Here is a 72,089-nt window from a genome sequence, read left to right as displayed (position 1 = left end):
AGCCGACAGCCTAAGGATGACTTTTTTTTTAAGTTTTAACTTCTACTCTACCAACTGAGTTATTGAAAGCGACATGCAAGTAATCCCACATGTCCAAACACCAGTATGTTGGCAAGAAACACAGCCAGTTTTGGATGTTTCAATTGTTAAGTTCATTTGACACAAAGAAGAAAGATCGCATTGTATAAGTTGTTCAGCTACAAACAGATATATCTTTTGATGACATTTGGAATCATACTGGACTTTGTGTACATGATTGGAGAAAGGCCATAAATGGTTAGAATAACATTCAGTGCTTTTGGAGAAAAGTTTCGAGAGTTTTGTCATGTAGTGAGAGAAATGAGTGGCTGAAATATCAGGCATTAAAAGTGCAATTTGCACTCATGGAAAGAAAATTGCTTTCATGTAGACCGCATTGAGATATCGATCTGCCTGTGGAACATAACACCTCTTAAGAGGCTAGATTTGTGCTCTCAAGCTGCGATGGTGGTTTTCTCATGGCTTCTAAAAGAAGAGGCTGTGGTCAGGGTGGAGTGAGTCTTTGATAAGCAAGATTGTTGTTGTTTTGGCCTTCGAATAGACAATGGCATTACCCAGTGTCAGGTCTTTCTCAGTAAACTGCAGAGAATGATATAGAGGGCAAGAAATGGTCAAGCACAGTTTTATTGGGTGTGTGTCTCTAAAAAACACTACAGCTCTCTGATACATTTTTGGTTCAAGATTTAATCATCATGCAAATGATTGTGATTAATGCTTTGTCTGTTTAATTCAAATATTATACTATAAACCTAATATTTTAATAGGGTTGGCAACTTTCTAGATCCGATTACTACATGTGTGTGAAGTACAGGTGCTGTAGCTATACGGTATACAATTGTCCACAGTAGCCTAATTATAATATATACAACCAAAAATCCATCTAAAATAAACACCAGAAACCTGGACTAAGGGTAATGTACATAAGTACATTAAATCTAGGTAGGACTGCTCAATAGGTAGGATAACAGCAGAACAATTGTCCCGCCGTATAAGCAAAATGAGAGCCTGCCAAGGCCGCCAAGAGGGTGCCAAAGACCATGTATTTATTTCTATTTGTTTTTTACCTATGTCAGTGGCAGCTCAGATTTCTGCGTAGGGCCCCAAACAGGCTTGGGCCAGCCCTGGTATCACAGTGTCGTGCACTGGAAAACCATCAAGCCTGTTGACTATGCTACCAGTGTTGTTCATGTAACTGTGCAAATAAACTGCAAACACAATTACTTTTAGAAGTATCATCCAGTTTCTTTTCACAATTGCCAAAATGTAATGAATCACAGCCAGTGTTCTAAAACAGAGCTGGAATGTATTCCTGGCTGATGTGGTTACAAAAAATAAATAAATAAATAAAAATTTAAATTGGTGGATGAATTTTCAATGAAAGTGCTTCACTCAGCAGCCATTAATGATTCTTATATTCAGTATGAATAAATTGAAATTCCTATCCTTGTATCAGGTGCAGCAATTGTGTGTAACAATTGTGAAGCAAAAAAGCAATAGCAACATTTTAATATAACAATATAGGTAATAGAACATGATCTAATGATATTAATTAGGCTATGCAAATAACACAACTACTTCGGTAGCAGATCATTCATGCCTGTTGAATAGGCAGTTTTCTGCTTTGCAGATACTTGAAATCTTTTACTAATCTTTCCCCAAATCCAGTAGGAGCTGCCTTTTACATTAACATGCCAGGATACACACTCACTGGATGTTTAATCTTTCTAGTGGTTAAGCTATATTCTTATAGTCAAGAAAGATATTTTTTAATTATTAATCAGTTAAAAGGATTTCTTACTGTAGGCCTATTATAAACAACATGGAGGAAATAAAAATAAAAATACTTGACTTAGACAGTGGACACAGGTTGCTAATAAATCAAGTAAATGAAACTGGATGGACTGCTTAATTATGTAACAACACAACATTTATGGCGACGAAGATGTTTCACACATATACATTCTTACGTGCTGCTGACCTCGATATCCATATTTCACATTGATACTGTAACACTATAGATGAACCTAAACCTCACATTCTCGTCACGTTGATAAGCTTTTTGAAAGTTTGATCATGATCAAAGATCATGATCTTTGTTTTCTAAGTGTGTTTCCAAATTGCCTTTGACTGCTGTATGCCTAATTGCGGCATTTAGCACCTCATTTCGTCTCTAATTTTTGACATGTACTCTTGACATAAGTCTTGCATAAGTGGAAAGTCGATCAGCCCCCGTTTAAAAATGGTAAGCTTTTACTGTCACGTTAATAACATCACGCACACGCACACATAATGCTTCGACTGTCCTACACTTTAAATATCTTTTGCACATTATGGAGGGTGAGCATAGTTACCAGTTCCCTTCATGCAAAAGGGTTGTCTTAGGTTACTGTAAAGTCTAATGCACATTTGGAATGATTAAAAGTAGTTTATAATCAATACGAAATTTTACTGGGAGCCAAATTAAAGTAGCTAAGATATGATTGATGTGATCAAATTTTCTAGCTCTATTAAGAACTATGGCTGCTGCATTTTGAACTCGCTAGGCACTTTAGGCACTTAATAGCACAGCTAGATAATAAGGGATTACAGTAGTCCAATATTGAAGTAATAAATGCATGGACTACGCTGACTGGATGTTTAATCTTTCTAATGGGTAAGCTATATTCTTATAGTCAAGAAAGATATTTTTTAATTATTAATCAGTTAAGGAAGTCAAGCTATTGCATTTTGCTGAGATGAAGGAATATTGCATAACCCTGTACTGGCCAAATAATTAGATTTGATGTGCTATTTTGTGGATTAATCCCATAACTGAATTATTCACATGGTTTTATAGCCATGGTTAATACTCGCTGTCAAAATGGTGAGGTTCATAACAACCTCTTTCCTTCATAAGGAAGCTTCCTGTTTTTGAAACTGTTTCAGCATACTAGCTCTTACTGCTCTCTATCTGTTTAACAAATTTTTCGTTGTATTTAATTACTTTCTACTTGGAAACTGGTAAATTCCATGGAAAGCTACTTTATCATCACAAACTATATCTAAGGAACTACCACAAACATAAGTAATGTTAACATTTTGCTTTTCATCATGACTTATGTTCTGGTTCAGAGCACTGAATGCAGCATGTTTATTCTTCGTCATTAGTAGCAGTTTTATCTGTGAGAAGTGTAGATGAATTGTTAGTCTGACAGAGAAGACTCTAGCACTAGAAGTACGCATCCAGACAGCAAGGCGAATGGGTGACGTTACGGCAAAGTAGACGAGCTTCAACCAGCTCATCGGATCACTACACATCCCAACATTAAGTAGCAAAACCCCAGAGACCTTCTGCCTGTACTGGCCAGACTTCAGATCAGAAGGTGAGAGAATACAGTCATGTGTTGTGTGGCTCAGATTGTTCACACAGTTAGTAACAGTCCAAACACTTTAATTATACTGTACAGCATGAGACCTGGAAATGTGTGTCTGTGTGTGTGTGTGTTCTCCCCAGGCTGAGCTCCAGCTTTGTACTGTCCATCTTCAGAGAGATCTATTAGACTGGCTCTGATCACTGTGTGTCCAGCTTGCTGAGTTCAGCAGAGAACTACATCAACCTGAACAGCAGAGAGCTGGACTCTGTCCACTGTGCTGTCCTGCGCTTCACCCTCCAGCACTGCACAGCAGTCTCTCTCAGCCTGCTTTTCACCTCCATACCAAAGGCGGAGCTGGAGAGCATTGAGCCACTGCTCTAACACGTCTCCCGTCTCAGGCTTGAACTTTTCTCACAATCAGAATTTTAACACAGAACTGGTCTGTTTAGGGAGTGTTATATAAATGTTTATGTACGTTTATGTGTTTTTCACGAGTTTCCTCAAAAGTCATTTTGTGCCAGCATCACTTAGGTTTTACTGAGACTCCTGTCAGGTAATCAGCAATATCCATGAATATTTACTTCAGAATAAAATGACTTTCTGGAGGAAATTGTTAAATTTAGGTGAAATATTTATATTAACCTGAAATTAACTGCTCTGCCACTGTCTGTGTGTGTTTTGTTTTCTCCGTGTTGACAGGCTGCTGTTGCTGAGGCTGCTCCACTGCTACAGTGTCTCTGAACTACAGCAGGGGGCAGCAGCAACAGATCTGCTCTTCGCTCTGCAGCACAGACTGGATTTCTCCTGCTGCTCTGCTCTGGACTTCACAGCAGACACACAGAAACACACACTGACTCTGAGCACTGAGGACTGCAGAGTCGACTCCATGGTCATCCAGAGAGCTCTCTCTCTCACACACACACACACACACACACACACACACACACACACACACACACACACACACACACACACACACACACACACACACACACACACACACAGCTCACTCTACACGGCTGTGAGGGCAACTCTTCCCCATTTTACACACAGTCACCCTTCAGTAAGCCACTGACTCAACACCACACAAACTAGGGAAACATTCTGGAAAAGGGAAAATAATTTTATCATTTGAAACAAAATGTGTGTAAATAGCATTAATGTTAGTAGTTATGTGAGTGTGTTAGTGTTTTGTGACTCTACATGTTGGAGAATGTTGAGTGTGTTCAGCAGCAATAAAGCCATGCTGCTCCAGTTCCTGTCTCTTGTCTGTGTGGGGACTGATGTGGAGTGTGTGAGACGCGCTGTGGCTCTCTCCCGGGCTCTGGGTAAGATGGTGATCCTCAGTCAGACCCGGCTGGACCAGGCCTGTAGGTCACTGGCACTGTTTCTGGAACATTCTGAAGGGCTTTCAGAACTGGACCTTAGCCACTGTCAGCTCACTGAGCACTGCCTGCAGCTGCTGTTCCCACACCTGCACAAAGCCCACATCCTGGAGTGAGTGGACAAGCGGGAGGAGGGATGTGTAGAGAGTCTTGATTGTTGAGTGCACAGTGAACACTAACATAGAACATAACACATTTTACTCTTTTTCTCACAATTTAACACAAAATCCGGCAGGGTGACTGAACATAGAAGCTGTGTGTGTTCATTGTAAAGCATTGTATGTTCCTTGAAAGGCTCTATATAAATGTAACTTTGCTCATTCAGTCATATCCTGTGTTCCTTCAAGGACTTAATTTTTCAAAAGCAAACAGCAAAAAGCCTGATTTTCTTGGTGATTTTATTTGGAAATGACGACCTCTCTCACTGGCTGCCTGGTTCACTGATCACTGCCTGTACTTGGCAGGATGGACCTCTGTGGTCTACAGAATATCCAGACTGCTTGTAGAAACACATGTTCTCATTAAAAAGAGAAATAAGGCATAACAGACTCTTTATGATTTACAGTTTCATGCTTGATAAATAACAAGTCATTTGTACAAGAAATGAAAGAATTGATATTTTGTTTAAAATGTCAAAATGCATAATTATCTGGCCATTAATGACTCAGGTCCACTGACACAAATATACTATTTATTGCTTTGCTTATTCATTCATTTGCTAATTCAGTCATTCGTTTATTCATTCATTCGTTCATTAATTTAATTCATTGATATATAAATCTAGAGGTGTTTGTACTGCTACACGGTGATTTAGTAGAGGGAGGTGTGTTTGGGAATCCTGAACAATGTGGTAATTATAATCCATCTAATTTCAGCCTCAGTCACAATGACATCATTGATGTGTCAGCAAAGAGGATCTATGATACTGTCTCCACCAACAACAATATTCACACTGTGAGGTAACTGTGTGTGTGTGTGTTTAGGCATTTAAAATAAGGCTGTATTTATTTGAGTTTAAAATTTCAAATTTAAAAGCCTATTTTGATTTTATAGGCTCTTCAACAACAGAATTACAGGCATACAAATCGTCCTCTCAGACAAGTGCTTTGAAGTCTGGTGATGTTGATGTGTTGTTGGCACTGTAATGATGAGATTTGATTTTACTAGATTATTGGGACTATCCAAATTATATTTTTGTTTTACGTGAAAAAAATGGAATGATTAAAAAACAAATTTTAGTTATCTTATGAATTTTAAGATTACATATAAAAATCAAATACTCAAAATTTATTTATAAAGTACTTTTTAAAATTGTATTTTATTTTATTTTATTTGCAACAGGTGCTATTACAAAGCAGCTTTTCAAATGTCCAAGTCCAAGCCCCCAGTAAGCAAGCCAAGGGTGACAGTGGCAAGGAAAAGCTCCCTAGAGCATGAGGAAGAAACGTCGAGAGGAACCAAGACTCAAAGGGGGTCCCATCCTCCTCTGGCTGTTTAAAGAGAGACATAAATTAAAAAATGAAATAAGCATTTAATGTTTAGTCCAACTTTCTGGAGGTTCTAGTCTTGTCCCGATAGTGTGCATGTGTCTGAGACCCAAGTCGCAAGAGAACGTCCATTAAGGGCAACAGAGAGTAGTTGGTTGGGGTGGAGGTGGTGTGGGCTACAACAGGGGACATCAGGGGATGATGGGAATAGCCAAGGCATGTGAGACAGGATGAGGCTCAGTAACATCACGACATCAGGGGTAGGTGTACCTCAGCAGAGTCCACTATCAGTCCAGTGTATTAGAGCAATGATGTTTGGTTCCTACTCAAAGAACATGTGATATTTCCAACATTCACTTTAGGTATCAATGAAGTTGTGACATCAAGCAAAGAAGGACAGTGAGACATGAGTAGACAAGCACAAGTTGGACTTATTAGGGACAATGAAACAAAACCTGAAGACAAGACAACAGAAATGAAAGCCTGAGTGAGCTAAACTGAACTGAATCAAACTCCTACCGCTATATGGACCTAGCTCTGTAATATAGTTGAAACTGTAAGTTGCTATAGATAAGCGTGTCTGCCAGATGTCTGCTCACATTAAGCAGTGCAGTTGTGCAGTGTGAACATGACATCTGTCTTTTACAGCAAAATCTAATTATTTTATTATTCTTTAAATGTCTTTAAATGTCTTCATGGTCTAGCAACTCATAATGGCATTAGCACTTGAAAGCAAAAAAAAAAAAAAAAAAAAAAAAACCAACAGCAAAACAAAAACATCTCAAAACACACTTATTGCATTGAGTTCTGTTTAGATGACTTTTGATTTTATATTAACACATCTACTGTTATCTATTTACCTTTTCCTTTTATCATTATATATGTCATTTTATTTTTTATCCTTTGGGCAATTAGTCTCTTCTCAATGCGTTTTATTTTTTGTGTGCAGAGAGAAGGGGTAAGAAGATGCATATACAGAGGTCTGGACTAGCCGTGCTGTCAAAGGTTAGGGGAAATGAAATAAATAAATGTTCCAAAATGTTTTTTTAAATAGTTTAGTATCCAACATTTTAAATTCTAACATTTATGGTTACCCCCAGCAGTGATCAGTGGTAGCTCAGTGGTTAAGATACTTGACATGTAGTCAGAAGCTTACCAGTTCCAGCCCTACTGCTGCCAAGTTGCCACTGTTGGTTCACTGAGCAAGGCCCTTAACCCTCAATTGCTCAAGATATACTCACTCGTAAGTCACTTTGGATATAAGTATCAGGTAAATGTATGATTGTGTTTTTTATAATCTTGTACACATAAATGTCATATTCAACCAGAATATGTAAAACACACTGTCAAATCGTGTTTATAAAAATACGTTTTAGTTTTAATTTTCTATAACTTTCTATAACTTCATGTCACTTATGTTGATATGGTTGTTGGCTCAGACAACAATGGCCACAAGAGGGAGACAAAGAGCTTCCCTAGTAATCAATGAAAACAGGAATACCCTGTAACTGTATGCTATACTATTCTTTTATTTTATATTTTTCCTTGATGTCCACTTACAATGTTTGCATGGCTTTATGTTCCAAAAAAAATCATAATCTATTTTACACAAATATTTTCCAACCTGTTTATCTTGTAGAATTAAATAGGACATGTATTACATGACGAATAAAGAATTCTGCGCTGCATACACTTAGACATTGGTAATATAACTTGCAGTTATATAACTTCTAGTGAAAATCCTTGAAGCAGTCAACACCATCATCTGAGTGAGCTCCATTTAACCCTCTGAAGTTAAACAAAGAATTGCAGCTAAATGTGTGAACATTATCACGTGTCAGTTCATAACAAGTTAAGCTTCATAATAAGTCACGAAGTCAAGAAAATTCATACCTAAGCATTACTTTGTTTGATATGTTTATGGATGTATTTGGGTATAACCAGGTCATTTGCCTGTTTTTATGTATTGATCTGTATTGCTCCAAAAAACTACTCACGTCTTCCAATGTTCTTGATCCCCACTTCTAAGAAATAGTAAATGGACTAATCCTAGTTGTGGATAAGTATAAGACTAAACAGCTGTGAACTAATTCCACACGAGGGGAGTCATCACTGGAAAGGTGTCCTGGTGCGAGGCGTGCAGTGGTCCCTGTCCTGCGAACACAGAGAGACACAGAGGCGAGATACCAGTTAAAAAGGTTTGAGAAAGTACATCCTCCACTGACAAGATTCTGTTGTTTAAATGTAAATGGAATAGGTCTGCTCCTTCTCTCAGCCAATATAGAAACAGCTAACCGCACTACAACAAGTACAAAAGGTGTAATGAACTTGCTATGAGAATGATCTCAGTAAGTAACTCAAAAAGGAAAGGAGCTTCTCCTTCCTGTTTTCTTTGTTCTCTTCTTGTTAGTGTTTGTATTTGCTCTTTCAAAACACTCCTGCACTCATTCCTCACACTAAAACATGAACCTGGTGTTGTTTACACAGTGACTTGGTGTGAGGCATCTGATCCATGATTTCCCCCTGGGGTCACAGGTCTCGTTTGTCGCCCTTTTTTTTCTCCTTAAGACAAAAACAAATTAAAATAAGAGCAGAAAAACTGAGCAGAAATAAACAACTATTAAAATTCTAGATGCACTGTGGAATGTTCAGAGAAAAACAAGACACTCCAGTCTCTATTGTATTTAATATGTGGTATTTAACTGTCAATATGGGGACATTACGACAAGGGAGTGGGCTCAGCTGACCTGTCTATGATTTTATTATTATTATTATTTTTAATCCTAGTCTTTGATTAAGTTAAGGAATTTTTCTTTCAAAGAAAAGAAAAGGAATGGAACATCTGAAACACAAACAGAAAAATAGGTATGCATTTATCTAATAAACTGATGACTACGATTAGGTGAGACAAGTTTTAGGATATAATAATAAGTGTATAATTTCCATCACACTTTTCACCTGAGTCTCCTGTGTTTCTGAATAAAAGAAAGTAATATAACACAAGCAGTTATACAATTTCCGAAAGGCATATTATTTAGAAATAAAGAAGAACTTGGTTATTATTTGGTTATTAGGACACATGAGGAAAGCATTTTAGTTGCATTCATTTAGCCAAAAACATCCATGACTGAAACAAGCTTCCTGTCACCACTGACCACCCTCCTAGCGTTCATGTCTCCACGGTTTCCCTGTCTAGTGTCTTTATTTTTGATTTACTCCCTTGTTGTGGTTCCATTCCTTCGTTTCGTTTTCTGCACCCCTCATAATTTGCACTTGTGTCTGGCTTAATGCTCATTTGACCATGTTTTTAAGCCCTGTTTTAGTTTAGTCTTGTTACTATTTATTGTAAGTCCAGCTGCTGTTTGTTAATCGAGGCTTCCGTGCATGTGAATATAAGCCTGAATGTTTATCCTCGCCCCAATGTTATAGCCTGCATCCCTGGTTTGTCTTCGTGCACTTTTCTTTACTTTAGTTTATCGTGAATTCTCGGACTTTCCATGTTAATAATTTGACCCTGGACTTTGGATTTGCCCCTAATAAATCTCACTCTTTTCCACACAATGCGTCCGCCTCCTTACCGCTCATCGTTACACTTCCCCAACCTGCTATATTTACATTAAAACTCCGTCAACAGCAGTCTTTAGCGTTGAGGGTTTTTTTAATCTGCGTAAAATTACATAATTTCTGCTGTTTCAGAAGTGAAGGATTTGCGTGCTCTAAATTTTCATCATGCCAATGCACAGAGGTTTTGGTATGGAGATTTTATCCCGATCTATAGGAGCAGGTGTAATGGACTATAAAGTTGACGAGAAAGAAACCATCCGTTTCCCCGCCGTTTATGTCCATAGATGCTGCTATTACCAAAACTAGTACTGCGCTGATTCTTAGAGGACGGTTTATTTGACCGGATGTCGCAGCAGTACGGCCGACTACTCCTGATCATAACGTATTCATGACAACTCAGCCCTTTTTACGACTGAGGTGCTCACACGACAACGCGTGATCTTGCACCTTTTATGTGTTTTAAGAAAAACGCTCAGTGTTTTAAAGTGCAGCAGCGAATTTTCCTCTAACGCGTTACTAAGCTCTGTGAGCAGAGTAATTTCTCCCATTGTGTTGAAATGAACAGGTGTCTGTTAAACTCATTCATGAGCGTATTTTAACGCGCGTTCAATATCGTCCGAGCTGTAATCTTTTGAATTCTGTAACCATGCGGCGTCATACGTATAACATTCTAGTCGCGTGGTGTGATAGCAACTGCTAGTCAGAATAAACAAGACAAACAGTAGTAGAAACATTTAAAAAAAGATACGATTACAAAAGTGAGATGCATTTTTGGCAGAACAGCGTTCATCCTTTTGAAGTTAGTTGCAGCAATTCTCCCACTTTAGAGCCGACCTACATTGTAAGACATCCTCCTGTTGAGCTGGATATCAGTGTGTTAAGCAGGTTTCTGTTTTGTAGGAGGACGGTAAGCAGCTGGAAGATTCCACCGTGTCAGCGCATCGTAGAGTGAGTTATCAACACAGCTGGCGACTGTTACAACTAACACACCACTTTAAATTTTGATATGAGCCCTTTTTAGATAGAGATTGCCTTTTAGGGATTAGAATGAGGCTCTGCAACATCTCAGATTGAAAAAGAAAGAAAGAACGCAGAGAAGAACAGAATAACTATAACTATATATATATATATATATATATATATATATATATATATATATATATATATATATATATATATATATATTATCTTTGTCGGCTGAAGATCTCTAGGGACCGAATACACATTGCTGGGTCATATGTCTCTGTATGTTCCAAATGGGAATCCATAAGGTGGAGGAGGAGTTGAGCAAAGAGACCCTGGGTGAATGTCGGAGAAAGACATGGGAGGACAACCGACGGAAGGCTGCACGTGTGGGGCGGTGTCTTGGAGGTCTAGACCTCGAGCTAGCAGTGCGAGAACTGCAGAGGGAGAATGTGGAGATCAAAGCTGAACTGAGAAGGCTGAGAGCACAGCTTGAGAAAGTAGGAAAAGAGAAACACTTAGTTACACTGCAGTGCACATCCAATGAAGCAATGTTCTGCTATACACAGCAGATGGTTTTAGATTGAAATAAGCAACTATAATTAAAGTCCAGGTAAATAGTGAGCATAAATGTGTTAGGGCATATCAACAAATGGATTGCCTATGGCACTACAATATCACTTACATTATATTTTTGATAGTATATCAAAGTGTGTGCACATGCATGTATTTAATAGTGATGCTAAATTAAATGCTTTTTCACAGTTGGAAAGCCCAAGGCCCAGTTTCCCCCTGGAGTCTCCCAAACCACGAGACAACAGGTTTCCCTCACTCTCCCTCAGACAGCCTACCAGATTTGCACCTGGTGAGCCCCACTGGTTCCAAGAAGCCCCATCATCCAGACCCTACAGGCCTTGCCGTCCACTACTGCCTCACTCAGATGTGAGGCCAGCACCAAATGCACAGGAGAAACAGTTCAAGGAGAAAAAGACACATGGGAAGAAGAAACTGAAACGTCATCAAAAAGACATAGAGCAGACATCGAAAGAAGCGAATGGAGCCTCGGAAGCAAGAACATGTGAGAAGAAGAGATTTCGAATTAGGATTGTATGGAAAGGATTTAAAGGAATTAAGTCTTTCTTTCAAAAATAGCTGTATGGTATAGAATTTCATGTCCTTTCCATATTAACATAACTTTACTCCTTTACTGCATGCAATAAGCCTGCCAAAATAATTTTCCAGGCATTTTTCATAGATATTTAATTGATTTATAATATGAATGTCTAACTTCTCATTTCAAAATGTGCTTATTAGTTCATGTCTGTTTTATAATGTAAATAAAGATATTTTCTTAAATAGGTGCAAAGTCTGGCATCATCTTAATAGGTACAGTTGCATCATTTAAGTCCATTTAAGTTCCAAGTAAGATCATGTCATGATTTATTGACAAAATATTAAAAATGTATAGTTTTGGAAGGATTAACAGCTCAACATTTATTCAGTAAGAGGTTCAGGAGTAGAAAAAATGTTAAGAAGCCCCCTAGTCCCCCAGTCCCAGAGTCACATGCGAGGTTTAACCATCAAATATTAAAACCCTGAGAAATGTTCAGTCTGAGATCTGAGTGAATAGTTTAAGGAAGATATTTGTCCAACCGTCCATGTTCTGTCACAAAAATGGGGTTGCGGTCTGGACCTCCTTGACACCAAGAATCGTACAACCGTTTCCCTTTGTAGATGATGAATCTGCCCAACAACATTCCCAGTGATGTGGACGGTTATCTGTTCCCTCCCAATTCCACCTGTAGTCTGCTACATAATCTTACAGGATTTGTCATGGAACAGTGACAAATCCTGTCTCATCTACATTGTAGATATTCTGGGGTTTTGTTGTGAAATCTGTGAGATAAGCATATCAAAGCAGTGGGTGAATATTCCAGTATCAGCTGAGGTCCTCACTGTAGCCACAGGAAACTGTTCTGATTTGTGAATGGTCTGCTCAGGATGATCTCACATAAAACAATAAAATCATTTTCTCCCATTGGGGAAAGGGCTCTCAATTCCACTAGCCAGATTATAATCCAGAACAAGATGTAAAACATCTGTTTCAGTAAAGCTCCAACCCCAGTCACACATGACCTGCCAGGATTGTAAGAACACATGGACACATTAGCCTAAGCCATTTTATGATCACATCGTAACTTCATATTTGTCATTCATTTATTCCATCAAACAGCATTTATTTTGCATATCATAATTTCTTACTTGTAGCCAGTACAGTGAAAACTGATGCAAGTTTGTACTTGAAAGAACTCCTCATTAAAACACTCTAAGGTCATCTTAAATGGAGTGTAGTGGGCTTAAATGGTTTCAAAGCGACTAATGGTGAAAAAAGACAATGTGTTCATTTTTAAATAAAAGATATATTTACATGCATGGAGCCTAAATATTACGTGGACTAAGAATCATATTATTATTTTGCCCACATACAGAAATATTAATTTATTCTAATTCAAGGATTGCTTGTTGCCTATGGTTGGCGTGCTTTTTGTAGTGCTGTATCATTTAAACCCACCTTTTAAAGAATCAAATTTTTGAAAATATTCAGATGTCCAGAAACTAGATGTCTGCTTATTTGTTAATATGTAAATGTAATTAGAAAACTGTGTACATACGTGGTAATGTTTAAATATAGGTGTATCTGCCAGTGAAGTTTATGCTTTGACCTTTAGATTAGCTGTAATGCTGAGACAGGCAGGGCAAGACACAAGCGTGTTGTCGAACTTTGTTTATTAGGAGGAGCAGAAACATTATCCAAGAGCAGGTTACCAGAATACATGATAAACAAAAAACAAAGTGAGGCTAACCAGGAAGAAGAAAACATAGAGGTAAAAGTAAGATAACACAGATATTAAGAACACGGGAACGGAGAACAATATGGAAAACGAACAGGCAGAGAAAGAATACATATGGTAGAACTCCAGTGTAGTGATGGGATGTTAGATACTGAGGCATCAAAGCTCACTATTGCAAAGCACATTGATTCAACACTGTATTGAAGATTGTATCAAAGTTACTATTAGCATATGACTAATGAGGTCTAAGCATCAAACGTCGTCTAAACACTGGATGAAGTGGCACTGTTTCACAGGTCTGGCACTGTCCTATAACTTGCAGGCTATAAGAGACTGTAAAATCTCCAGACATCTTTTTCCCACAAAATTTGAAATATGGAAAATATGGAAGCAAATCTTTCCATATGAGGATAAATAACATAAATTGATCAAGTACCATTTCTTAATACACAAAAATTAAAGCATTAAAATCTCATTTGACATAATATAAATGCAGTTACCAAAAAGTGGCTGAAAATAAGCAGGAAACTGGGCGTGTTATAAAAACTTATATACATTTACATACACTTATATATTCATTTATGTGTGTTTTGGAAAGTTTCCAAGATGTCATTTTGTGCCAGCATTGTTTAGGTTTTATTGAGACTCCTGTGTCAGGTAATCAACATATTACAGTCCATGGTAATTGGTAAATTCGGGTGAAATATTTATATTAATCTGAAATTAACTGCCCTGCCACTGTGTGTGTGTTTGTGTGTGTGTGTGTGTGTGTGTGTGTGTGTGTGTGTGTGTGTGTGTGTGTGTGTGTTTTGTTTTCTCAGTGTTGACAGGCTGCTGCTGAGGCTGCTCCACTGCTACAGTGTCTCTGACCTCCAGCAGGGGGCAGCAGCAGCAGATCTGCTCTCTGCTCTGCAGCACACTGGACTTCTCCTGCAGCTCTGCTCTGGACCTGACAGCAAACACACAGACACACACTCTGACTCTGAGCACCGAGGACTGCACAGTCGTCTCCATGGTCATCCAGAGAGCTCACACATACATACCTACATACACACACACACACACACACACACACACACACACACACACACACACACACACACACACACACACACACACACACACACACACACAGCTCACTCTGCATGACTGTGAGATAGAGGAGGCTGGAGTGGAGTTACTCTTCCCCATTTTACACACAGTCACCCTGCAGTAAGCCACTGACAAACAATTTAACACAATATCCAGCATGTGACTGAATGTAGAAGCTGTGTGTGTTCATTGGAAAGCATTGTATGTTCTTTGAAAGGCTCTATATAAATGTAACTTTGCTCATTCAGTCATATCTTGTGTTCTGTCAAGGACATTTTTTTGAAAAAAAACAGCAAAAAGCCTGACTTTCTTGGTGATTTTATTTCTCTTACTGGCTGCCTGGTTCACTGATCACTGCCTGTCCTTGGCAGGATGGATATTGTGTGTCTCTGAAAATGTATTAATATTATTAGTATGTGCCTAACGCTCCTCTCTATTCCAAAGCTGACCCGATTTCCATAATTCTCGTATTGCATAAGACATTTATTTCCATTATATGTTTTAGCAATCAGGTGGTCATTTTTCTTTTCAACAGTTATTGGCGGGATCCAATAGATCCAAAGTCAAACGAGTACGCACATCATGTGTTGAACCCATCCATAGTATTTTTCTGCTTATCTAATATGCCAATATTTGCTCGTAACCATCCCACCAAGTCCTAAGAACACCCAAACCTAAATGCTTAGTAACTACAGTAAAGCTTGTGTCACTGTCTTAATTTATATTCTGCATTAGTTCATCAAATGGTTATTTAATGAGAGTGAGTCTGTATTTTGTATTTGAAAAAAAATAAAACTGTCAGCATTAAGCAGGTTTGTTGTCTGGTTTGAAGGCTGTGGTTGTGCTATTTTTTTGGCCTTTCTGGTCAACTAGTTTCTGTACCCAGTCATTCCATCAAGGGAGGTGTGTTGCTATTGAAATGTCTAATTTCCTTCATCTAGGGAATTCATGACATACATTAGAATTACATTTATTATAGCTGCAGTTGGCAATTAAGGGGTCCAATCATTTTATCACATCTGCACAACTTGGTTGCTGATGACATCCCATATTAAGTTCACCAGCCTTTGTGGTTGGTTTTGAGGTTTTGTTTCCAGGAATGTTGTATTTTGAAACCAATCTCTCAATTTTCTCTGCTGAATTGCTTTATATAAATATTATTTTTTCTGATTCGACATGACTAAGAAATATAGTTCCCCCAGAAGGTCAGTTCACCCCAAATGTACTTGCATTCACAGTATGTTCATATACACCATTGAAGTTTGGTGATAATCTAACACTCTATGGCTAAGTTTTAGCCTATTAATAAAAATCCTGCTCTTGGGGATTGATAATTAAAGACACATATTTTTGATAATTATTTACAAGAAGATCTGCATTTTTTACATTGAAAGGGTATCTCTAGATCAAAAGGTCACTGATTTGTTTGAAAGGTGCATTTGCCCAACTAATTTAGGTATCAAAAATCAGGCTAAAAAAAGGTTTACGAAACGTATTGAACTTTTTTATGGAATAGTCACAAAGTATTGCACTGTATAAACTGCATTTCTCATGCACAATTGGTACACAATGGGATTAACTCATTTTTCTTTTTTTAAATACCTTTTCATATGTCAGAGGGGCTGTTGGCAAAAATGTCCTATAATTGCCATGCTAGCTCAAAGTCCATAAATCAATACTCATGTCAAGTTTCATAAGAATTACTCAAAGAAGTCTTAATTTTTTTTCAGCTGTTTTGAATGAATCAGTACACCTTGGAAGGATTGATAGGTATGTAAGTGCCATATACCATACAAATATCAACATGTTTCAGTCTCATCAACATTTTGATACCAAATTTGGGAAGATTGGAGAAAGGTCCTACGACTAGTGCGTTACAGTTCATCAGCAACATAAAAAGTAGTAGGATATTTAAATTTAAAGTTATTTCTACAAGAATCAACGTTATAGAAGTCCACTGAAGCCAGTTCTATGATTAGCCCATTACCTGAAAAACATTAGCCAATGTTTGAGTCATCCTTAGGAATCCTTCAGCTTGCTTACAGAAGCAGTATGCAAAATTTCATCTTGATCAGAAGAGCAGTCATTGAGAAACAGTTATTTGCATATTATAATGCCCCATATTGACAAAACTGCTGCATTTGGTAAACTACCTCAAAGTCAATACTGGTATAAGTATTTTCAATTTCATGAAATCTGAACATGTCGTTCAGGAGTGACAGCTAGTTAAAGTTAAAGTTAAAGCCTGACCTTTGTACTACTAATTTGTACTACTAATATTAGACTGGAATAGGACAGCTGTATTTTTTATGTCAGGTTTTTGTTTAAATAATTATTGAGATTCAGACTCTTGCAAATATTTTGACACCAATTTCACTCAGATTGTGTGAAAATCCTAGGACTGGTTTGAAATTAGCAAAAAAAAAAAAAAACAAACAAACAAAAAAGTGAAATCTAATGGGCAGAGCCTATCTCAATTCAGGAGAAGCCAAGGAAGAATAAAATAAAAAATAAATAATATTATTTCTATATTCACCTCTGTCTTTTCTTTTGAACATCTGCAAATGTTAAATATAGTTTTGTCTGCAGTTCATAAAGGAAAAAGCAAAAATACATTAGAGTCAGAACTTTTGTTTCTTTGTCACACAGTTTTATTATTTTTTTGAATTCTTGTATTGTCTTTTAGCACACATTGGCAAATGTGTCCATCCTCCTGTCGATTGTCCTTGGACTTGTCCTCGGCCTCACACAGCCAGGTGAAAAAGGCTGTCACGGAATTGAGGGCCACACCTTTGCCTCTTGTTGTGCTTGGACAGCAGCTGCTGGTGCACCTTCCTCTGCTCCTCCTGCTCCTCAAGTTTGGCCTCCTTATGAATCTGCTCAATGGTCTTGGGCCCGTGGTCAGCTCGCCGCGACACCCAGTTATTCTAGAAAAGCAAAATCAGCAGATGCATACTTTTGCATCACCATGCGCTGGAATGGCAAACACAAACACACAAACACAGGCAGAGTCTCTAACCAGTCGCAGGTCGATGACGTCCTGGAGCAGGAACCGAATGCGTGAGGAACCCCTCCTCTCCTTCACTGTCTTTTCTATATATTTAAAGTAATGATCCATTTTTGGCTGAGAGAGAGAGAGAGAGAGAGAGAGAGTGTAAGAGAAACGTCGACAAATTTCAGATATTCTTCACCTTTCGATTCGATCAGGTGTGCTCTCAGCTGAACTCATGTCGCAAGACGTTTATGACTCTTATGTAAACCCTGCTGCCTTGCACGTTGGTCAGTGCTGTAAAGCAGTTCACTGCCACTGTGGGTGTAGCTGTGCTCTCATCAGCTGCACTTGGCTTTGGGGAATCCAGGGTGCAGCAGCAGGAGGTGGCAAACGTGGAGGAGGCTGTGAGAGCAAAACTTTCTAACAGCTGACCAGTCCTGAATAAAAGCCTTTCATTTTGTCAGCTGCAGTAGGAGCAGAGCTAACAACCACACTAACAACTTCACTAAACAACATGAACTTGGACACTTTTAAAATCATTGCCAAGGCCTAATAATACACTGATATCAGCACAGCATGCTAGTCGCACTATAGATGATGATCCTAATTAGTTGGCTACCCTGTAGTCAGAGTGCAGGCTTTTATAAACTTTTATAAACAACATTTCAACATGCTTGTTTTTTGGTTAAAAACGTGCATGGAGAAAAAAAAATACAATAAAAAAGACCAGGAAACTTGAACACAAATAACTGTCACACTAGTTGGTGACTGAACTGTCAACATCACAACTGCCATTCCTACTAGGGACAAAATTGACAGTCATTATACAATATCCAAAACTTCTTCATCCAGTTTCGATGTGTAAAGTACTTGTTGTGAAAAACGCAACACAGACCAAATCTGGACAAAATCCGCACAGCCGCTGCACTGCACACTAGCACTCATGTACACATGCGCCGTAAACCTTTACATGACATATTAAAGATAAACCGATGCAAGTGCTGAGCATCTGCTGAGAATATTAAATCAACCCAGACCAGGCCCGCGGCCTGCTTACCCTGGCCTTCTCCAAGTCCAGGTCTTTGCCGATGGCTGTGAGGAGGTGGCACAGACGCTCCAGGCTCTCCTCGCTGTGGTTCATGAACAGCTTGACCACACAGTCGTGCATGATGGCCTCTGACAGCATGTGCAGCTTGAACAGCTCCCCGATGAACTTGATGTTACCGATGGACCTCCTGTGGGCCTTGTCCTTCGCCTCCTCCAGATCCTCCTCCAGCCTCTCCCGCTCGCTGGCCTTGCGAGGAGTAACCAGAACAAAGACAAAAGCAAGAAACAGCGCGTTTGGACCCGATAACGACCAGGCCGCCTCCCAGCACTGCTGCCGATTTCAGTCCCCTTTCTCCTGATCTGTGGGTTGGTGAGTCGGGTAAACTAGACAGGAGTGCTGCTTACTGAAGTGGCCGCTTCCAGCTGGTGCCGCAGCTTCCCCAAAACATCATCGTTGACCTTGTCCTTCTCAAACTCCTTCTGACAGCGGTTCAGCAGCAGCTTTTGGAAACCCACAGTGCTGGTGGGCTTGTCTGCCATGGGCACTTTTAACTACACAGGAAAGACATGTAGGAGAAACACTTGGGTATAAGACAGTGTTGAGAGTTCTGTTACTAAATAGAAGCTGATTAAAGCTCCATGTCAGTTTAGAGTGGTTCAAACAGAGTTCACTTCTGTGTGGCATTTGCCTTTGTATGGAACTTCAGCAGCAATGTATGGGAACATGTTACTCACCATAGCCAGGCAGCTGCACATATTGCCATAGACCATAGAGAAGCTGGGCTCATCGATGGCTTTTTCAAAAACCAGATCAACCACGCCTTTGAAGCGCTCCTCCGTGTCGATGGTGAGGTCCATCACCTGCTTCATCAGCTGGTTAAACATCTGCGGTGTCAGTTTGTTCAGGATACTGCGCACCTTCTGGAAAAGCTCCTGGAGAGGAAAACAGACTACCGACTAAGCTTTCCATTACAAAGATCCCAATCTTTTGTTAAATTCAGCAGTTCTTCCACATAATGACTAACTCCTCACTTTCACCAAATATTTACTCTGCCATTTGGAACTTCCTCATGAACAAAAATCACTCAACTTTGCTATATAGACCGATAAAGGCATCATACATCAATCACACTTTCCGAGAAGTGTAGCACTGGCAGCAAACAGTTTATCAAATCTTATCAACTAAAACCCCTCATGTGCTCCAAATTCAAATTAAAAGAAAACCCATAAGAACCAGCTACAAGAATTTTAGATTTAATCAATATATAACTCCTACAAACAAAAAAAATATATACATAATAACCAAATCTGATCCAATAATAACCCTACCGACCAGACAATGCAATGAAGATCTGTCAATCTCTCCAAATGCTGAATTGCACACAAATTTGCAAGAATATTTTTAACACAACCACTGGGTGTTAACCTATAATATATACAAGATCATCCACAGAATACACTACAATATCTACAATACTCTATCACCAAAATCAACACCACAATCAACACAAGGAACAACAAGCACACAAGATCTGGTCCTCAGTATCATCACACCCCCTGTTTACACTAGAAACCAATGTCCCCCTGCATAGCTACATTCGTGCACACTCCCCGCACACCCACCCAATTAAACAACGACTCTATAATTTAAATATCCAATTCTTGAAGAGCATATCGCAAAAAAAATTAAGTAGCTTTCAAGCCCACCATAACAGGCTGTGACTCTGAAATCTGAAAACAGGGCACAGCGGAGTGAGGTGCTGACCTGAGTTTTCTGGGTCTCGGGGTTCTGGGTGTTCTCCCTTTTCCTGCCAGGTTTCCAGGCATTCTCAGCCTTCTTCAGCTGCACCTCGTCATTCACGGACACGTTGGTAATGATCTTGCGGGGAGGCAGCCGTCTCGGGCCTACACTGAGCAGCTGAAGCAACGAATGGGTGCTCTTTATTATGGGCGGTAACAATGTCACAAAGACCTCGGTCACATAAGATGACCAGGCGCTCATTCATTTGTGACAGAAGAGAAGGGATGAGCGGAGAGACCCACCGGTGCACCCCTGCCTCCAGGAATTGCCCTGCTGAAGTTTGCAGAGGCTGGGTTGAAGCCTGGGTCTCTGGCGATAATGCGAGGGCCCACCTGCTGCAGGGGCAGCTTGTTTTGTTTGATCTAGAAAACAACAGAGTCAAGTCGAAGTCCATCAGCCCCTCTCCATGGAATGGTTTTAAAGGTCCCCTAAGGCCAATGTTTTAGCAGGCTTACCTTGTCCAGTACCACATCAGAGATGGGAGGAAGCCCCTCTGGCTTCTGCATGCAGGCAGGCATGAACTGGAAGGCCAACAGGAAGTCTCTATCATACTGCCTCTTCCCATCCTTCAGCTCTGGCTCTGCATGCAGAGAGGGGTACAGTGAGCACCTGGAGAGAGGAATCACCTCTCTGTCAGGACACTGGGCCTGCCCCACAGGAGTGTCCTCTTTTGGCTTCTTCCAGGTGTTGGATAAACTAATAGCTGTAAATCATAACAAATCAGTCTGGTGTCTTTTTAGTGTCCTAACATAGCATGTCATGCATGTGGTTATTTACCTTGACTCAAGCTTTGCCTAAGCTTGGACTGTAAAATGGGCTCCACTTTATCCTCCAGCAAGACCTCTGGCTCCTCGCCAGTCTCTTTCAGCTCTGCCCCAGTGGAGGCTCCACAGGCCTGGACTGCCTCTATAACAGCCTGGCCTGGGAGAGTGAGGCCTGAAGGAGCAGCAGTGCTGGAAGGCAATGAGGGCGTCAGCGTGCCTGAGGCAACCGCCTCTCCGGCTGCTGGACTTGCAGCCTTCGCCGGACAGTGGGCCTCCAGGGCCAGGCCGACATTGACATTCCCCTGCTCTGCTACCTGGCTGTTCAGCTGCTGGGATTTGAGGTAGAAAATGCGAGGATAATGAGGGTGTGGACATAAAAACTAGCAAAAGACAGAAAAGATGGAGAGAGAGAGATAGAGAGAGAGAGAGAAAGAGAGAGAGAGAGAGAGAGAGAGAGAGAGAGAGAGATACTGCACACACATGCAGAAGAAGGGGAATGGCAATGAGGGTGGGGGGGTGAGCACAGCACAGCACAGCACAGCACAGCACAGCACAGCACAGCATAATTAGAGAAGTGAGTAGAGAAAGAGGCAAAGAGAGAGAGAGATGAAATGAGAAAGCACAAGAGGGCAAAAGATCCAGCCGCAAAGGCACAAAATGTGTGTGTGTGTGTGTGGAGGTGGGGGGGGGGGGGGTGAAGACACAAAGACAGCAAGAGATAGCAGACAAGCATGGGGTGCTTAAATAAATGGGCAGGAGAAATAGAGAAAGAGAGGAAAGAGGAACACTGTTACCATTTAGGGAAAGAGGACACAAAGTAAGTGCAACGGCGCAGTAGTGAGTGTTCCCTTTACAGACAAACATCTGAGAAGCCTTCTTAAATCAGAACAGCCACAATCACACAAGCTACTGCAACCAGTCAAATATAACGGAGGAGGGTCAACGGTGTGACCGAATCACTGAAGAAGGAAGAGAGAATGGCCGGAAATCAAACTACACCATCAGATTTTGTTGCTGATTGTATGACGCTTTTAATAGGACAAGACAATGAAAGCCAGCCAAACAACCAAACAATCAGCTCAGAGCTTATTATGAGGGAGGACTAGATGAGAGAGTACTTTGACCTGTGGAGTGGATCACGCGAAGCAGCGGCCTGCAGCCGATCAGGGGCTCGGGCTGTGGGACTGAATGGCTTACCTGTGGAGCAGTAGGGGTAGTGCAGGGACGTCCCACTGGTGGGCTTGTGTTCTGGCTAATGGCTACTCCTGACATGATCTCCTCTGTGATATCCTTGCCATCCTGGTTAGGGTCTCGGATACGGATCTTAGCGAACAGCAAGTTATTTGCATCTATTAAGTCAATCCACAATTAAATTAATTTCACCTCTGAGGCAGGGGGAATACTCACTGTTTTCTTTACCCTCTTAGTGGGTGGAGGCTGCTGAGCTGTATGCACTATTATGGATGGAGATTTGGTGTATATGGTCTGGCCAGGATAGTATGAAGGCCCTGCCACTAGTGGTGACCAAAAAAAAGCACTGGTTTCAGTTAGAGAGCAAACGAAAAACCAGTTTCAGCCAGCGGGAATACCCAGAAGAAAGGTCTCTTTATCGGTGAGAGCACGCATGTGGGTTTCCCAGGTGGGGGTAGAGAAAGGGAAGTCCAAACTCACCATATGCTAGTGGGCAGTCTGCAGGAAAGAACCCAGGGTAGAATGTACTGGGTCCTGTGGGCTGGACGGAGTACTGCTGGGGATGTCCCACGTAAGGAAGGCCACTGTGGTGATACTGAGAATGAAACAGAACAGCAGAGGTAAAGGGCCTAGCACCAGACATGGCCATTCATATAGGACACTCCTAAGAGATATTCAAAGCGGTAAACAAACAAAAAATACAAAAACATTTAGTTTTTACACTGAAAAAAAACTAAACTAGAACTTCTCATTTCTGCTTCCAAGATTAAACATATTTTTATCTACACATTTTAGGAGCAGTTTATTTATTGCTGGCCAACCTGTTTATAGACAGATTTTCAACCCATTTGCTACACTGTGTACATATTTGCACAGGCGCTTTTCTCTGCTCTGGGTACCTGAGGCACGTAGTACTGGAGTACGTAGTACTGGCCGGTCTGGGATGAGGTGAAGGGCATGGGTGTCAGGAACATCATGATGGGCTGGCTGGACACGGGTCGAAAGGAAGCGCTGTTACTTGGAATGGCAGGCTGGGCTGTCTGCATCTGAGGGATCTGGAAAAGCTGGGAGAGGAGAGGAGTGGAGAGTGAGGGTCACAGAGCAGCGTGGCGTATGCCGCAGCAGCCGACTCAGACGCTCGGAGTGAAGACTTTAGTCAAGAGTTGAGTCGTGGACTCTACAGCAGTTGTACTGGGAATGTTGAGGAGATATATACATAAAAAAAAAAGTTTAAAATTTTCAAGGGATTTTGAATGTCCTATTATGCTAGGCATGCAAGATACAAAAAGAAAATCTTTCAAGAGTCTGTTTCACATGCATGGCACTAATACAAGGGTGACTGAACTAGCATGAAAAATTAAACAATTACAATGACGGATGCAGCTAATTAGCCATGATTGCAGGAGAGGGGATATATATGTAAAAGACAACTAATCTTGAATGTAAATTTGTACTCATAACCTGAGTCTATCAAAGCCAATGCTGACAAAATATGACATGAGCTAGAATTCAGAATGTGACAAAATCCCCATCCCAGTTGGCTTTGATGCTCAGAATGGGAACATAGTGAGGGAATTCCTTCTACATGAGAAACAGTAAAATGAGCCTAAGAGGTGATTCTCACATACTGTCTCCCACCGAGCTGTTGCCATCTTAACATTTTCTGGACATAAAATCCTCCCTCCAGCAGTTATGCAGGCAGGCAGAAATGAACCTTTGTATGGGCTCCTGGGTAATGGAGCAGCCATACCATGTCCAAAACAGATTATTAAAAAGCACTGGAGTCCAAAGGAAATAAAGAGAAACAGACTAAAAAAGACTAAACATAAAAGACTAAACATAGGTGCTGGCATCCTCCGAACTGGGGAGCAGAGTGGAGCGCAGGTGCACCACTGAGCTACTGGAATGTCTTTCAATGCATTTTTTGAAGACTGCAAAATTACCTGAATGGATCTCAATCCTCCCTTGAATATTGAAGCAGGAACGAGAGAGAAGCTAGTGGAAGAACGCACTAATGGGTGTGGAGGGTCAGAGAGACTTCAACACGCTCACATACACTGGCACACACAATTTAAACAAATCTTTAAACAAATTTAAACCAAAACAAGTTTTGTTTTTTTTTAAATGACGGAACACTGTTGTTACAGTGGAATTGTGAGGTCAGAGGCAGAGCAAATGTGTTCCACTAACCTTCCTGGCCCTTTAAGTGCACTACTGCAGATAGACTGAAAACAAATTTCACCTAAATAAAATCACACTGTAACACTGAAAACATAAACACAGACAAGCACTGAATGAGTGGTAAAGGGCATTAAAGCCTAAGTATTACATGGAGATCACCGCTCACATTTTCAATTCTTTCCTTTGACAAAACAACTCACATCAACAGCCAAGGCACTGCACTGGCTTTCTAAAAGGAGATGGCAGATGGCACTATCAATTAGCTTCACTCAAAAATGGGAGAAAACAAGGAATGCGGCATGTTATGCGCTCGTGCACATAGTTCGGTCACACGTCTCTGCTATGGTCTTCCAACGTACACTGCCCTTGATATGAGGCAATATGGCCACCTACTGTAAGCTCAACCTTGGGTCACGATATCATGCAGAGCCTTCATAATACCCTATGCTTCTGTGCATGTGCTAGTCAGATTCAAGCTCAAATATCGTCTCTCTCAGCTAGCACAGCCCGGCCTCGTCTGTCTACAAAACTTCCAAGAGGTCTCCGGTACACTAGACAAATGTTGCTGTTTTGTATTCACAGAGAACATTTATCCAAGTATGTGTACAGGTCAAAAAGTTGGGATGCGGCTAGGAGACAGGAATCCATCTGCCTCTGAGATTGATGTGTGAGTTGGGGCGCCAAAAAGTATCTTAAGCACTTCAGCACCATTCTAAGACAACCATTGACAATAATTACTCACCTTAATGAATGCTTTGTCCGCACCTTGGCTGCATCTGAGCTGGTGGTTGAAAAGCAGGGCCCGCAGCTGCTGGTTCTGGGGCTGGATGTCATACTGCTCAGCGGTCTGACAGGCACGCACAACTCGTAGGTCTGTTCAAGGTGGTGCTTGTACACCTCAATTTCCATCGTAATTGTCCTGTACAACCATTAAAAATTTGACAGAAGTTAAAAAACAGCAGAACGGTTTGTTACAACTGGAAAAAAATAAATAAGAAAAGATTGATTGTTGTTGTACATGAATGTCAGTGAGCCATGAGGATAAGCCCTCTTGTCCAACGTTCTGATTAGCAGTTATCACCTCCTAACACTGCAATCAAAATGCATGGGCAAAAGATGCATTACTGAAAAAAACACTCTGCAGATCTGGAATTCATGTCACCACAGTCAAGGTTGAAGGCTTTGTTCAGTGAAAAGAAAACAAATGCATCAAAGTTGGTGTTATACTCAGTAAGAACTCAGTAGAGTAAGAAACTGCAAAATACTCAGAGAACTCTGTGCATGAGTCAGTGGCTCAATAGTCCAACTAAAATCAGCCAGGACCACAGTTTAGTTGGGCTAAACATGAGTCAACTAAATCCTTAGTCAGAGAATGATATTTTGTCTTTGCTGCTTACATGATCAGCTTCTTTCAAATAGCCATGTCAACTCAGTCAACTTAGTTATTTAGGAATAATATCAAACTACATGTGGGCCATCAGATCCTGTTTGCCCTTGAAGACCCACTCACAATCTCTGCCCAAGTCAGAGACTATTTACAGCTATGATCTTAATTCCAGCACTGGACATGCATTACCTTGCATAGTTTCACAACTCTGGCACTGCAATCAACCCTGCATATGTCTTAACTAAGAAGGCAACAGTTCAAATGGAAAACCTACTTCCTTTCTGGGAGTGAAGGAAGCCAGCTGCTTGATCTTCAGTGTCTGGTTGAGTCTTGGATGCATCAAGCACAGGGACACCAGCTGATACCCCATGGTTGAGGTGCTCCATATATTGTGCAAGGATCGGTTCGTTATAATCACCATTCTGCATTTTTTTTTAACAGCAGCAACAGCATAAAATGGTTCAGTTAAGGGTGCATCATTGGAAGACTTTCACTAAAATATGTCCTCACCATGTCTCAAATACAGCAATACCTCTTAGAAGCCATTGTACTGCACACAGAATGGACAGTCCCAGCAGTTTCTGTTCCCATATGGAACCTCAGTGTTTTGATTACAGAACCAGCAATTCACAATGACATGAACTGGTTTCTTCCCATTGAATAGGGAGTGTGTGTGTGTAATTATATATATATATATATATATATATATATATATATATATATATATATATATATATATATATATATATATATATATAATAAAATTGTGAGCAAGGATCTTTCATTTTGCAGCCTAAAAATGAAAGTGACAAATAAATGTATGTGACAAATAAACCAAACTTCAAACTTTATATGAATAGCTTCCTGTTAAATATACACAGTTAATCAGTCATTAAAAAAACACATTCTATTAATTAAGAATGTTTATGAAAGTTAATTTAATCTAACTAACAATAAATGAACAGTCGAATATTGTAGTTCAAACAGTCCGATAGCTGTAGTAATGGCTTACCTCATTTTGCTTATTTAGAGAGAACGATAAATTTGAAAACCCACAGGTTTGTGAATTTGGGTCTCTAAATCATACAAAAGTAGGTTTCCTATTTCTGAACAGTTAGCTAGCTAACAAACTACCAGCACCTAAACGATCAAAGTTGAAAGATGAACAATGAAATGGTTCCACAAGGAATGGTTTATAGCCCCGAGTTAGACACTCGCTGACCTCAACTATTAGCTAGCTAACTAGCTTATCGCTGTGATAAAGCGATACAATTTTTAACAATGAGGACATGAATAAAGTATCCTTTACAATTTTCACAATATTGTTAACGTAACTGTAATATCTGAAAACGGACCACACAGGAAGGTGTAAAAATGAACAACTGCAAACACCCCGTTCCTTATCTTACCTCGTTAGGTAGCTAAAATAGCTAACCTAGGTTAGACCCTTTAACCATTTAAAGGTCTGAACTGTCAAACTGCGTTTCCGTTAGGCAGATAAATAGTTTGACGCCGTTTGGTGAAACTTATGCAGCCATATAAATGATTTGATCGCCGATACCTTTAGACATCATGGAATAAAAGAGGCTTATTTTAGCTGATGTGTGTGTGTGGAGTTGTTTAGGGGCAGCTATGAGCTGGAAGCTAAGCGTTGCTTCAGTGGCTTCTAGCATGGACTAGCTACGATCATAATTCTGCTACAAAATGTATAAATGAGGAAATATACAATTATTTACATTATTACAGCATTTACAGTATTAAAAGCGTGATTTAATGGGATGAATAGTTAACTAGCTAACGTTAGCTATCCTAGCTTGATGGCTATCTTTGCTCACTAACGGTTACTGCATCTTAGGGCCAACTTTATGCTGCACTTCGCCCCCTAGCGGGCCCGCGGGAGAATCCACACTGGCATACTCAAATAAATCACTTTATAACATCCAATATTCTTAAAGTACAGTACATTTTTCGAGATAACATTTCTTAGGAATAAAACAATTACCTGCTTACCGATTTTCAGATGTCTACATGCAGCCTAATTTGGTCTTTTACACTTCCTGCCATCATATTATTACATAAATAATTTCATTTTGTTACCTCAGTGTCAGGAATTCTGTCACTGAGCCACAGTTCTGTGAAAACTAAAGCACAACAGTCTCTACACTCGCGTTGGGTGCTATGCTAGAGTTGACCTGTTGACCAGGGAACAGACATTGGAGAGCAGGATGGACAGTAGAGCTGGTCTGCTAGGGTTAGCTTTTTTTTTTCCAGTGGTAGCTCAGTGGTTAAGGTATCAGAAGGCTGCTGCTTCAAGCCCCCCCACTGCCAACTTACCAATGCTGGGCCCCTGAGTAAGGCTCTTAACCCTCAATTGCTCAAGTTGTACTCAGTCATAATTGTAAGTTGCTTTGGATAAAAATGTGTCTGCTAAATGTAAATCCAGCATGAACTCATGCCCTCTATGCTTTGTTTTTATTCAGCAGTGACTCCTGTCTCTAGGGTTTCTGTTTTTTCATTTGTTAACTGTTCTATGTCGTATGAATTATGTGAAGCGACCTTGAGTATGAGAGAAACATTTTATTTATATATATTACATCTATTGTTATTATTATTATTGTTAGATACTGGAGCCTTTCTGTCTTCAGGCACCCAACACAAGGTCTCTGCCTATCAGCCATGAAATGGCGGCTTGACCGCGAGCTGGTCGCCCGAGGTCTTCCACTCCTTCTTCTTGTCTCCTTTACCCCTCCCTTTCTCTTTCTTTCTCTCCCTGTCTCTCTTTAAGCACAGGAGTACCTCATGGCGGGTACGGGAACAGCTCGTGGGTCGTTCATGCCAAGAACATCTAATTTTTAATAACCTTGTCTCTTTCCTTTCTACATAGACCCTCAGAACATGCCTCACTTTTCCCCGTCATCCTGTAGATTTAGATAGTAGATATAAGACACATATATACTCTGTGCTTTCCTCAATAAAGTTGAACTCTCTTCATTCACTACCTTGGTGTCAGTGTCTCTTGACTTCCCCAGATCCGGCTACAGAGGACGGAGGGCAGAGGGTAACTTGGAGGAGATCGAAACTGAAGGACTTGTCACTTTGAACCAGTTCCTAACAAGAAGTACGAAATACATAAGGTCTACCTTAAACATTGATAAGTGCAATAAACAATAAGTACTAGAGTAGTACTAGACCAGCAAGTAGTAAGCTGCAGTAGTTCATCTTTAAGATCATAAGAGACCGCACAAGCACCCGGGTAGCTTCCTGCGAGAGAAGGGGCCGAATCCTTCGTATGTTACAAAGGGGAAATCTGAAACATGAGTTGAGAATGACAACTGGTTGTCCAAAGTTATGATCGTGATACCAGGGAGTTCTCAAAGGGAACTGTGAGGTCCTGATAAGGGCTGGGAGTACCCGGGATGTACAGAAGGTTGCATGTTAGCTTGGACAGCTAGCTGGCTCATTCGCTTTCTAGCCATCTTAAAACTGCCAAAGTCTCGAAGTAAACATCACTAGTGAGTTATTCTACACATCTGGCATTAGCAGAGTGTTACAATAATAACAGTTCACCGCAGCAGTAAAGCGATAAACACTTGTCTTATGTAACTGACAAGCTCGCAAAATACACCAAGCCCGTTGTCATAGCAACCAGCACTTAGCTTGCTCGAACTAGCCTAGCTAAGATAGCCTTAATGGGCTAACAAAGACTCATTTCTACGCCAGGCGCACATACTACAAATGCATATTAGCTACATAACTGTTCCAATAAATGCGTGTATTACCATGCTATTCATTAATTTTCCTGTATGTGCACAACTGTAGACCGGGGGTTCTTTAACGTAATCCTCTTCGCCATTAGCTTAGCTAGCTAATAAAGCTAAGCTAGTTAGCCAGCCTAGCTAACTAACTGATATGTTTCAATGTGGAGACGCAGTAAGAGTGTCTCTAATAATTTGAGTTTGTTTTCAGTCGGTACGTACACTCAAACGGTGTCATACAGTTATTGAATAAATCAGCAGAAGCTGTTATTAAAATAATTTTCTGCGTCCTTTCGAGGTCTTACCTTGACATTGGTGAAGCTTAGCAGTGGTAACCTACATACGATTCGCATTAAATAAATTAAATACAAAAAACAAACAAACATATTTCTACGGTCAACCGAGAAGTCCATGTCTTTGTGAAATTTATTCTATGAGAATAATTTAATATTACTTGCTTTGGAAAAAGCAAACACTTCATGCCAAACTTAAAGTGTGCAGGGCACAGTAATTGCTGTAGAAGACACATACATGTATTTTCACAATACACAGGCTGTTCATGTCTGTTCAGTACATATGGTTATATTACACCTTGCTTATGTGTAATATGGATATAAATGTTAAAATGTTCTATTACAGAACACGACACCTGTTGCGTTTTATATTGGTAAATCTCTGATATGACCACTGTAACATAAAGTTGCGGTTATAAATACGTGAAACATTTTGATCGACTGAAATGTAGCTGTATGTACATGCATTATATTTGTGATTATGTAAATTAAACAGCTATTCTTATTCTTATGGCTAGCTAAATAAATTGCAATTTCGTCGTCTTCAAGGCATGGCATGGTGTTTATTCATTCTTCGGCATACAAAATGACGCCTTTTCACGTTGTGGAACTACAAATATGGCGACCTTTTTTCTTTAGCGTTTTAATGACGTAAAAGCAGAGTCTCACCGTAAAGTCGGGCAGGAGGAGCTGGACTCATTTATTTCTTCGTATCTTCCGCCATCTAGCGGTCAATAACGGGTAGTCTTGAATTGATTTGTATCGCATAATACTTTGGATATAAATGTTTAAATTTCCTGTTGCAGGACAGACAAAGTATAGTCGACCAGTTCTAACCTTTTGATAAAAACTTGAACTTCAAAGTAGGTGAATCTATTTCCTTAAACCAATCAGATCACAGTTCATTTACATAACATCAATGCTTTGAGTGCTTTAGATATGAGAACATCACACATCAGTCAGTCTATAATTCTGTATTATGTATTTTTATAGCTTCCAACTTTCATGAGTTCCTTGAATCTGTGGAGAAAAGTGCAGACCAATGTAGTTTCTTATTTGTGAACATTTATACATTCATTGTAATTTATTTATCATTTAAATGTTTTATTACTTTTAATTTATAGACATAAGGACACAGAAAACAGTTCATATACTGAATGAATTGTTACAAGGTAATATTTTCTAGACTGTGTTTACCATATGTTTTTATTTCTAAACGTTAATGCAGTGTGTTAATCTGTCATACCGAGGCAGAAGGGGTGAATCTGATATACCCCTCTTCCATTGTCAACTATTCAGAGTCCTCCAGTGGAGCTCATACAACTAAAGAAACACATACAGAGGTCACTGGAGGTTCTAAGTTACATCTAAAGTGGTCTAGTAGTGACGCTGCGAGGATAAGCAGGATGCGGGGACGAGGCACGATGAAACGCACTTTTATTTTTGCAAACATGCAAAACATACAACAAAGCTCAAATACTATGCACATCTCAAACACCAACACACGTACTATGACACACGAGACATATATACACCCAAGCCGATTACACATAACAGAGAACAGGTGAACGGCACGAGAGGGTGTGGCAACACAGACGAACACACACACACCAAGATGTTTGAGGAGGGGGCGGGGCCACAACATGACACTAAGCCTGTACACACTGTTCCAACACTACCCTGTAGGGCACCATCTCCATGGAAGTATATTTTTAAAAGCATGTTTGATAACCATATTTATACTGGAACAATTTAATCAAATGAGTTGTGTTTTTTGTTCCTCTCTAAGACGGTTCGGATGCCGATATTGAGATTTGAGTCTGAGCAAGTTGAGAAACCCACTGTGAGGGTTTCTGGGTGCTCTGGAGGAGCAACCAGAAGTCGTACACCTGCACCATGCCTGAGACCCCTCTGCCCCTGACACAATTGCCCAGGAATGTGGGCATGTACCTAGACTATGAGGATGGACAGCTGTCTTTCTATTACATACTAACATATCTACATATTTATCGGAAACCTCCGGGAGAAGAAGCTGTATCCCCTGTTTGCGCTGCTGGACAGACACACTTATGACACTGTACTCATCAAAAGCAGCACCAGAGATGCACTGAGTCATATCCCGCTACACACCTCTCAGACCAGTTTGTTTGCACATTTTGTCATAAAACTTAAGATGTCATTTGTTGCTGTTATATATAAAATTACCAAATTAAAAAATAAATAAATCAAAAAGTACTTGTGGCTAGAGAAGCACAGCCAATCACATAAACAAGATATAATGTCAGTAATGTTTGCGGCAGGTGTTTCAAATGTGCCCAGACTCATATTCAAAAATATCCATGTTTCAACAGTTTGAAGGTGGCCATGACACTAACAGTTTGGTGGAAATTCCACAAGATATCAAACTCCACACTCACACGAACTATTCATTCTCCCATTTGGAACAATCCAGGCATTACCATGAACAAAAATATTAAACTTTACATATTGGATAGAAAAAGGCATTACAAACCTTAAACATATTTATCCTAAGACTTGTTTCATGTCACGCCCACAACTAGCCCCAAAATATGCTATAGAAAGCCCCCAGTTCCTACAATACCATCAGCTAAGATCACCAATGTGTTCAAAAATCAATTCCGATACCTACATCGATATCAAAATTTATAAACAAGCATTCTTAATACAAAAAACCTATTATCTAAGATATACAAAATAATAGTGAAATCAAATCTCACAGTTATTCTCCCATCGAGACAATAGGAGGAACATTTATTACTAGCCCCCGACGCTGCAGTTTGGATTAAAATGTGTAATAATAATTACCACATGACAGCAACACTAACCTACAATGCATTCAGTACAAAATAATACAGAGTACATTATACTACACATTGGATGTTTAAAATTGGTTTCACAAGCTCAGCAATCTGTACATACTTTACTCAAATCACAGTTGACGATTACATTCACGCCACGTGGCAGAGCACACCTATCAAGCAATTTTGGCAAGTCGTCATCAAGTTCGAGTTCAAGTTCAAGTGGTTTTATTGTCATTTCAGGTATATATACAAGTACACAACAAAAACGAGACAACGTTCCTCCAGGGCCATGGTGCAACATAAAAACAACAGTGCAACAGACAACATGCTACACAAGTGCAAACAGTCCAATATAGTGCATCACCAACATATCCCATGCTTTAAATAACCATATCCATCCAACACCATCTTTATGTCTCCTAGGAGACATATCATCAACCAATATGACAGGATACTATGTATAACATTATTATATTGATATAATAAAAATATTCTTGCAAAAAAACAACAAACAAAAAAACATATTCATGAACTGGAAAACAAAAAATAATATTAGTGTCACCCAATAGAAAAATCTATTGATAGAGTATATATATCAATCGAATAATTCTCAGAATTAATCAATAACAGAACCAATAATCTAGACTGGACACCTTTGATAAAATCCATACAGAGCCAATCCATAAACGATAAATATCACACTCTAATACGTGTACATATACAATCCAACATACATGTACTCACACATAATCATATACATAGATACATACATACATACATACATACATACATACATACACACACACACACACAGACACAGACACACACACACACACACACACACACACACACACACACACACACACACACACACACACACATCATTCCTGTAATGGTGCAGATGGCGAATACTTAAAAATATTATATATACATTTTGCGTTTGTCTTTTCATCTGTCTGTCTTATTTTTAATAATAAAGCTCTAAAGGTCCACTGATGGGGGGTAATAAATTCATATATTTATTTCTCCAGATTTCTAACTCTGAGAGAAAAAAAACGTCCTTTTACAAATTGCTCCTCGTTGTGGACCTCGGCTAGGTTTACATTCCAGGTGATTATTTTTAAGTTATAAATAACAATAAATAAAAAATAAAGTGTAACAGTTCCCGATGAGGCGGTGTGGTGGTAGCAGGCCAAAAAATCAAAATCTTCAAAATGTCGCATGTAATTTACTTTAAATAAAAATATTTAGATATGATTTACATACGAGTTCTATTTTTTGGCCTACTACATGTATACTTTAAATACATTCATTAATTAGCACAGATAATATATCTGCTCTTTATACTTGGATTTCTAACCTACATATTTAAACATTTAACTGATGTATTTATTTCTGCAGATTTCTAACTCTGAGAGAAAAAGACGTCATTTTACAAATTGCACCTCGTTGTGGAACTCTACTAGGTTTAATTCCAGGCGAGTATTTTTAAGAGGCTAGATTTGTACTCACAAGCTGCGATGGTGGTTTTTGCATAGCTTCTAAAAGAACAGGCTGTGGTCAGGGTGGAGTGAATCTTTGATAACCAAGATTGTTGTTGTTTTGGCCTTCGAATAGACAATGGCATTACCCAGTGTCAGGTCTTTCTCAGTAAACTGCAGAGAATGATATAGAGGGCAAGAAATGGTCAAGCACAGTTTAATTGGGTGTGTGTCTGTGAAAAACACTACAGCTCTCTGATACATTTTTGGTTCAAGATTTAATCATCATGCAAATGATTGTGATTAATGCTTTGTCTGTTTGATTCAAATATTATACTATAAACCTAATATTTTAATAGGGTTGGCAACTTTCTAGATCCGATTACTACATGTGTGTGAAGTACAGGTGCTGTAGCTATACGGTATACAATTGTCCACAGTAGCCTAATTATAATATATACAACCAAAAATGCATCTAAAATAAACACCAGAAACCTGGACTAAGGGTGATGTACATAAGTGCATTAAATCTAGGTAGGACTGCTCAATAGGTAGGATAACAGCAGAACAATTGTCCCACCATATAAGCAAAATGAGAGCCTGCTAAGGCCGCCAAGAGGGTGCCAAAGACCATGTATTTATTTCTATTTGTTTTTTTACCAATGTTATGTCAGTGGCAGCTCAGATTTCTGCATAGGGGCCCACACAGGCTTGGGCCAGCCCTGGTATCACGGTGTCGTGCACTGGAAAACCATCAAGCCTGTTGACTATGCTACCAGTGTTGTTCATGTAACTGTGCAAATAAACTGCAAACACAATTACTTTTAGAAGTATCTTCCAGTTTGTTTTCACAATTGCCAAAATGTAATGAATCACAGCCAGTGTTCTAAAACAGAGCTGGAATGTATTCCTGGCTGATGTGCCCTGTTTCTGGTTACAAAAAAAAAATAAAAATAAAAAAAAAATTGGTGGATGAATTTTCAATGAAAGTTCTTCACTCAGCAGCCATTAATGATTCTTATATCCAGTATGAATAAATTAAAATTCCTATCCTTGTATCAGGTGCAGCAATTATGTGTAACAACTGTGAAGCAAAAAAGCAAAAGCAAAATTGTAATATAACAATATAGGTAATATAGAACTTGATCTAATGATATTAATTAGGCTATGCAAATAAAACAACTACTTCTGTAGCACATCATTCATGCCTGTTGAATAGGCAGTTTTCTGCTTTGCAGATACTTGAAATCTTTTACTAATCTTTCCCCAAATCCAGTAGGAGCTGCCTTTTACATTAACATGCCAGGATACACACTCACTGGATGTTTAATCTTTCTAATGGTTAAGCTATATTCTTAAAGTCAAGAAAGATATATTTTAATTATTAATCAGTTAAAAGGATTTCTTATTGTAGGCCTATTATAAACAACATGGAGGAAATAAAAATAAAAATACTTGAGTTAGACAGTGGACACAGGTTGCTAATAAATCAAGTAAATGAAACTGGATGGACTGCTTTTTATGTAACAACACAACATTTATGGCGACGAAGATGTTTCACACATATACATTCTTACGTGATGCTGACCTCAATATTCATATTTCACATTGATACTGTAACACTATAGATGAACCTAAACCTCACATTTCCCCAAATCCAGTAGGAGCTGCCTTTTACATTAACATGCCAGGATACACACTCACTGGATGTTTAATCTTTCTAGTGGTTAAGCTATATTCTTATAGTCAAGAAAGATATTTTTTAATTATTAATCAGTTAAAAGGATTTCTTACTGTAGGCCTATTATAAACAACATGGAGGAAATAAAAATAAAAATACTTGAGTTAGACAGTGGACACAGGTTGCTAATAAATCAAGTAAATGAAACTGGATGGACTGCTTAATTATGTAACAACACAACATTTATGGCGACGAAGATGTTTCACACATATACATTCTTACGTGATGCTGACCTCGATATCCATATTTCACATTGATACTGTAACACTATAGATGAACCTAAACCTCACATTCTCGTCACGTTGATAAGCTTTTTGAAAGTTTGATCATGATCAAAGATCATGATCTTTGTTTTCTAAGTGTGTTTCCAAATTGCCTTTGACTGCTGTATGCCTAATGGCGGCATTTAGCACCTCATTTCGTCTCTAATTTTTGACATGTACTCTTGACATAAGTCTTGCATAAATGGAAAGTCGATCAGCCCCCATTTAAAAATGGTAAGCTTTTACTGTCACGTTAATAACATCACGCACACGCACACATAATGCTTCGACTGTCCAACACTTTAAATATCTTTTGCACATTATGGAGTGTGAGCATAGTTACCAGTTCCCTTCATGCAAAAGGGTTGTCTTAGGTTACTGTAAAGTCTAATGCACATTTGGAATTATTAAAAGTAGTTTATAATCAATACGAAATTTTACTGGGAGCCAAAGTAAAGTAGCTAAGATATGATTGATGTGATCAAATTTTCTAGCTCTATTAAGAACTATGGCTGCTGCATTTTGAACTCGCTAGGCACTTTAGGCACTTAATAGCACAGATAGATAGTAAGGGATTACAGTAGTCCAATATTGAAGCAATAAATGCATGGACTACCTTTTCTGCATTATGTGTGGAGAGCATGCTCCTAATCTTTGAAATGTTTCTAAGGTGGAGAAAGGGGGTCCTAGAAACATTATTTATTTACGTGAGCTTCGAACGAGAGACTGGGATCCATAACTCCAAGATCTTTAACTGTTAGAGAAGATGTGATTGGGAGACCATTGAGGTTCATTGAGTAATTAGAGAGTGGAGACGTAGCTGACTCTGGGCTTAATAGAAATACCTCTGAATGTCTCTGAATGTTAGAAATTAATTAAAAATACTAATGTCAATGTATTTACAACGCATGTATTTAGGACGTAATTTTTTCAATCACAACAAAATATGTTGTTGTATTTTTTGCATTATGCTTACTACAGAATTAACAGTCAACTGTTCAGTGACTTTGCATGCAGAGTTGTAACACTGCTTATTACTAGAACTGTGGCTAGAATCAAAATCAACGCTAGTGTCGTTCCTAAATCCCCAATCAGCTAGTCGTAAAGTTAACATTCAAATAGAAAATAAAGATGCAGACTTCAGAATTAGTTAAAGAGAATAGCTGAGAGAATAGAATAAATTATCCATTACTACCCCTGTCTTTTATCATCCCTCCATCCCTCCATCCCATGCCATCTTCCTCTATTATTTGCTTTTCTATTTTGTTCTGGTATCTCCTTATCTCTTTTTAAAAAAAACATTGGCCAAAAGACTAACGAAAACACTGACATACTTAAGACCTTTAATATTTTTTTAAAATATAACATTAAAAGGAGAATGTTACTTATTTCACCCTGACTGTCCACTTATATATCTGTTTTGAGTATGATTTTCCTTGTTCAAGTGAAAACAGTAACAAATGTAGCATGCTTTGATAAAATCCATCCTCATGTAAAAGATGTATTGTCCCAATCATAGTAAGTGAAAACTATGACATAAAAAACTTTCTTTACCTAATATAAGCAGGCAATTATCTTTTAATTTGACCTACCCCAGTAAATCACGGTATCTAAGTTGATGAATAACAGGAATAATTACAAACTTCTTATGAAGCAAAGTAATATATAATTACAATTATAAAGGACTAATTTGGTTTGTCTCCCCCAAAGCCATTAGAATGTTCTTTATATAACAAGTGAAAATGACCTACACCAATGTGATATACAAACCAATCCTGCTTTTATTACACAGAAGAGCTGAGCAATTATGGGGAGGCACCCTAAAAAGTTGAGGGTGGAATTACCTGTCAATAAACAAAATACAGAATAGAAAAGCAAAACTATTCTGTTGCATCGTCTTTGAAATGACTCTGCAAGGAAAATGTTGATATGAATAAATGCTTGCATTCCTTTCTGATACAAGTCAAAAAATATCTTTAAAGTGGCTCAAACATAAGAACTATGTGCATTCCTTCAAAAACATATACAAACCAATGAAAAAATCTCCCCTAATATGTGTATATACACAAGTGTCTGTGGGAGCCCCAAACCTATATTATGCATTCAAATAACAAAATATATATCACAGTCCCTACAAAAAATGAAAGTAAAAAAGCTAACAAACAACAAAAAGGGGAAAATCATAAATGAAAATATCCCAAAAATAATTTGCTAATGTCATGTTTGTAAGCAGCCCTGCTTTCCTGCTTCCTAAAATGGTGACATATTTTAGGTACTCAGGAACCTGATTTTTTGTTAGATAAATATGTGTCGGTTATGACCGTTAAAAAGACCTGAACAAAAAAAATGTTTGGATTTTTATTTCCTGTCACCTTTCATCACGGGCAACATAAAAATTCACACTACTGCAATATTGCTAACATGTTACTGGCATGCGAATAAGACACCTGAGCACAGAGAGAAACCCAGTGTTATGATTACAGTTGACATTGGAACTAGCTAGATAGCTCATATTAAGACACTTCTTTGGAGAACACGTGCTAAAGTGTTTTCCCCACAATCTATATGCATAATTTATTTGCCAACTGTGACCAGAGAGAGAACATACCTTACTCACAGCCTAGGACATGCATGGATTTTGATGAGGACTGCATATGCCTGGGATCAATTCAAACACGTCATGACGATGATATAAAACCTGATGAAACAAGCTTGACAAGCAGCAGTTCCGTTTTTCCGTGAAAGTATCAAGCACAGATGAAGACGTTTCTATGGTTATCTCGGTTTTATAAATATTAGCCTATAGAGTTGGGCTTAGTACGTGAATAAAAGATGGAATTAAACATGCATAAATTACGGTGTCCTGGAAAACCCATCGTGCTGCAAATACACAAAGCATATTCATCAAAGTGGTAACACACTTTAGAAATGCGGTGCAAATTCAGAAAACGCATACAACTTCAGGAACAAATCCTGTCACAACACAACGGAAGTGCAGTTTCCGGAGGACACGGAAAGGGGCGGACTTCTATGAGATTAGCGTGAAGTTTATTGGAAGTAGTGACAACTGAGTAAAAAGGGTTGTTTTTTTTCCAGTTACCACGGTGTTATCAAGGGTAGGTATGTGATACAGAATGGAAGACTGACCTATTCTTGCCTATTTATTTATACATAAGGCAGCCTTAAAAACATGGGATGGAAATCCCATTTAACAAAATATGCACTGTTTTACAGTCAGAGTGAAATAAGTAACATTCTCCTTTTAATATATATATTTTAAATGTTAAAATTCTTAACTATGTCAGTTAAGCTGCCAAAAATGCCCCTTTTGAAATTTGTATTTCTAATGTCACAAGAACACTTTATTGACCTATCTCTGCCTATTCAGCCTATAGAGGTTTAGCACACCCACTTAAATTGCCTTTCTCAGGCATTTCAGCTCTGAGTACCTTTTGAATGAAGCGCAATACAGGGCAGCCAATCATAAAGGAGCTCATTTATCTTACATCCGTCTTAAAGGTGCAGTAGCAACAGGTGCCTGTTGAATTCCAAGCGATATCTATAGAGGTTGGAAATTGGTTGTGTAAAAAAAAAAAAAAAACAGGCTGAAAACGAGTCGTTTCCGCTCTGTGAATTGGGAGAAAGGGACAGTGTGTGGAAGCCCAACCCCAGTCATATAGGTTTGCTTCTAACAGTACCATTACCATCACCCACTCTGGTGCACTAGTTTGAGTGTATTAGAACTAGTAGCAATGCTGAAGCATTACATGTATCTATAACAAATATTCTGACCATGATGAAGTGATAGGTTTGTTAAGGCAAACTGTGTATGCAATACATGTTGCTTAGGTCACTTGCTCTAATTGTACACAACTCTAAAGCTACACAACTGTACATTAGTTAAAGTCTACACAGTGTCAGTGATGTGAAGTACAACTGAAAGTTCCCCTGTTGTATTCTTCCAACAATCAAGTTCTGCGTAAGTGGGGGCAAAATAATATGAGCTTCACATCAAAGAACATTTTAAACAAATGGACTGTATGTACATCTTTTTTTCTAATGTTACAATTGGAGTCTAAAGTTATATCTCTTATCAGTGGAGGATGCACTTGCTCAAACCTTTCCTTTAGATTCCTTTTGTACACACTACAGACTGTGACCTCGAGATGCTTGAATGAATGTTGAACATTCACACTTGTGTATGAGTGCCGATTGTTAGCTAATGCATCATGATGAGCCTATCCTTTTTGAATTACTTACTGAGATCATTCTCATAGCAAGTTCATTACACCTTGTGTACTCGATGTAGTGCGGTGAGCAATTTCAAACTTAGTTACAATCTTAGTTATCAAAGACTCACTCCACCGACCAAAGCCTCTTCTCTTAGACAACATGACAAAACCATCGCAGCTTGAGAGCAAAAATCGAGCCTCGTAAGAGGTGTTATGTTCCATAGGCAGATTGACATCTTAATGCGATACACATGAACTCAATTTTCTTTGCATACATGTACATTGCACTTGTAATGTTTCTGATATTGCTTCTCTCCTGAATAGCTCAGTCAGTAGAGCATCAGACTTTTAATCCGTGGTCCCTGTTCAAGTGAAAATATTGTTCTTTGCCACTAAAGTGCGCTTGAGAAGTTTCTTGAAATACCTCTAGATCAACCTAAGTCAAGGGACAGGACCCTGTTGCCTTGAGCCTTGCCGATTAAACTGACATTTCACATCCGTTTCCCCCAGCTGTGATGCTGTGCATTGGCTGTCATCCCAGGTTAGGCTAGCTAGTTCTGCTGGCAAGCTTGAAATATCAAAATCCTCCTACTTAAAAAAAAAAAAAATCACTTCTGAGCCTATCCTTTTTGAGTTAATTACTGAGATCATTCTCACAGCAAGTTCATTAGACCTTGTTCACTCATTGTAGTTCGGTGAGCAATTTCTATATTGGATGAGAGAAGGAGCAGACTTGTTCAAGTCACAGAATCCATTCACACTTAAACAACAGGAGCTTGTCAGTGGAGGGTATACTTGCTCACACCTTTCTTTTCAATTCCTGTTGCATAAGGGAATAAGGGACAAGGGAAGTCATTTTGGAACAAACCTGTGAGGCAACTGTCTTTGAGGCAAAGTGTCTGTATCCAGGGAAGAACATGTGCATGTTCAAGTGCTTGCCCTGTACTTCATTCTCTGAAGTTTACTGAGAAAGACCTGACAGCAGTTGAACACGTTTGCTTGTTGTCTGCTACCTTGTCTCTGTCTCTCTCTGTGTTCGCATGATAGGCACCACTGCATGCCATGCACCAGGCCTCCTTTCTTGTGAGGCTGTCCCTCATGACATCTATGGAGTGCATAATTGAAGACTAAGTGAAAGGATTCCCTTAAGATCTGAATACCTTTGGTTGTTGTCGTACATCGTCTCTGTCTCTCTCTCTATGTGTTAAATGCAGACTGCTCAGGTCATGGTGTTGACAGCTTCTAGTATTTTCACTAGATCCAAAGCAGTGTCAAACCTGTTTTTACATTTAAATGTTTTCACTTGGTTTTACATTTTAATGTTAACAAAATAAGAAACAATACACATTATAAATGTTAGATAGCTACATATTTGTACTTCTTGTACAAACTAAGAAAATAATAGAACACTAATTTAGTTATGTGACATATTGACACCTGAGCAAGACATGGGTGAGGGATAAAAAGGCAGGATATTAGTCACACAAAGCATTGCCAAAAAGTTTTAAAAACACAGATGTGGGGAAGCTCATGAAGACATGCTCAGCTTTAGTCCACAGTATGCTAAATGGGAAACACTGGAGGATGGTACATGAGGGGTTTAAATAGGGAGAGAGTTAATTAGAAGCAGGTGATCGTGATGGTTGATAAGTGTGTGATTGTGAACCGAGCAGTGGTCGTGGTAGGTGATTTGTGCGGATATGTGTGTATGTGTCTGTGTCTGCGTTCCTGGTTCGGTGCGGACCAGAACCTGACAACTTGTTTCCACTTGATATCAGAATTAGTTGAAGAGAATAGCTGGTCCTGTCCTTTATTGCAACTTAAATATAAACATGCTTTTGAGGGACCCTCTGGAGAATGTCTGAGGGGTACACAAGAGTTTAATTCTTATAAACTTTTTCAAGGGCAATTATGTAAACAACCCTCCTTTTTTTCCATATTGTTCTTTGAAGTTTCCACCATTATGCTCAAATTACACATGACATTATAAAAGCTAGTCACCTATGAACCTGCGGGCTTATATAGAAGGGAAAATAAACTATGGACTATTTATGCTCTGCATTCTTGCATATTTATTTATGCTAGGCTGTACATAATGCAGCCTTAAAAACATAGGATAAAAATCCCCATGTAACACAATTCAGGTTCTGTCTAAATACATGGCTAGCTAGCTAGTTATTTTACAATCCCATTTAGAACATATATCGTCGTGAATGTCCTGAACAAAACACGCTGTACCTAATCCCCATAAATGACATATCTCTCACTGAATAAAAACTTGTATGCTTCAACAGTATACAGTGGTAGAAATGGCGATCACCTTTAAAAGGATTTCTTACTGTAGGCCTATTATAAACAACATGGAGGAAATTAAAATAAAAATACTTGAGTCAGGTGTCTGTTGAATTCCGAGCGATATATATATAGAGGTTGGAAATTGATTGTGTAAAAATGAATTGTGATTGTTAAGTCACATAGATGTAAGTGGACATGAAGGGAAAAAATAGTGTGGGTGCCAAGTATGGTGATTGTATTTTTAAAGCTGTAGGAAATGTTACATTCAGAATGTTTGTGAGACAAAAAAAAAAAAAGATATAATTACTATCCATGGTATAATTGACTGTGTTGCAGACAACATAGGCAGGGATTAGACTGAAAAATGTCAGAGTATTTTTAATGCTCTTTATTGCTGTCATCAGAGGTTATGCAGCCATATCCTCCCGAGCAAGTACGGCTTCTAATCCTAACAGTTTGGCCGCCTGCAGACACAAATAAAGTGTTGAGCAATATTTAATTGCATCTACTTGAAATGCATATTTAATTGCATTGTTAGTATTTATGGAAAACAAGTGTTAGGATTGCTCTGCTCCATTGCAGACTTTCTCACTCTAGCAACTGTGGATTCCATCTCCTCAATCAGTTGGCCCATATCATATTCACAGGAACCATATTCCATCTTTATAAAAGAATTCAGTTTCACCTCCAACTATGAAGAGAAACAGTGTTAAGCAATATTTAATTACATCTACTTGAAATGCATAGTTCATAGCATTGTGAGAATTTATGGAAAACAAGCGTTAGGATTGCTCTGCTCCACTGCAGACTTTCTCACTTTAGCAAACACGGCTTCCAGGTCCTCAATACACTTATCCCTCTCATTGATATTCATATTTTTAGGTTCCACCTGTAGATATGAGTAGAAATATTGTTGAACAGTATTTAAATACATTTAATTGAAATATGACTTTAATTACATTTTGATACATTTGTAATTTATAATTTGAATTGGACTGGAAAGGAAACAAATACAATTTTTATCGCATAGCCGTAATCACATAGCCTGCAGGCCTAATGATTTAAAAATGTGCCCGCAAACATCAAATGTTCAACAGAAATAACAGGACCTGACACTCTAAGGTACCGTAGACCCATTCAAATTGTGCTATTGGAATAATAAATTCCAATGCATTCAGTCATTTTAGCTAGTGTTGATTTTGATTCTTGCCACAATTATACTAATAATCAGTGTTACAACTCAGCATGCAAAGTCACCGAACAGTCGACTGTTAATTCTATAGTAAGGAGAATGTAAAACAAACAAACAAAAAACCCACCAACAGTATTTTTTTTTTCCTGCAACTGACAAAGATTGCATATGCTAAATGTATGTGTTCTAAATATATTCTAAATACATTTACATTAGTGTTTTTAATTAAATTCTCGAACATTTGTTGAAATGCATTTGTAATTTATATTCAGAGACATTTCAGTGTACTTAAGTACAAGCATTCAATTAGCATCACTGTTCACCATAGCTGTTTTTCCATTTTTTGTGGCTTTTGTCCATTGCCACAGTATGGCTTTAAATCATTTGTCTTGGTTCTACTTTACTTACTATGGCTGATTGAGTTCCCTCAGTAGTGAAGTCATTCTTCATTAAAGAATTTGTTCTAGTATCTGTTTAAAAAGTAACAGAAAATGTCTTATTAGCATTGTATAGATACTTAGAACACTTCTACGTAGATCTCTCTCTCTCAGACAAACACACACACACACACACATTTCATCCAAGTGGTGGCTGTGCTCAGAACTTACCTTTAAAGAAGTCATCCTCTATTCTGGCAGGGATCTGGGCTCGTGTTTTTTTGTTTTTCTTTTTCCCATATTTACCAAATATCCCGTGCTTTTCCTTTTCATATTTCTCAGAAGGAACATGTTCCTTGCGTCTTGGATTGCAATTGTAACTACCGCACTGACCCATAATAAATTTAGTGTACCCGTTATCTGTGATCTGTAGTCTAAAAATGGGTCACAGAAATTGTTCATTTGAAAAATCTGTTCTTTGACTACATCATAATCGCTTAATTGATGCGGCTGCATTATGACATCACACGCCACCCACTGAAATAAAAGCTGAGGATGTCATTGCAGAGGTAGGAGGAGCCAGAGTAGAATATTAAAGAATATTACATTGCTTGAATAGTGGCTCTGTCTGCCCTGGGGGTATTATTGAAACCCAAAGGCTGAAAGGATGGGGAGAGAGAGAGAGCGAGCGAGCGAGCATGTGTGAACATATTCTTGTCATGGTACGCCCCCCCCCCAAACGTCTCCCCGTGTGTGTTTGCTTGTGTGTGTGTGTGTGTGTTCATCCGTGTGGCCATGCTCCCTTGTGTTTCACGGCTGCCCTTCATTGTGTTGTTATTGTTTGCGTATATAAGTCCTTTGTGTAAAGGTTAACGTTGTCAGTGTTTGATCCCACGATAGCCTTAGTGCTACGTTGTCTTCCATGTCTCTAAATAAACATCGTTGTATGCATCATTGCTCTTCTTTTGTATCCTGCCAAGCCTCCCTGTGTTACAATTATGATAAAATGTGATAAAATACTAGATCATAGTTTGCAGTCTGAAGTACTTTTGACCTGCTGAGAGTTAGCCTGATTTGACTTAGCCTGTTCCTAACCTTTGTTTAGTATGTTGCATAAAAGCTCATGGAAATATTTCAGATGTAACATACATGTAACTGACCTAGTAGAGCAAAATTACAGAATTGTAAGGAGGAAGTGACGTTCTTGGGGCATATCATTAAAGGGGGAAATACACACAAGCTGTCTCAAAACCGACCACAAGCCATAATTTCGCTACCTAAACCATAGTGGCATACTCCCCTCTTACTGTTTTAGTCCCACACGCATTACACCGAATACTGCAGGACCAAAGAGTGTCACACTTATCAGCCCAGTGGTAGCTGAGATACCACACCACCCTCTTAGATATGCCTAATATAACTGTCAAAAGGTGTATAACACTGAACCCAGCTACACTCCTTCCTACGGAGGAGGATGGAGATCCACAAGACTGCACAGCAGTCTTAGCTGAAGTATATATACCGCGGGTTGATCTCTTTGAAGAAGCCATAAGTAACCCAGACCTATGCCTCAATGTGGATGGGTCAGCATGCAGGGACGACACAGGGGTCAATAGGGAAGCATACGTGGTAGTAACAGATCATGAAATACTTAAAACAGAAGTATTACCATCCTCCTATTCAGCGCAGGCTGCTGAACTAGTAGCACTGACGGAAGCATGCAAACTAGCTGCAGACAAAACTGTTAATGATTTTGGAGCCATATGGAAACATAGGCAATTCCTGACAAGCTCGGGTAAATATATTAGACATCACCATCTTGCTAGAAGCCATTTCGCTGCCAAAGACAATTGCAGTTGTTAAGTGTGCAGCTCACAGGACTACAGAAGACCAAATCAGCAAGGGGAATACTTTTGCAGATAGAGTAGCAAAGGCAGCTGCAACTAAAACCGCTGTGCAAGAAATACAGGAAACTGCTGCTACCCCGCAGGCCACATTACGGGAAATTCAGTCAGGGGCTACCGCCACTGAAGGCACGAGGTGGAGACAACTAGAACCTCCTGTTAACAACCCACACTGCTGTCAAAATAGAAGGACGAGGAACCTGGGTACATCACACACACTGTAAGAAGGCTCCGACACCAGCCCCAACTCCAAGCAGCAGCACCCAAACAGACTAGGTCGGAACTGTGTTGAGTAGGGTGTTAAAGGCAAGGCCTACCCTTTCGACACTCGGAACCGTCAAGAGACGGTAGAGAAAATCAGACACAGCTAACACAGTCAGAACATAGACTGAATATTAATATGGATGAAGAATCCCATGACTTATGAGAAGACTTGTTACCATTTCAGGGTCCCAACGCCACTGAAGCAGAATGATTAGCAGCTAAATGCCAACAAAATACAGCGTGTATGTCAGCCCTTGTGCATGCCCAACATATCGAGCAAGAGTACCTGGTGTGCCAGCACACCAGTGTTCCAAGGACTGTAATCCCTCTGAAAAACGCAGACGAAGGAGAAGTGAATATGACAATCTCTATGTGCCAGGTTATTAACCAGACCTCAAACTGTCCCAGTCCCACTAACCCCGCACCACCGAAAATGATGCTGCATGTGGCAGCTAGTAAGGGTGAGATATTTGTATAGCAGATGAAGCAGCAGGTGCCGGAAGTCTGGTCCAGATGCATCGATTATGTGCAGGTGCACAGCAATGGCACTTGCAGTGACTCCAATAGCAGTTCCCTGTGGAATTGCTCCATGACAACCCTGCAGGGGTATTGGAATGTAATGTGGGTCGGTGGTTCGGTGGCCTATGGTGAATTGCCACAGAACTGGACTGGTTGTTGTTATCCAGCTGTAGTGCGCACAAGGACGCAGGTGTATACACTTCCCCATGCCAAGCAGCACAGGGTGAGGAGAGACATAACCAGCACAGACTATTGTGGTAGAATTCTGAGGGACCCATGGACCACTCCGGGTGAAACCATTGGTTGGTCCCTTTTCCTGGGCGGTGGCACAGTAGCAGCCCTGCAAAAGATCAATGGCTTAGCTTATCAGTTACTGCAAGTAGTTAATGACACCTTAGCAGCAATAGGTGCCTTAAAGATAGAACAACAAGTGATAAGGGCAGCAGTGCTTCAACATAGAATAGTATTAAATCTCCTAACCATGAAGGAAGGAGGAGTGTGCAAAATGATTAACACTTCCTGCTGTTTTTACATTCCAGATCTCAGCGCTAATATTACTGATTATATGAATCTTATGTGATCTGCCTTCACTCCGCAGCCTACAGTTGCAGTAGCGGCTGTAGCGTTGCCCATTCTGCTACTCATTCTTCTTCTTTTTCTTCTTCTTCTGTGTTTACCTCCTTTTTTGTCATTGCGTGTCAGACGTCTTTCTAGTGTGTTCACCATGCCAGCACTCAGCGGCCATGCCAATGACCAACCGCAGCTCAGTGAAGACATTCTGCTCCCCAAGATGGGCGGTGCTGGTGATCCACATGAAGACATCGTAGTGCTATTTGCTGAATAAATGTGTGATAATGTGTGATATAGAATAAAGGGGGGAAATGTTGTGGGAATTTACCTTACTTCATTTTGTGGAAATTTACTTTGCTTTATTTTACTTTGCTTTATGTTTCTATAGTCACAGCATAACAGTCTGCAGATAAGCATGTGAGTCAGGTACACCAGCTGCTCACATACCGTTCTAACCATAGCGATAGAAGAAGCCTTCAGCGCTCAGGCTAACCAAAACATGAATTAGCCGATACTCTGTAGGAGTCGTTTTTCTTTTTTTTCTCTTTCTTCTGTTCTCTGTATAAGGGGAGGGGGACCGTACTGCGCGTCAGTCCTTTTACTCTGTTATACAGGGGACAGAAATCAATAAAATTTTACTCTTTACTACTCAATGCATAAAGCTGTCTGTGTTTGATGTGCTCTCATTTTCCCACCACATCCATTTAGCAGTACTTCTGAATAACCGAAATGGCTTAAAACAGCTGAGGGAATGTTTGAAACTGAGTGATAAGATGTTCAGCAATTTATATATCATAATACAAGGCAGTAAATTAAATTTGGCTGAACTGGACAATAGTAGCTGGCATGAAAAGTATGTCGTAGAGAGAGTAACAAAAAACTCAACCTCTCACCTCACGCTCTGAGATGTCTCCGTCACTGTCTGTAGTGTCCTCTAGGATACTGCTGCCCGCACTAAAGTGTGTCACCCTGACCGGGTCAAACATCTCTTGAACATAATGGAAAATCAGCTTCAAGTGCTGCACTGAGCAAGAGTGCACTGTAAATGGCCAGATATAAATGGCAATGTCAGTAAAAAAAATTTATATATGCAGTCATGGAACAGGTCCTATCTGTAGAGCACAGCTTTAAGGTGCATATTATGATGTGCTCTTACCAATCATCCTCCTGGCTGTGTCTTGCTCTTTTGGCCAAATGTTTCTCTTCCAAAGCAGACAGACCAGACTTGCTGCATATTACTCCGTGCACTATAAACAAACCACATGTATAATGCCTTGTAAACAATGGAACAAGGGAAATTTGAATTGTGACTACTCTGTTAAAGGGGCGGATAAGGCAACCCACCCAAACCCCCCGAAAGCTGTTCTGTTATCTCTAATTGCTATGCAATAGTCCTGTGATTAACTCAAAGGCTGGAGAAGTTTCACCTTTCTTTACTTGAATCCTGAAGGCTGTTCGGTTCTGTCGCCCACAATCCATCCTGTGTAATTAAACATTCACATCATAACTCGACCCCGTGCAATAGGGCAAACTCACTCGGATGGGGGAAAGGATTACAGACTACCTGTACTGCTGCCGCAACTCTGCGGCCATTCCAACAACATCCACATACATTCCAGCAACATCCTATTATAGGACAAAGTGGGCTTAAGTACACCCATTTAATAGCATGTTGGACCTTCTTTGGCCTCCAGAACTGCAGCAATTCTTTCTGGCATAGTTTCCACTATGTGCTGAAAATACTCTGCAGGAATCTTGGTCCAATCTTCATAGGATATTTTCTCTCAAATTACATGGAGGGACTGACATGTTCTAAACTGCCTGTTATACTCTTACAGCCGCTTTGAAATACAAAAAAAAACATATTTATCTTCCACTCCACTCAAGGATGGCCACACTTGGAATTTCCCTTGGCACATTTAAAACATTGTGTGAGCCAGATAGCTTCTGTTTTCAACCTTCCAATGCTCTGAGTATTAGTGTTCCATGCATATGAGATGCTTCAACACGTCCATGCGTGTTGTAAAGAAACACAGTGTAAGCAGTATTAATGAAAGTGCATCTCTACCTCAAACTCACCAGTGTAACAATTACAGTTTGTGAAATCTAATTTTAAATGGCGATCAGCCTTCTTAACAAATCTCCAATAACAAATAAGCAGAACTCACCTTGTTAAGTGTTTGTGTTTGTGTGTGTGTGTGTGTGTGTGTGTGTGCGTGTGTGTGTGTGTGTGTGTAGTTTTAAGCATAGCAAGGCACTTCAGGGTTGCCAGGTGGAGCCTTCCTGAAGACCCTGATACTGAAACAGCATTAAAAGCTGCAATGGCACTGTAGTTGTATTTATCTGCACTAATACAGCTTTGAACTATTGCACTCTTACATACAGTAAGTTTCTGTGTACCAGTGTACATTTCTGTGTACCTTTAGTAAATAAAGGGATTCTATTCTAATATTACAAGTGCTAGAAGTGCTGAAACTCCAAACAGTGAAGAAACCAGTGGAGCTTAATGACTGGTCAGATGAAGAGAGTGAAGTGAGGAGTTTCCTTCAGTGTCTGCCATGTCCCAGCTGAGGTGAGTGTGAAGCTTTTATTAGTACTATAGGAGTTGTGTTTAACTTTGAAACTGATGGCGTCACAGCCATTTGTGGCCGAGAGTCTAGAAGAGCATAATTGGCTGTACTCTTAGGGAGAGAGGGAGTGGCATACGCTCTCTCCCCTGTCAATTACAGAGACACCGTGCAATCAAGGGCGTCTATAAGTTCACGCGTCAGAAGGGGGAGGAAAAGACTATTTTCTGAGTACTTAGAATAACATTCCGTATTTGTTGGAGAACATTTTCTAGAGTGTTTTCATGTAGAGAGAGAAATGAGTGGCTAAAATGTCAGAAACATTAAGGAGACAAATGGGGAATATATAACAGCTCTTTCCATGTTAGTGACACCAGCGTTCCCTCTTTTCCCAGATGGTAAAAAAGAGCCCTGACTCTTGCAAACTTCATTTTTTTGTAGAACAAAGAGAAAGATGAATAACTCGCTTTATGGCCTTTTTCCCCTCATGCATACCAAGTCCAGTATGCATCCAAACACTGTCAGAATAGTAGGAGTGCAGACTTTGAAAAATGGTCTTCTCATGTAAACTCAGCAGCTTTGTCCCTGGTTGTCTAGTGGTTAGGATTCGGCGCTTTCACCGCAGCGGCCAGGGTTCGATTCCCGGTCAGGGAAAAACCTCTTTTTATGCTCATATAAAACGACAGATTCTGCATTAAAACATAAAGTTTGTGTGAGTTGGAGTTGAGCCGACAGCCTAAGGATGACTTTTTTTTTAAGTTTTAACTTCTACTCTACCAACTGAGTTATTGAAAGCGACATGCAAGTAATCCCACATGTCCAAACACCAGTATGTTGGCAAGAAACACAGCCAGTTTTGGATGTTTCAATTGTTAAGTTCATTTGACACAAAGAAGAAAGATCGCATTGTATAAGTTGTTCAGCTACAAACAGATATATCTTTTGATGACATTTGGAATCATACTGGACTTTGTGTACATGATTGGAGAAAGGCCATAAATGGTTAGAATAACATTCAGTGCTTTTGGAGAAAAGTTTCGAGAGTTTTGTCATGTAGTGAGAGAAATGAGTGGCTGAAATATCAGGCATTAAAAGTGCAATTTGCACTCATGGAAAGAAAATTGCTTTCATGTAGACCGCATTGAGATATCGATCTGCCTGTGGAACATAACACCTCTTAAGAGGCTAGATTTGTGCTCTCAAGCTGCGATGGTGGTTTTCTCATGGCTTCTAAAAGAAGAGGCTGTGGTCAGGGTGGAGTGAGTCTTTGATAAGCAAGATTGTTGTTGTTTTGGCCTTCGAATAGACAATGGCATTACCCAGTGTCAGGTCTTTCTCAGTAAACTGCAGAGAATGATATAGAGGGCAAGAAATGGTCAAGCACAGTTTTATTGGGTGTGTGTCTCTAAAAAACACTACAGCTCTCTGATACATTTTTGGTTCAAGATTTAATCATCATGCAAATGATTGTGATTAATGCTTTGTCTGTTTAATTCAAATATTATACTATAAACCTAATATTTTAATAGGGTTGGCAACTTTCTAGATCCGATTACTACATGTGTGTGAAGTACAGGTGCTGTAGCTATACGGTATACAATTGTCCACAGTAGCCTAATTATAATATATACAACCAAAAATCCATCTAAAATAAACACCAGAAACCTGGACTAAGGGTAATGTACATAAGTACATTAAATCTAGGTAGGACTGCTCAATAGGTAGGATAACAGCAGAACAATTGTCCCGCCGTATAAGCAAAATGAGAGCCTGCCAAGGCCGCCAAGAGGGTGCCAAAGACCATGTATTTATTTCTATTTGTTTTTTACCTATGTCAGTGGCAGCTCAGATTTCTGCGTAGGGCCCCAAACAGGCTTGGGCCAGCCCTGGTATCACAGTGTCGTGCACTGGAAAACCATCAAGCCTGTTGACTATGCTACCAGTGTTGTTCATGTAACTGTGCAAATAAACTGCAAACACAATTACTTTTAGAAGTATCATCCAGTTTCTTTTCACAATTGCCAAAATGTAATGAATCACAGCCAGTGTTCTAAAACAGAGCTGGAATGTATTCCTGGCTGATGTGGTTACAAAAAATAAAAAAATAAATAAAAATTTAAATTGGTGGATGAATTTTCAATGAAAGTGCTTCACTCAGCAGCCATTAATGATTCTTATATTCAGTATGAATAAATTGAAATTCCTATCCTTGTATCAGGTGCAGCAATTGTGTGTAACAATTGTGAAGCAAAAAAGCAATAGCAACATTTTAATATAACAATATAGGTAATAGAACATGATCTAATGATATTAATTAGGCTATGCAAATAACACAACTACTTCGGTAGCAGATCATTCATGCCTGTTGAATAGGCAGTTTTCTGCTTTGCAGATACTTGAAATCTTTTACTAATCTTTCCCCAAATCCAGTAGGAGCTGCCTTTTACATTAACATGCCAGGATACACGCTGACTGGATGTTTAATCTTTCTAATGGGTAAGCTATATTCTTATAGTCAAGAAAGATATTTTTTAATTATTAATCAGTTAAGGAAGTCAAGCTATTGCATTTTGCTGAGATGAAGGAATATTGCATAACCCTGTACTGGCCAAATAATTAGATTTGATGTTCTATTTTGTGGATTAATCCCATAACTGAATTATTCACATTGTTTTATAGCCATGGTTAATACTTGCTGTCAAAATGCTGAGGTTCATAAGAACCTCTTACCTTCATAAGGAAGCTTCCTGTTTTTGAAACAGGTAGTTTCAGCATACTAGCTCTTACTGCTCTCTATCTGTTTAACAAATGTTTTGTTGGATTTAACTACTTTCTACCTGGAAACTGGCAACTTCCATGGAAAACTATTTTATCATCACAAACTATATCTAAGGAACTACCACAAACATAAGTAATGTTAACATTTTGCTTTTTCATCATGACTTATGTTCTGTTTCAGAGCACTGAATGCAGCATGTTTATTCTTCGTCATTAGTGGCAGTTTTATCTGTGAGAAGTGTAGATGAATTGCTAGTCTGACAGACAGTACGCATCCAGACAGCAAGGCGAAAGGGTGACGTTACGGCAAAGTAGACGAGCTTCCACCAGCTCATGGGACCACTACACATCCCCAACATTAAGTAACAAAATCCCAGAGACCTTCTGCGTGTACTGGCCAGACTTCAGATCAGAAGGTGAGAGAATACAGTCATGTGTTGTGTGGCTCAGATTGTTCACACAGTTAGTAACAGTCCAAACACTTTAATTATACTGTACAGCATGAGACCTGGAAATGTGTGTCTGTGTTTTTGTGTGTGTGTGTGTGTGTGTCTTCTCCCCAGGCTGAGCTCCAGCTTTGTACTGTCCATCATCAGAGAGATCTATCAGACTGGCTCTGCTCACTGTGTGTCCAGCTTGTTGAATTCAGCAGAGAACTGCATCAACCTGAACAGCAGAGAGCTGGACTCTGTCCACTGTGCTGCCCTGCGCTTCACCCTCCAGCACTGCACAGCAGTCTCTCTCAGCCTGCTTTTCACCTCCATACCAAAGGCGGAGCTGGAGAGCATTGAGCCACTGCTCTAACACGTCTCCCGTCTCAGGCTTGAACTTTTCTCACAATCAGAATTTTAACACAGAACTGGTCTGTTTAGGGAGTGTTATATAAACGTTTATGTACGTTTATGTGTTTTTCACGAGTTTCCTCAAAAGTCATTTTGTGCCAGCATCATTTAGGTTTTATTGAGACTCCTGTCAGGTAATCAGCAATATCCATGGATATTTACTTCAGAATAAAATTAAATTTAGGTGAAATATTTATATTAACCTGAAATTAACTGCCCTGCTACTGTCTGTGTGTGTTTTGTTTTCTCCGTGTTGACAGGCTGCTGTTGCTGAGGCTGCTCCACTGCTACAGTGTCTCTGAACTACAGCAGGGGGCAGCAGCAACAGATCTGCTCTTCGCTCTGCAGCACAGACTGGATTTCTCCTGCTGCTCTGCTCTGGACCTCACAGCAGACACACAGAAACACACACTGACTCTGAGCACTGAGGACTGCAGAGTCGTCTCCATGGTCATCCAGAGAGCGAGCTCTCACACACACACACACACACACACACACACACACACACACACACACACACACACACACACACACACACACACACACACACAGCTCACTCTACACGGCTGTGAGGGCAACTCTTCCCCATTTTACACACAGTCACCCTTCAGTAAGCCACTGACTCAACACCACACAAACTAGGGAAACATTCTGGAAAAGGGAAAAGAATTTTATCATTTGAAACAAAATGTGTGTAAATAGCATTAATGTTAGTAGTTATGTGAGTGTGTTAGTGTTTTGTGACTCTACATGTTGGAGAATGTTGAGTGTGTTCAGCAGCAATAAAGCCATGCTGCTCCAGTTCCTGTCTCTTCTCTGTGTGGGGACTGATGTGGAGTGTGTGAGACGCGCTGTGGCTCTCTCCCGGGCTCTGGGTAAGATGGTGATCCTCCGTCAGACCTGGCTGGACCAGCAGGCCTGTAGGTCACTGGCACTGTTTCTGGAACATTCTGAAGGGCTGTCAGAACTGGACCTTAGCCACTGTCAGCTCACTAACCACTGCCTGCAGATGCTGTTCGCACACCAGCACAAAGCCCACATCCTGGAGTGAGTGGACAAGCGGGAGGAGGAATGTGTAGAGAGTCTTGATTGTTGAGTGCACAGTGAACACTAACATAGATATAACACATTTTACTCTTTTTCTCACAATTTAACACAAAATCCGGCAGGGTGACTGAACAAAGAAGCTGTGCGTGTTCATTGTAAAGCATTGTATGTTCCTTGAAAGGCTCTATATAAATGTAACTTTGCTCATTCAGTCATATCCTGTGTTCCTTCAAGGACTTTATTTTTCAAAAGCAAACAGCAAAAAGCTTGATTTTCTTGGTGATTTTATTTGGAAATGACGACCTCTCTCACTGGCTGCCTGGATCACTGATCACTGCCTGTACTTGGCAGGATGGATCTCTGTGGTCTACAGAATATCCAGACTGCTTGTAGAAACACATGTTCTCATTAAAAAGAGAAATAAGGCATAACAGACTCTTTATGATTTACAGTTTCATGCCTGATAGATAACAAGTCATGTGTACAAGAACTGAAAGAAATGATATTTTGTTTAAAATGTCAAAATGCATAATTATCTGGCCATTAATGACTCAGGTCCACTGACACAAATATACTATTTATTGCTTTGCTTATTCATTCATTTGCTAATTCAATCATTCGTTTATTCATTCATTCGTTCATTACTTTAATTCATTGATATATAAATCTACAGGTATTTGTACTACACGGTGATTTAGTAGAGGGAGGTGTGTTTGGGAATCCTGAACAATGTGGTAATTATAATCCATGTAATTTCAACCTCAGTCACAATGACATCACTGATGTGTCAGCAAAGAGGATCTATGATACTTTCTCCACCAACAACAATATTCACACTGTGAGGTAACTGTGTGTGTGTGTGTTTAGGCATTTAAAATAAGGCTGTATTTATTTGAGTTTAAAATTTCAAATTTAAAAGCCTATTTTGATTTTATAGGCTCTTCAACAACAGAATTACAGGCATACAAATCTTCCTCTCAGACAAGTGCTTTGAAGTCTGGTGATGTTGATGTGTTGTTGGCACTGTAATGATGAGATTTGATTTTTCTAGATTATTGGGACTATCCAAATTATATTTTTGTTTTAAGTGAAAAAATGTAATGATTAAAAAACAAATTTTTGTTATCTTATACATTTTAAGATTACATATAAAAATCAAATACTCAAAATTTATTTATAAAGTACTTTTTAAAATTGTATTTTATTTTATTTTATTTACAACAGGTGCTATTACAAAGCAGCTTTTCAAATGTCCAAGTCCAAGCCCCCAGTAAGCAAGCCAAGGGTGACAGTGGCAAGGAAAAGCTCCCTAGAGCATGAGGAAGAAACGTCGAGAGGAACCAAGACTCAAAGGGGGTCCCATCCTCCTCTGGCTGTTTAAAGAGAGACATAAATAAAAAAAATGAAATAAGCATTTAATGTTTAGTCCAACTTTCTGGAGGTTCTAGACTTGTGTGCATGTGTCCGAGACCCAAGTCGCAAGAGAACGTCCATTAAGGGCAACAGAGAGTAGCTGGTTGGGGTGGAGGTGGTGTGGGCTACAACAGGGGATATTAGAGCAATGATGTTTGATTCCTACTCAAAGAACATGTGATATTTCCAACATTCACTTTAGGTATCAATGAAGTTGTGACATCAAGCAAAGGAGGACAGTGAGACATGAGTAGACAAGCACAAGTTGGACCTATTAGGGACAATGAAACAAAACCTGAAGACAAGAAAACAGAAATGAAAGCCTGAGTGAGCTGAACTGAACTGAATCAAACTCCTACCGCTATATGGACCTAGCTCTGTAATATAGTTGAAACTGTAAGTTGCTATAGATAAGCGTGTCTGCCGGATGTCTGCTCACATTAAGCAGTGCAGTTGTGCAGTGTGAACATGACATCTGTCTTTTACAGCAAAATCAAATTATTTTATTATTCTTTAAATGTCTTTAAATGTCTTCATGGTCTAGCAACTCATAATGGCATTAGCGCTTGAAAGCAAAAAAAAAACAAAAAACAAAAACAAAAAAAAACAGCAAAACAAAAACATCTCAAAACACACTTATTGCATTGAGTTCTGTTTAGATGACTTTTGATTTTATATTGACACATCTACTGTTATCTATTTACCTTTTCCTTTTATCATTATATATGTCATTTTATTTTTTATCCTTTGGGCAATTAGTCTCTTCTCAATGCGTTTTATTTTTTGTGTGCAGAGAGAAGGGGTAAGAAGATGCATATACAGAGGTCTGTACTAGCCTTGCTGTCAAAGGTTAGGGGAAATGAAATAAATAAATGTTCCAAAATGTTTTTTTAAATAGTTTAGTATCCAACATTTTAAATTCTAACATTTATGGTTACCCCCAGCAGTGATCAGTGGTAGCTCAGTGGTTAAGATACTTGACATGTAGTCAGAAGCTTACCAGTTCCAGCCCTACTGCTGCCAAGTTGCCACTGTTGGTTCACTGAGCAAGGCCCTTAACCCTCAATTGCTCAAGATATACTCACTCGTAAGTCACTTTGGATATAAGTATCAGGTAAATGTATGATTGTGTTTTTTATAATCTTATCGACACAAATGTCATATTCAACCAGAATATGTAAAACACACTGTCAAATCGTGTTTATAAAAATACGTTTCAGTTTTAATTAATTTCTGTAACTTCATGTCACTTATGTTGATATGGTTGTTGGCTAAGACAACAATGGCCACAAGAGGGAGACAAAGAGCTTCCCTAGTAATCAATGAAAACAGGCATACCCTGTAACTGTATGCTATACTATTCTTTTATTTTATATTTTTCCTTGATGTCCACTTACAATGTTTGCATGGCTTTATGTTCCAAAAATAATCATAATCTATTTTACACAAATATTTTCCAACCTGTTTATCTTGTAGAATTAAATAGGACATGTATTACATTACGAATAAAGAATTCTGCGCTGTATACACTTAGACATCGGTAATATAACTTGCAGTTATATAACTTCTAGTGAAAATCCTTGAAGCAGTCAACACCATCATCTGAGTAAGCTCCATTTAACCCTCTGAAGTTAAACAAAGAATTGCAGCTAAATGTGTGAACATTATCACGTGTCAGTTCATAACAAGTTAAGCTTCATAATAAGTCACGAAGTCAAGAAAATTCATACCTAAGCATTACCTTGTTTGATGTGTTTATTGATGTATTTGGGTATAACCAGGTCATTTGCCTGTTTTTATGTATTGATCTTTATTGCTCCCAAAAACTACTCACGTCTTCCAATGTTCTTGATCCCCACTTGTAAGAAATAGTAAATGGACTAATCCTAGTTGTGGATAAGTATAAGACTAAACAGCTGTGAACTAATTCCACACGAGGGGAGTCATCACTGGAAAGGTGTCCTGGTGCGAGGCGTGCAGTGGTCCCTGTCCTGCGAACACAGAGAGACACAGAGGCGAGATACCAGTTAAAAAGGTTTGAGAAAGTACATCCTCCACTGACAAGATTCTGTTGTTTAAATGTAAATGGAACAGGTCTGCTCCTTCTCTCAGCCAATATAGAAACAGCTAACCGCACTACAACAAGTACACAAGGTGTAATGAACTTGCTATGAGAATGATCTCAGTAAGTAACTCAAAAAGGAAAGGAGCTTCTCCTTCCTGTTTTCTTTGTTCTCTTCTTGTTAGTGTTTGTATTTGTTCTTTCAAAACACTCCTGCACTCATTCCTCACACTAAAACATGAACCTGGTGTTGTTTACACAGTGACTTGGTGTGAGGCATCTGATCCATGATTTCCCCCTGGAGTCACAGGTCTCGTTTGTCGCCCTTTTTTTTCTCCTTAAGGCAAAAACAAATTAAAATAAGAGCAGAAAAACTGAGCAGAAATAAACTATTAAAATTCTAGATGCACTGTGGAATGTTCAGAGAAAAACAAGACACTCCAGTCTCTATTGTATTTAATATGTGGTATTTAACTGTCAATATGGGGACATTACGACAAGGGAGTGGGCTCAGCTGACCTGTCTATGATTTTATTTTATTTTATTTTTTTAATCCTAGTCTTTGATTAAGTTAAGGAATTTTTCTTTCAAAGAAAAGAAAAGGGATGGAACATGTGAAACACAAACAGAAAAATAGGTATGCATTTATCTAATAAACTGATGACTACGATTAGGTGAGACAAGTTTTAGGATATAATAATAAGTGTATTATTTCGATCACACGTTTCACCTGAGTCTCCTGTGTTTCTGAATAAAAGAAAGTAATATAACACAAGCAGTTATACAATTTCCGAAAGGCATATTATTTAGAAATAAAGAAGAACTTGGTTATTATTTGGTTATTAGGACACATGAGGAAAGCATTTTAGTTGCATTCATTTTGCCAAAGACATCCATGACTGAAACAAGCTTCCTGTCACCACTGACCACCCTCCTAGCGTTCATGTCTCCACGGTTTCCCTGTCTAGTGTCTTTATTTTGATTTACTCCCTTGTTGTGGTTCCATTCCTTCGTTTCGTTTTCTGCACCCTCATAATTTGCACTTGTGTCTGGTTTAATGCTCATGTGACCATGTTTTTAAGCCGTTTTAGTTTAGTCTTGTTGCTATTTATTGTAAGTCCAGCTGCTGTTTGTTAATCGAGGCTTCAGTGCATGTGAATATAAGCCTGAATGTTTATCCTCGCCCCAATGTTATAGCCTGCATCCCTGGTTTGTCTTCGTGCACTTTTCTTTACTTTAGTTTATCGTGAATTCTCGGACTTTCCATGTTAATAATTTGACCCTGGACTTTGGATTTGCCCCTAATAAATCTCACTCTTTTCCACACAATGCGTCCGCCTCCTTACCGCTCATCGTTACACTTCCCCAACCTGCTATATTTACATTAAAACTCCGTCAACAGCAGTCTTTAGCGTTGAGGGGTTTTTTAATCTGTGTAAAATTACATAATTTCTGCTGTTTCAGAAGTGAAGGATTTGCGTGCTCTAAATTTTCATCATGCCAATGCACAGAGGTTTTGGTATGGAGATTTTATCCCGATCTATAGGAGCAAGTGTGATGGACTATAACGTTGACGAGAAAGAAACCATCCGTTTCCCCGCCGTTTATGTCCATAGATGCTGCTATTACCAAAACTAGTACTGCGCTGATTCTTAGAGGACGGTTGATTTGACCGGATGTCGCAGCAGTACGGCCGACTACTCCTGATCATAACGTATTCATGACAACTCAGCCCTTTTTACGACTGAGGTGCTCACACGACAACGTGTGATCTTGCACCTTTTATGTGTTTTAAGAAAAACGCTCAGTGTTTTAAAGTGCAGCAGCGAATTTTCCTCTAACGCGTTACTAAGCTCTGTGAGCAGAGTAATTTCTCCCATTGTGTTGAAATGAACAGGTGTCTGTTAAACTCATTCATGAGCGTATTTTAACGCGCGTTCAATATCGTCCGAGCTGTAATCTTTTGAATTCTGTAACCATGCGGCGTCATACGTATAACATTCTAGTCGCGTGGTGTGATAGCAACTGCTAGTCAGAATAAACAAGACAAACAGTAGTAGAAACATTTAAAAAAAGATACGATTACAAAAGTGAGATGCATTTTTGGCAGAACAGCGTTCATCCTTTTGAAGTTAGTTGCAGCAATTCTCCCACTTTAGAGCCGACCTACATTGTAAGACATCCTCCTGTTGAGCTGGATATCAGTGTGTTAAGCAGGTTTCTGTTTTGTAGGAGGACGGTAAGCAGCTGGAAGATTCCACCGTGTCAGCGCATCGTAGAGTGAGTTATCAACACAGCTGGCGACTGTTACAACTAACACACCACTTTAAATTTTGATATGAGCCCTTTTTAGATAGAGATTGCCTTTTAGGGATTAGAATGAGGCTCTGCAACATCTCAGATTGAAAAAGAAAGAAAGAACGCAGAGAAGAACAGAATAACTATATATATATATATATATATATATATATATATATATATATATATATATATATATATATATATATATATATATATATATATATAATCTTTGTCGGCTGAAGATCTCTAGGGACCGAATACACATTGCTGGGTCATATGTCTCTGTATGTTCCAAATGGGAATCCATAAGGTGGAGGAGGAGTTGAGCAAAGAGACCCTGGGTGAATGTCGGAGAAAGACATGGGAGGACAACCGACGGAAGGCTGCACGTGTGGGGCGGTGTCTTGGAGGTCTAGACCTCGAGCTAGCAGTGCGAGAACTGCAGAGGGAGAATGTGGAGATCAAAGCTGAACTGAGAAGGCTGAGAGCACAGCTTGAGAAAGTAGGAAAAGAGAAACACTTAGTTACACTGCAGTGCACATCCAATGAAGCAATGTTCTGCTATACACAGCAGATGGTTTTAGATTGAAATAAGCAACTATAATTAAAGTCCAGGTAAATAGTGAGCATAAATGTGTTAGGGCATATCAACAAATGGATTGCCTATGGCACTACAATATCACTTACATTATATTTTTGATAGTATATCAAAGTGTGTGCACATGCATGTATTTAATAGTGATGCTAAATTAAATGCTTTTTCACAGTTGGAAAGCCCAAGGCCCAGTTTCCCCCTGGAGTCTCCCAAACCACGAGACAACAGGTTTCCCTCACTCTCCCTCAGACAGCCTACCAGATTTGCACCTGGTGAGCCCCACTGGTTCCAAGAAGCCCCATCATCCAGACCCTACAGGCCTTGCCGTCCACTACTGCCTCACTCAGATGTGAGGCCAGCACCAAACGCACAGGAGAAACAGTTCAAGGAGAAAAAGACACATGAGAAGAAGAAACTGAAACGTCATCAAAAAGACATAGAGCAGACATCGAAAGAAGCGAATGGAGCCTCGGAAGCAAGAACATGTGAGAAGAAGAGATTTCGAATTAGGATTGTATGGAAAGGATTTAAAGGAATTAAGTCTTTCTTTCAAAAATAGCTGTATGGTATAGAATTTCATGTCCTTTCCATATTAACATAACTTTACTCCTTTACTGCATGCAATAAGCCTGCCAAAATAATTTTCCAGGCATTTTTCATAGATATTTAATTGATTTATAATATGAATGTCTAACTTCTCATTTCAAAATGTGCTTATTAGTTCATGTCTGTTTTATAATGTAAATAAAGATATTTTCTTAAATAGGTGCAAAGTCTGGCATCATCTTAATAGGCACAGTTGCATCATTTAAGTCCATTTAAGTTCCAAGTAAGATCATGTCATGATTTATTGACAAAATATTAAAAATGTATAGTTTTGAAAGGATTAACAGCTCAACATTTATTCAGTAAGAGGTTCAGGAGTAGAAAAAATGTTAAGAAGCCCCCTAGTCCCCCAGTCCCAGAGTCACATGCGAGGTTTAACCATCAAATATTAAAACCCTGAGAAATGTTCAGTCTGAGATCTGAGTGAATAGTTTAAGGAAGATATTTGTCCAACCGTCCATGTTCTGTCACAAAAATGGGGTTGCGGTCTGGACCTCCTTGACACCAAGAATCGTACAACCGTTTCCCTTTGTAGATGATGAATCTGCCCAACAACATTCCCAGTGATGTGGACGGTTATCTGTTCCCTCCCACTTCCACCTGTAGTCTGCTACATAATCTTACAGGATTTGTCATGGACCAGTGACAAATCCTGTCTCATCTACATTGTAGATATTCTGGGGTTTTGTTGTGAAATCTGTGAGATAAGCATATCAAAGCAGTGGGTGAATATTCCAGTATCAGCTGAGGTCCTCACTGTAGCCACAGGAAACTGTTCTGATTTGTGAATGGTCTGCTCAGGATGATCTCACATAAAACAATAAAATCATTTTCTCCCATTGGGGAAAGGGCTCTCAATTCCACTAGCCAGATTATAATCCAGAACAAGATGTAAAACATCTGTTTCAGTAAAGCTCCAACCCCAGTCACACATGACCTGCCAGGATTGTAAGAACACATGGACACATTAGCCTAAGCCATTTTATGATCACATCGTAACTTCATATTTGTCATTCATTTATTCCATCAAACAGCATTTATTTTGCATATCATAATTTCTTACTTGTAGCCAGTACAGTGAAAACTGATGCAAGTTTGTACTTGAAAGAACTCCTCATTAAAACACTCTAAGGTCATCTTAAATGGAGTGTAGTGGGCTTAAATGGTTTCAAAGCGACTAATGGTGAAAAAAGACAATGTGTTCATTTTTAAATAAAAGATATATTTACATGCATGGAGCCTAAATATTACGTGGACTAAGAATCATATTATTATTTTGCCCACATACAGAAATATTAATTTATTCTAATTCAAGGATTGCTTGTTGCCTATGGTTGGCGTGCTTTTTGTAGTGCTGTATCATTTAAACCCACCTTTTAAAGAATCAAATTTTTGAAAATATTCAGATGTCCAGAAACTAGATGTCTGCTTATTTGTTAATATGTAAATGTAATTAGAAAACTGTGTACATACGTGGTAATGTTTAAATATAGGTGTATCTGCCAGTGAAGTTTATGCTTTGACCTTTAGATTAGCTGTAATGCTGAGACAGGCAGGGCAAGACACAAGCGTGTTGTCGTCGAACTTTGTTTATTAGGAGGAGCAGAAACATTATCCAAGAGCAGGTTACCAGAATACATGATAAACAAAAAACAAAGTGAGGCTAACCAGGAAGAAGAAAACATAGAGGTAAAAGTAAGATAACACAGATATTAAGAACACGGGAACGGAGAACAATATGGAAAACGAACAGGCAGAGAAAGAATACATATGGTAGAACTCCAGTGTAGTGATGGGATGTTAGATACTGAGGCATCAAAGCTCACTATTGCAAAGCACATTGATTCAACACTGTATTGAAGATTGTATCAAAGTTACTATTAGCATATGACTAATGAGGTCTAAGCATCAAACGTCATCTAAACACTGGATGAAGTGGCACTGTTTCACAGGTCTGGCACTGTCCTATAACTTGCAAGCTATAAGAGACTGTAAAATCTCCAGACATCTTTTTCCCACAAAATTTGAAATATGGAAAATATGGAAGCAAATCTTTCCATATGAGGATAAATAACATAAATTGATCAAGTACCATTTCTTAATACACAGAAATTAAAGCATTAAAATCTCATTTGACATAATATAAATGCAGTTACCAAAAAGTGGCTGAAAATAAGCAGGAAACTGGGCGTGTTATAAAAACTTATATACATTTACATACACTTATATATTCATTTATGTGTGTTTTGGAAAGTTTCCAAGATGTCATTTTGTGCCAGCATTGTTTAGGTTTTATTGAGACTCCTGTGTCAGGTAATCAACATATTACAGTCCATGGTAATTGGTAAATTCGGGTGAAATATTTATATTAATCTGAAATTAACTGCCCTGCCACTGTGTGTGTGTGCTGTGTGTGTGTGTGTGTGTGTGTGTGTGTGTGTGTGTGTGTGTGTTTTGTTTTCTCAGTGTTGACAGGCTGCTGCTGAGGCTGCTCCACTGCTACAGTGTCTCTGACCTCCAGCAGGGGGCAGCAGCAGCAGATCTGCTCTCTGCTCTGCAGCACAGACTGGACTTCTCCTGCAGCTCTGCTCTGGACCTGACAGCAGACACACAGACACACACTCTGACTCTGAGCACCGAGGACTGCACAGTCGTCTCCATGGTCAACCAGAGAGCTCACACATACATACCAACATACATACACACACACACACACACACACACACACACACACACACACACACACACACACACACACACACACACACACACAGCTCACTCTGCATGACTGTGAGATAGAGGAGGCTGGAGTGGAGTTACTCTTCCCCATTTTACACACAGTCACCTTGCAGTAAGCCACTGACAAACAATTTAACACAATATCCAGCATGTGACTGAATGTAGAAGCTGTGTGTGTTCATTGGAAAGCATTGTATGTTCTTTGAAAGGCTCTATATAAATGTAACTTTGCTCATTCAGTCATATCTTGTGTTCTGTCAAGGACATTTTTTTGAAAAAAAAACAGCAAAAAGCCTGACTTTCTTGGTGATTTTATTTCTCTTACTGGCTGCCTGGTTCACTGATCACTGCCTGTCCTTGGCAGGATGGATATTGTGTGTCTCTGAAAATGTATTAATATTATTAGTATGTGCCTAACGCTCCTCTCTATTCCAAAGCTGACCCGATTTCCATAATTCTCGTATTGCATAAGACATTTATTTCCATTATATGTTTTAGCAATCAGGTGGTCATTTTTCTTTTCAACAGTTATTGGCGGGATCCAATAGATCCAAAGTCAAACGAGTACGCACATCATGTGTTGAACCCATCCATAGTATTTTTCTGCTTATCTAATATGCCAATATTTTCTCGTAACCATCCCACCAAGTCCTAAAAACACCCAAACCTAAATGCTTAGTAACTACAGTAAAGCTTGTGTCACTGTCTTAATTTATATTCTGCATTAGTTCATCAAATGGTTATTTATTGAGAGTGAGTCTGTATTTTGTATTTGAAAAAAAAAAAAAACTGTCAGCATTAAGCAGGTTTGTTGTCTGGTTTGAAGGCTGTGGTTGTGCTATTTTTCTGGCCTTTCTGGTCAACTAGTTTCTGTACCCAGTCATTTCATCAAGGGAGGTGTATTGCTATTGAAATGTCTAATTTCCTTCATCTAGGGAATTCATGACATACATTAGAATTACATTTATTATAGCTGCAGTTGGCAATTAAGGGGTCCAATCATTTTATCACATCTGCACAACTTGGTTGCTGATGACATCCCATATTAAGTTCACCAGCCTTTGTGGTTGGTTTTGAGGTTTTGTTTCCAGGAATGTTGTATTTTGAAACCAATCTTTCAATTTTCTCTGCTGAATTGCTTTATATAAATATTATTTTTTCTGATTCGACATGACTAAGAAATATAGTTCCCCCAGAAGGTCAGTTCACCCCAAATGTACTTGCATTCACAGTATGTTCATATACACCATTGAAGTTTGGTGATAATCTAACACTCTATGGCTAAGTTTTAGCCTATTAATAAAAATCCTGCTCTTGGGGATTGATAATTAAAGACACATATTTTTGATAATTATTTACAAGAAGATCTGCATTTTTTACATTGAAAGGGTATCTCTAGATCAAAAGGTCACTGATTTGTTTGAAAAGTGCATTTGCCCAACTAATTTAGGTATCAAAAATCAGGCTAAAAAAAGGTTTACGAAACGTATTGAACTTTTTTATGGAATAGTCACAAAGTATTGCACTGTATAAACTGCATTTCTCATGCACAATTGGTACACAATGGGATTGACTCTTTTTTTTTTTTTTAATACCTTTTCATGTCAGAGGGGCTCTGTTGGCAAAAATGTCCTATAATTGCCATGCTAGCTTAAAGTCCATAAATCAATACTCATGTCAAGTTTCATAAGAATTACTCAAAGAAGTCTTAATTTTTTTTTCAGCTGTTTTGAATGAATCAGTACACCTTGGAAGGATTGATAGGTATGTAGGGGCCATACTCCATACAAATATCAACATGTTTCAGTCTCATCAATATTTTGATACCAAATTTGTGAAGATTGGAGAAAGGTCCTACGACTAGTGTGTTACAGTTCATCAGCAACATAAAAAGCAGTAGGATATTTAAATTCAAAGTAATTTCTACAAGAATCAACGTTGTAGCAGTCCACTGAAGCCAGTTCTTACTAAATTACATTACATCCTTTGAAGCCCACTGAAAAATGATTAGCCAATTACCTGAAAAACATTAGCCAATGTTTGACTCAGCCTTAGCAATCCTCCAGCTTGCTTACAGAAGCAGTATGCAAAATTTCATCTTGATCAGAAGAGCAGTTGTTGAGAAACAGTTATTTGCATATTATTATATGCCCCATATTGACAAAACTGCTACATTTGGTAAGCTACCTCAAAGTCAATACTGGTATAAGTCTTTTAAATTTCATGAAATCTGAACATGTCCTTCAGGAGTGACAGCTAGTTAAAGTTAAAGTTAAAGCCTAACCTTTGTACTACTACTTTGTACTACTAATATTAGACTGCAGTAGGACAGCTGTATTTTTATGTCAGGTTTTTGTTTAAATAATTATTGAGATTCAGACTCTTGCAAATATTTTGACACCAATTTCACTCAGAATGGTGTGAAAATCCTAGGAAAAACCCAAACAAACAAAAAAAGTGAAATCTAGTGGGCAGAGCCTATCTGAATTCAGAAGAAACCAAGGAAGAATAAAATAAAAATAAATAATATTATTTCTATATTCACCTCTGCCTTTTGTTTTGAACATCTGCAAATGTTAAATATAGTTTTATCCGCAGTTCATAAAGGAAAAAACAAAAATACATTAGAGTCAGAACGTTTGTTTCTTTGTCACACAGTTTTATTATTGTTTTGAATTATTATATTGTGTTTTAGCAATTGTCACTTGTCCTTGGACTTGTCCTCGGCCTCACACAGCCAGGTGAAAAAGGCTGTCACAGATTTGAGGGCCACACCTTTGCCTCTTGTTGTGTTTGGACAGCAGCTGCTGGTGCACCTTTCTCTGCTCCTCAAGTTTGGCCTACTGATGGATCTGTTCAATGGTCTTGGGCCCGTGGTCAGCTCGCTGCGACACCCAGTTATGCTAGAAAAGCGAAAAATCAGCAGATGCATACTTTTGCATCACCATGCGCTGGAATGGCAAACACAAACACACAAACACAGGCAGAGTCTCTAACCAGTCGCAGGTCGATGACGTCCTGGAGCAGGAACCGAATGCGTCAGGAACCCCTCCTCTCCTTCACTGTCTTTTCTATATATTTAAAGTAGTGATCCATTTTTGGCTGAGAGAGAGAGAGAAAGAAAGAGAGTGTAAGAGAAACGTAGAAAAATTTCAGGTATTCTACCCTTTTCGATTCGATCAGGTGTGCTCTCAACTGAACTCATGTCGCAAGACGTTTATGACTCTTATGTAAACCCTGCTGCCTTGCACGTTGGTCAGTGCTGTAAAGCAGTTCACTGCCACTGTGGGTGTATCTGTGCTGTCATCAGCTGCACTTGGCTTTGGGGAATCCAGGGTGCAGCAGCAGGAGGCGGCAAACGTGGAGGAGGCTGTGAGAGCAAAACCTTCTAACAGCTGACCAGTCCTCAATAAAAGCCTTTCATTTTGTCAGCTGCAGTAGGAGCAGAGCTAACAACCACACTAACAACTTCACTAAACAACATGAACTTGGACACTTTTAAAATCATTGCCAAGGCCTAATAATACACTGATATCAGCGCAGCATGCTAGTCGCACTATAGATGATGATCCTAATTAGTTGGCTACCCTGTAGTCAGAGTGCAGGCAACAGGCAAGCAACAGAAAACACTGACAGCAAAATTTTTATAGACAACATTTCAACATGCTTGTTTTTTGGTTAAAAGCGTGCATGGAGAAAAAAATACACAATAAAAAAGACCAGGAAAATTGAACACATATAACTGTCAAACTAGTTGGTGACTGAACTGTCAACATCACAACTGCTGTTCCTACTAGAGACAAAACTGACAGTCAAGATACAATATCCAAAACTTCTTCATCCAGTTTCGATGTGTAAAGTACTTGTTGTGAAAAACGCAACACAGACCAAATCTGGACAAAATAGGCACAGTCGCTGCACTGCACACTAGCACTCATGTACACATGCGCCGTAAACCTTTACATGACATACTAAAGATAAACCGATGCAAGTGCTGAGCATCTGCTGAGAATATTAAATCAACCCAGATAAGGCCCGTGGCCTGCTTACCCTGGCCTTCTCCAAGTCCAGGTCTTTGCCGATGGCTGTGAGGAGGTGGCACAGACGCTCCAGGCTCTCCTCGCTGTGGTTCATGAACAGCTTGACCACACAGTCGTGCATGATGGCCTCCGACAGCATGTGCAGCTTGAACAGCTCCCCGATGAACTTGATGTTGCCGATGGACCTCCTGTGGGCCTTGTCCTTCGCCTCCTCCAGATCCTCCTCCAGCCTCTCCCGCTCGCTGGCCTTGCGAGGAGTAACCAGAACAAAGACAAAAGCAAGAAACAGTGCGTTTGGACCCGATAACGACCAGGCCGCCTCCCAGCACTGCTGCCGAATTCAGTCCCCTTTCTCCTGATCTGTGGGTTGGTGAGTCGGGTAAATTAGACAGAAGTGCTGCTTGCTGAAGTGGCCGCTTCCAGCTGGTGCCGCAGCTTCTCCAAAACATCATCCTTGACCTTGTCCTTCTCAAACTCCTTCTGACAGCGGTTCAGCAGCAGCTTTTGGAAACTCAAAGTGCTGGTGGGCTTGTCTGCCATGGGCACTTTTAACTACACAGGAAAGACATGTAGGAGAAACACTTGGGTATAAGACAGTGTTGAGAGTTCTGTTACTAAATAGAAGCTGATTAAAGCTTCATGTCAGTTTAGAGTGGTTCAAACAGAGTTCACTTCTGTGTGGCATTTGCTTTTGTATGGAACTTCAGCAGCAATGTATGGGAACATGTTACTCACCATAGCCAGGCAGCTGCACATATTGCCATAGGCCATAGAGAAGCTGGGCTCATCGATGGCTTTTTCAAAAACCAGGTCAACCACGCCTTTGAGGCGCTCCTCCGTGTCGATGGTGAGGTCCATCACCTGCTTCATCAGCTGGTTAAACATCTGCGGAGGAAGCTCTGATTTCTCAGGGGGATAAGAGTCTGGGGTGGGGGCAGGAGTGGGAGCTGGAGCTGGGACGGGTCCATGTGCAGAGACAGGGGCAGGAGCAAAAGCAGGACTGCCGGGCTCTCGTCTCTGCACAGGAGGCTCGACTGGCCGTAGTGCTGGTGATGAAGACTTCAGCATTGCACACTCAAGCTTTGGCTCGTCATCTACAGCCAATCACAGATGAGGGTTGGGAAAGTTGAACCACCAAAAAGGGGGAAAAAAATTCAAATAAAATAATAATCAGTGGAGTCAAAAGCAAATCATCCACAAAACTAGTACTAGTTTCATAAGCAAGTTCATGCATGTGCTAGCTAGCCCTAAACCAGCTGTGTGTGTGTGTGATGTAGTTAGAGGGTTGAAAGGGACAGTGAGGCCTGACCTGGTTTCAAGTCCACAGGAGCAGGAAGGACCTGAGCACTGTCCACGTTATACATGACATTCCCCTGCTCTGCTACCTGGCTGTTCAGCTGCTGGGATTTGAGGTAGAAAATGTGAGGATAATGAGGGTGTGGACATAAAAACTAGCAAAAGACAGAAAAGTTGGAGAGAGAGAGAGAGAGAGAGAGAGAGAGAGAGAGAGAGAGAGAGAGAGAGAGAGATACTGCACACACATGCAGAAGAAGGGGAATGGCAACGAGGGTGGGGGGGTGAGCATAGCACAGCACAGCATAATTAGAGTTTACAGAGAGGCCTTTCCTCAGAGAAGCTGAGGTGCTCAGGGTTTGGCTGAATCGTTCTTACAGGGCCTTTATGTGGGCTGTCTGTGTAGAGGGAACACGAGGGAAGATCAGGAGGATTCGAGCGGCTGTGAGGGAGAACTAAGATGGAGGCAGACAAAAGAATAGGCACGGCAAGTCGGAACATCAAAACACATCTGAGAAGCCTTCTTAAATCAGAACAGCCACAATCACACAAGCTACTGGAACCAGTCAAATATGACGGAGGAGGGTCAACGGTGTGACCGAATCACTGAAGAAGGAAGAGAGAATGGCCGGAAATCAAACTACACCATCAGATTTTGTTGCTGATTGTATGATGCTTTTAATAGGACAAGACAATGAAAGCCAGCCAAACAACCAAACAATCAGCTCAGAGCTTATTATGAGGGAGGACTAGATGAGAGAGAACTTTGACCTGTGGAGTGGATGACGCGAAGCAGCGGCCTGCAGCCGATCAGGGGCTCGGGCTGCGGGACTGAATGGCTTACCTGTGGAGCAGTAGGGGTAGTGCAGGGACGTCCCACTGGTGGGCTTGTGTTCTGGCTAATGCCTACTCCTGACATGATCTCCTCTGTGATATCCTTGCCATCCTGGTTAGGGTCTCGGATACGGATCTTAACGAACAGCAAGTTCTAGTCAATCCACAATTAAATTAATTTCACCTCTGAGGCATGGGGAATACTCACTGTTTTCTTTACCCTCTTAGTGGGTGGAGGCTGCTGAGCTGTATGCACTATTATGGATGGAGATTTGGTGTATATGATCTGGCCAGGATAGTATGAAGGCCCTGCCACTAGTGGTGACCAAAAAAAAGCACTGGTTTCAGTTAGAGAGCAAAAGAAAAAACAGTTTCAGCCAGCAGGAATACCCAGAAGAAAGGTCTCTTTATCAGTGAGAGCACGCATGTAGGTTTCCCAGGTGGGGGTAGAGAAAGCGAAGTCCAAACTCACCATATGCTAGTGGGCAGTCTGCAGGAAAGAGCCCAGGGTAGAATGTACTGGGTCCTGTGGGCTGGACGGAGTACTGCTGGGGATGTCCCACGTAAGGAAGGCCACTGTGGTGATACTGAGAATGAAACAGAACAGCAGAGGTAAAGGGCCTAGCACCAGACATGGCCATTCATATAGGACACTCCTAAAAGAGATATTCAAAGCAGTAAACAAACAAAAATTACAAAAACATTTAGTTTTTACACTGAAAAAAAACTAAACTAGAACTTCTCATTTCTGCTTCCAAGATAAAACATATTTTTATCTACACATTTTAGGAGCAGTTTATTTATTGCTGGCCAACCTGTTTATAGACAGATTTTCAACCCATTTGCTACACTGTGTACATATTTGCACAGGCGCTTTTCTCTGCTCTGGGTACCTGAGGCACGTAGTACTGGAGTACGTAGTACTGGCCGGTCTGGGATGAGGTGAAGGGCATGGGCGTCAGGAACATCATGATGGGCTGGCCGGACACGGGTCGAAAGGAAGCGCTGTTACTTGGAATGGCAGGCTGGGCTGTCTGCATCTGAGGGATCTGGAAAAGCTGGGAGAGGAGAGGAGTGGAGAGTGAGGGTCACAGAGCAGCGTGGCGTATGCCGCAGCAGCCGGCTCAGACGCTCGGAGTGAAGACTTTAGTCAAGAGTTGAGTCGT

The 72,089-nt window shown here is 39.6% G+C and overlaps 1 protein-coding gene across 1 annotated transcript; it reads right to left on the bottom strand.

Moving 5' to 3' along the window:
- Positions 1-17,479: 17,479 nt before the first annotated feature.
- On the bottom strand, positions 17,480-29,317 carry LOC145657960 (eukaryotic translation initiation factor 4 gamma 3-like). Its single transcript, XM_081714840.1, has 9 exons — positions 29,290-29,317; positions 21,031-21,155; positions 20,818-20,937; positions 20,540-20,692; positions 19,510-19,707; positions 19,180-19,326; positions 18,785-19,021; positions 17,755-17,859; positions 17,480-17,662 (listed from the first exon to the last, which is right to left on the bottom strand). Exons 1-9 carry the CDS (start codon positions 29,315-29,317, stop codon positions 17,480-17,482), a joined length of 1,296 nt encoding a protein of 431 aa, XP_081570966.1.
- Positions 29,318-72,089: the final 42,772 nt, after the last annotated feature.

Source organism: Electrophorus electricus, chromosome 5 (assembly GCF_041902795.1).
Source record: "Electrophorus electricus isolate QZ-2024a chromosome 5, ASM4190279v1, whole genome shotgun sequence".
Taxonomy (NCBI): domain Eukaryota; kingdom Metazoa; phylum Chordata; class Actinopteri; order Gymnotiformes; family Gymnotidae; genus Electrophorus; species Electrophorus electricus.
Note: the sequence above shows the minus strand (reverse complement) of the source record. Positions and strands in the feature narration are given on the sequence as shown.

What these genes read in the sequence shown, in the direction of transcription:
- LOC145657960 (XM_081714840.1), bottom strand. Translation starts at nt 29,317, where the DNA reads ATGAACTACTGCAGCTTACTACTTGCTG. An exon ending in CCGAGACCCAGAAAACTCAG is followed by an intron (nt 19,708 to 20,539) that starts GTCAGCACCTCA and finishes TTTCCTCTCCAG; the next exon opens with GAGCTTTTCCAGAAGGTGCG. An exon ending in TGGACTTGGAGAAGGCCAGG is followed by an intron (nt 17,860 to 18,784) that starts GTAAGCAGGCCG and finishes TCTCTCTCTCAG; the next exon opens with CCAAAAATGGATCATTACTT.